The sequence below is a fragment of the Glycine max genome, chromosome 10, assembly GCF_000004515.6.
Source record: "Glycine max cultivar Williams 82 chromosome 10, Glycine_max_v4.0, whole genome shotgun sequence".
NCBI lineage: Eukaryota > Viridiplantae > Streptophyta > Magnoliopsida > Fabales > Fabaceae > Glycine > Glycine max.
The window spans coordinates 17,425,560-17,497,648 of record NC_038246.2 but is presented as its reverse complement, the minus strand read 5'-3'; the positions used below and the strand labels follow the sequence as shown (position 1 = coordinate 17,497,648).

Below are 72,089 nucleotides of genomic sequence, written 5' to 3'. Positions count from 1 at the left end.
GAAATGCATGCGTGTTAACACAAAGCATGATAGAACATTGTAAGACTTGACTACACATTCTGATCTGATGCAAGATAAAGCATGGCACGTCATTGGTGTAGTTGAAAACACAAACAGAAACCATGTGCACGGATATGTATTTATTTTAAAAAATTGAAGCAATGATACTGAACTCATCTATATATATGACATAGTCGAACACTGTAAAAAATCACACGTTCTCTCCTAACCCAATTCTTAGAACAAAGTATGACATTCTTAGGAGAAACAAGTAGTTAGACAATTGTGAACTTGACATTAGGTTTTATTTTTGCAAATGGATCCATTGTTCACAACAAAAGTGGTGTTTATTTTCAAGCTTCCACTCTAGTACCCATTTGAGTACCTAACGCTTGTGATTTTCAAACGTTAAAAACCAGAATACATAGTACCTTCAGCTAATCGACAAACAATATTTGGATGAAATTTACTACCGACATCCATTCACAGATACAGGTAATCATCTTCACTTTCAATGTATGCAATTGAAAAATGATGATGATGTTAACACAATGTTAATGTGTAATCATCAATTTTCATGTGTTGGTCTAATTGAGTTATTATGCACCATTGGTAGAACACCAGATGATATATTAAACTTACTTGAAGCCACTATGACCCCTACTCATGATGCCCTGCTATATTACAATGGGAGGTGGAACATGCCACACCAAAATGAGTTTGTTGGTTACTCGTTCATAGGAAAAAATCCCAAAAAGTTTGACATTCCTTCCAAATGTACCATGGATGAACTGAAGGATTTGATCAAGCAAGTTGTGCTTCATGGGATTCCCCCTTATGGTATTCATGAAACACAAACGGTAAGGCGATTGTTTTTTCGACAACCAAGTCACTATGAGTATTTAGATAAAATTATCAAATTCGAAATTATTGAACTGAAAACCAATGCTGACGTGCTGAAGGTGTTAGTGCAGTCTAACTACTGGAAAAAATTTGGGCCAATAGAAATTTTGGCTGTTTTTAGTAAACATGTAATGGAAATGGAAGACGACGTGTCCTTGTCGCAAAATTAGCATGACTTAGTTGTAGTATTTGATGCAAAATTTATTTCTTTCCACTATGTTGAAGTTAATGTAATGTTTGAATTCATGTCCATTACCGTATGATGATTATTTAGTGTTCATGGTTTACCTAAATCCACAAATTCGTTAAATTAAAATGATACCAATTGGACCAGAAAATAAATTTGTTGGTAAATCAAAAAGTATAGAAACATAAAAAACAAAGACAATAAATATAAAATAAAAAAATAAAGAAACAAAATAATAAATAAAAAAATCTATGATCATACTACTTGTATGAAATTAAAATCTCATGTTGGTTTCAACGTCTATTTTTTTTAAAAAAATCAAACTAATTGTTTTATGTAAACTAATTTATCTTATAACTTTGAAAATGCGTAATAAAAGTTGTCAAATAATGTAAAGCAAATTATTTTTTTATTCATATTTTTAAAAATAAATTAAATTAAAAGTAATTTAAAAATGATGCGATTTATGTTTCAATGTTTTTAGAGTAAAATCAAATGAATTTAAATTAAAAATTATTTTGACATTTCGAATGACATTCATACTATTTCGACAAATTTTGAATGAATTTGGAATTAAGTAATTTAAAAATAACATTTAAATGTTAACACTAATATTATAAACTAATATTATAAACCAAAATAACTTAAAATATACAAAATGCTCAATAAAAAACAAACATGTTTTCAAATACAAGAAAAGTATATTGATCTTCCAAATATGATAATATCAAATGTGTAAATAAACTATGACTTATCCATGCGCCGCCTACGTCGAGACCTCACATACACAATGCGGTCTTCTATGACACCCCTGGCAATCTTGAGACATTGTTCGATGACCTCATGTGTCTCTATGCCTAGCGTGACTATCCTTAGGTTGAGATGACGCTCCAACCTTTCAGCGATCGCTTGGCAAGCCTCCTGTTAAATAGAAAACAAACAAATTACACAAATCAGTATTAAAATATTTGACGTAAATGACATTTGATACATATCCCGCAAATAGTCAAACTTACCACTACATGTCTGGGCTGCTCCACCTCAGACAGGCATGTGTCGATGCAGCTGTTGGCTCCGGGACCTAGGGGCTATGTGGCTCCACAAATGCGGCATGATGCGTCGCAGGTGCATCGTACGGCGGATCTGATGGTAGTGCCGCGGTCATGAATGGATGAGAAATGACGAAGAACCAGTCAATGTAGTCGGGCGCACACTGACCTAGCACAACACACATCTCACCTGCTGGCGCAAGATGGTCTGAGTAGTGCATCCACCTGTCGTCTATTTCATCAAATGACTCCCATGAATTGACAAGTTGTGCAGGAATACTCTGGATGTATCCAAACTGCCGCATGACCCTCTCTAGTCAGTGTCTAACAGCAACGGGCCCTCAGCGGAGCTGACGGAAAAAGCATGAAATCAATTGAAATTCTCGGACTAGTCGATGCTCCCCATAAGGCATCCAGCAGACATCAAGAATCCTAAGTCGATCCAGATGCTGCCTGTAGGTCTTTGTAGATATGGTCTTCACAGTCTTCTTCATAGAAATCCACCGACATGCATGTGGAGACACCTCATCGTAGTCCGGATCAGCGATGCACTCCGCAACTGACGGAAAGTGCTTATATATCCAACACTACAAAGGTTACATGCAAATCATACAAATTTGAAATGAACGTCTAAAATACCCTAATTAAAACATTGTTGTAATTAACTTATGAAAAACATATTAATTACCTGTAACAAGGTGGCGTAACCAGCAAGTTGTCGGCTGCTGTTGATACAAGCATCATTCAAGTGATCATACATATGCACCAGGGCAGCAGCTCCCCATGCATACCTCCCAGTCTGACTGAGGTCTTGCAAAGTGTCTAAGAAGACAACATGAACATGGGTTGCACTCTTGTTAGCAACAAGAGTGCAACTTAGAAGATGAAGAAGATAGGCATGAGCTGCAGCTGTCTAATGTACGACCTAACATCTGCACTGACATATATCTCGTAGCCAAGATAGGCATACGTATGGTCCATGGCAATGTCCTGTCTCAGCCCTGGCTGCCTCTCCTGAGACCAGTAGCAAGTCAACCAACATCAACACCGCCTTGTCGACATGCAGAGGCTAGAAGCTATGGAAGGCACCAACAACGGGAAGATGAAGAAGAGACACCACATCATCAAGGGTGATGGTAACCTCCCCCATGGGAAGATGAAAACTACTAGTCTCCCTGTGCCACCTCTCCATAAACGAGAATATAAGTTCCTGATCACCAGTGTCTACTGAACACGTGATCAGATGACTTAGTCTTGTGCTAGCAACTAACCCCTTAATTGCATGAATAGGCCTACCTACTTTCTGCACCTTCCTCCCATGGGAGGATAACTTCAATTCAGGTCGTTCCTGAATTGAAGTATAAAGGAACAAACAATTTATTAACATAATATGTTAAAGGAACAAAAATTTTGATAATAACACTTACTTAACAAATAACTTAATTTGAAAATTATAAATACCTCTCCGCTCCATACGCTAGCTGCAACATGGTCAGCATACTCGGTAAGCACCGATGCGTCACGCAGTCCACCTAGAAAGCCCTCAGGCTCATCTGCAGCAGCCTCTACACCAGTGTTTGCACCAGTGTCCTGTACGTCTGCATCTACCATAGGCTCATTGGCAGCTACCACAGGGTCAGTCACAGGTACCACAGGCTCGTCCGCAGGTAGCACAGGCTCATCCTCGGCAACAAGGACAACTCCCCGTTGCCTACGTGCCGATGCGGTAGGCCTTCGCTGTTGGGGAGCATCACTAGAATCATGACAATCCTCTCTCCCTAAAGCTCTGCCAATAATCCTACCTAAGGCAAGACCTAAGCCTCTAGTCCTAACCATGATCTGCAAATATCTACCACAAATTCCATCACTAAACCACACAAATTCATCACAATATTAACTAGTTCAACTTACTAAATCTAGGATCAATGTTTGACTACTTAATGGTTGGGTTCAGTACTTTAAATGGGATAAAAAAAAATTGAAGTGTCCCATGAATCATTAGTTTTTCCCAATGATACAACTCCACTTGAACTCATTGCACTTTTTTTGTCCATATTTTTTAGCTATGTCATGGATGAGCTAGGTTTAGCTTTGTGGCATCCGAGTGGCACCATTTATTTCTCTTATTGCTAAGATAGTTTATGATTCTGTTTTGTGGTTAATGATCTATTATACAACAATTTCAGGAAGTTTTGGACCTAATTAGTTTACTGCTATCAGGCATATGAGAAGCACCATCAGAAATTCTTGTCTAAATTTTGTGAATGTATGTATACATGATTTTGATGATGTCAAAAGAAGAATTAAACAAGGCTCATTTTGCTTCAAGATTAATACAAGATTGTTTCAACAAACAAAGCCTTGATTCAAGATTTCTTCAAGATCAAGCCTTGCCTCACAATGAAAGGTTTCAAGTCATTCAAGCCACATGTAATCGATTACCAATGGTTTGAAAGTGTGTAATCGATTACACATCATATGTAATCGATTACCAGAGACTCTGAACGTTGGGAATTCAAATTTTAAATGAAGGGTCACAACTGTTCAAGAAAAACAACTGTGTAATCGATTACACTAATTCTGTAATCGATTACCAGAGAGGATTTTCAAGGAATATCGCCAACAGTCACATCTTTTCATTAGATTTGTGAATGGCCATCAAAGGCCTATAAATAGGTGACTTGGGCACGAATTTTATGCAGAGAGTTTTGCTTGGAAAAAATGTCTTATCCTCTCAAAAGACAATGAGAGAGATTCCAAAAGAACTTCATTGTCAAATGCTGTCTCAAGAAATCCTTGATCAAACACTTGCAAAATCTATAAGGATTCTTACATGATCTTCATTGTAATATTCTTCTCTTGAAGAGAGAATTCTTCTTCCATTCTTCTTATTCAATGAGATTGGTTAAGAGACTGTGAGTCTCTTGTTGTAAAGGATTCCTGAACACAAGGGATGGGTTGTCCCTGTGTGGTTCAGACTTTGTAATGGATTTTACAAAGATAGTGGAAATCTCAAGTGGGTTGCTTGAGTACTGGATGTAGGCATGAGTTGTGGCCGAACCAGTATAAAACTGTGTTTGCATTCTCTCTTCCCTTATCTCATTTATGTTATTGCAATCAATTTTTCCTTGCATGTTTATAGAACATTATTAAATTGATTGTTGTTGCTTCTTTTGCATTCTAAGCCTATCCCTCTTAAGATTATTGAGGCCACAAGGTCCAACAAATTTAAGGGTTCTAATCTTTTTTAGGCACATGAGAAGCACCATATGAGTAGCCTTTAAAAAAGATTACAGGGTTCTAATCTTTTTTAGCATGCTTTTTGGATTCTAATGAGTGACTAAATTTAAGGGTTTCAAACACAGAACTAGGAGAAACTTTCAGCAAAACTTAATAGTTTGTGTTCAAAGTAGTGCTACAACTTAATAGTTTGTGTTCCTATTTTCAATTTGTTATTCACTAGCATACATGATATAAATAAAGTAATAAACCACTGAAACCTTCAAAATATAAATTCACACCAATCAAAATATCTTAAACAAGCATTATACAATATCAAACATAATACAATACAAACCAAAAAGCCTAAAAACCAAATTTGAAACCAATATCTTAAACAAGCATTATACAATATCATACTTCAGCCTAAAAGCCTCAAACGTAACCCTAAACCCTAATTAAAAAACATTTTTCATAAATTATAACCTAATTTTCACTTTTTAAAATTAAAATAGATTATTGCGGATCAACTTGATCTGTAAGCTTCTTGCGGATCAACTTGATGCGCAACCTTCTTATTGCCCCCTTATCCTTCTTCGCCCCCTTCTCCTCCTCTCCCCCCATTTGCACCCTTCTCCTTATCCCTTTCCCCCTATTTGTGCCCTTCCCTTCTCCCTCCCCCCTCTCCTAGTCCTTCACTTCCCTTCTCCTTCCATTTCGGTTGCCCAAAACCCTTCTCCTTTGCTTGTTCCCTTCTCCTCGCCCAACACTTCTTCTCGGATTTTTTCTATGTATTTTTTTTCAACAAAATCTCGATTCCATTGTGTTGTTTTATGTCTGATGAAGGATACAATGGAATCATGATTCCATTGTTGATTTTGTCAAGGCACACAACATAAGCATAATCGTGATTTTGTTGTTGATTTTTTAAGAAAAATAGTTCAATAGAATCATGATTCCATGGAAAGGAAATTTTTGGATAAAAAAAAGGGTCTGCCCTTTGGTATGGGCCAAAAGCAATTGCAATGTGGTCAATATCAACTCTCTCCTTGCATATATGTGGCATGTCCATCTGGGCCTATGTCATGATCCACTATATGTACGTAGCATGTCCTATTGGGCCTTGTCATGATCTAGCTCATACTAACAAATGATATGAGCTACAACTTTCAGGAAATTGCTTCCACACCTCCCACAGGACAAAAGTACCCTTCTATAACCCTAACTTCCCTCTCTCACTAGCATCCTTCAACATCTTCTAAAATTTGAAAGTGTGAAAGTGGAGACAAGTAAGAGAATCAAGATGAACCAGAGACAAAAAAGAGAAGACTCACCTTAGATGTTGAGGGATGGGCTGGTGTTGTTTTGTGAGTGGTGTGACACCCTTTCCCCCCACATAAATCTATTTGTAGAAATAAAGCAAGCGAATTATAATATTTAAGATTTTAAAAAAATCTTTTAAGATAAAATGTATCACAACTTTAATGTTTTCACAGTCAACGCATAGATAGATAATAATACTAATAAAATAAATTGTATTGGCTCTCTCCAAAGGTCATTTAAAATCCAAACTATTACAATTAAAAACATAAATCCAAAGAGAAAATAAACATAAGTATTCTCTACATCTTCATCATCACTAGAGCTTTCTTTCCAATCTTCCTTTGAGAAACTAACTTTGAGTGCAATCCCTTTTCTTTTCTTTTTTGTATCTTCTACCTGAGATTTTTGAATCAACTCATGTTCATACCCAATCAATTTTCTGAAGAGAGCTTCCATCGACATTGATGCCAAGTCCTTGAATTCCTTGATCACTGTGATTTTGGTTCCCAAGTTCTTGTAAGAAAGTTGAGGATCTTGATGTTTAGCTCATCATCTTCAAACATTTTTCCAAGACCAAAAAAGTGATTCACTATATGGGTGAATCTTGTTTGAAGTTCTGAAATGGTTTCACCATTCTTCATTCGGAAAACTTCATATTCGGATACAAGGGTGTGCTTTCTTGCTCTTCTTACATCCACACTGTCTTCATGACCGACTTCAAGAATTTTCCATATCTCCTTTTCACTTTTACACCTTGCAGTACAGAAAAATTCATCAGAAGATAAACCAAAAGTTAAAATGTTTTTAGCCTTTTGATCATGTTGCACTATTCTTTTCTCATCATCTTTCACCATTGACTTCTTCAATTGGTATAAACGACCCTTTAACAATAGCATTCCATGCGCCGGGAACAATTGACTAAATAAAGATTTCCATTCTGTTTTGCCAAAGCGAAAAATGTTCTCCCTCAAACAATGGTTATTGATTGAGAGAAACACCCTCTTTGAAAGTGATTTGTTTATAGCCCATTTTTGAAAAATTATGATATTGAGCAACTCTCAAGATGTAGCTCTGATACCAATTGAAAAAGATGATGGATCTCATATACCAAGATGAGGGGTGAATTGGTTTTACAAACTAATCAAAATTAAAAACAGTTTTGAAAAACTTTCGCTTCCAAGGATCGTATCACAAAATTTTTTATTTAGACCAATATCTAATCATTTACCTGTACACAATATCCATTTGTTAAATTTCTTTAAAAAGAAATATTTTAAAACTCAACAAATTGATAAAGAATGTGAGAGAGAGATAAGATTCAAGAGAAGATGAACAACAAGATTTATACTGGTTCACTCTCTATTTATAGAGAAGCTACTCCAGTTATCTAATTCAACCTGAATTATATTTCCACTATGTACTTTGAGTTCTTACAAGTAATCACAGTCAATCTCAGTTCCTATCCAGAAAAAAGAGACTAAGGCACCCAACCCTAGGATCCTTTGTGAATGAAAGTATAAGAGACACATGCCCTTAGCTCAAACTAGAAAACCCTATTCTAGCATGCTTTAGGAACTCATGATTATGCTACAAAAATATGTAAAAACATATGAAAACTGAGTCAAGGAGAGACGTAACCTGATCCTTCAAATGAAAGAACCAAACTAGATGGAATGGATCTCTTCTTGATCTCACAAGACGTTAACAACTCACTTTAGCCATGAACGCTTCAGAAATGAAGACTATAGTGTGTGAGGGTTTGGTTCGCAAGAGCTTAAATCCTTGTGCTTTATTGGTGCCTAAAATAGGTATTATTAGGCACCAAATCCCTATGATAGGTGGTATGATGAATGTGTTGAGTGGTGCAACACTCTTTTGTAAAATCACTCATGCACCCAACATCTTCATGATTTGTGTACATAGGGACTCATTAGGTAGGTTTGTTCTTATTTTTTGTTTCAATGCAAACCTAGGTGCTCATGTGGGACACCTTAGGTTTGTTGTAATTTTTTGTAGGAATAATCAACATGAAAATAAAGAAAAAGTTATGTTTTATTCCATTACTTTCCTTAACTTTTTAAATAATGATCAAGGGCTTCCTATGGACCCTAAGAGAATAAAGGTCATTCCTGAGTGGCCTACTCCACCAAGTATAAGGGAAATTTGGGGCTTCAATATCTTAACAAACTTTTACAAAAGGTTTGTCCCATATTTTTCTATATTTGTAGCACCACTCATTGAGTTGGTGAGGAACTATATTCTCTCATGGGAAAATGGCCAGGAAAGGGGTTTTCAGTCCTTACCATACTCTAACAAACCCAACATCACTAATACAAATGTTTTTATTCATTTTACAGGTGTAGAGGAAAGAATCCATGAGTTTCATGAACCTCTGGATTTGAGGTCAAATCCTTTTCAAGTGAGAGGGGATGATGCAATCCTACCCCCCAAGGGCATTGGATAGAAGACTCCAAGAAGATTGGGCCAAAGATGCAAGAGAAGACCCTAGGGTTCTCATGAGCCTTAGGGTAGATTTCGGGCCCATGGGCTAAGTATGAGCCCACTTATCTTTGTACATATTAGATTAAGGTTTCATTAATTTTGGACCTTGTATTTAGGGCTCCATATTATAGGTAGGGTACCCTAGAAATGTAGGATTTTCTAGCCCTTTTTATTTTAGGGCACCTAGACTAGTTTTTGTATTAGGGTTAGTTTTGTAATTTCACATGCATTAAGTGAATATTTGATGTGTGTGTTGAGAAATAAATTTAATTTAATTGGGAGAAGCCCAATCCAATTAAATTTTAGAGGGGGGGGGGGGGAGCATTTGCTTGCTACACCCCATTCCCACATCATATAGTCACACTTTGTGCATGTCCTTCATGCTTTACATGCCTCATGACACCTAAGCACAATTAGTGGAGAATCTTGGACTTGATCTTGGATTAGTGGGCTGAACCATATCTGAAATTCACTAATCATAATTAGTGAAATTTTGAATCCACAAATTCAATTTCAAATTCAAGTGAAATTTGAATAGAAATTCAATTTCCCTCCAATTTTGTGTGACACTTAGGCTATAAATAGAGGCTTGTTGGATCAAGTGGCCTCAGAATAATTAAGAAGGGGGGGGGGGTTGAATTAATTATTCCTAAAGCTTTACTAATAAAAAATTTACTCTTCAAAGGCTTTTACTATGTTGTTAAGAGAATAAGGAGTAGAAGAGAAACTTAACCAAAAGTAAAAGCGGAAATTAAAATGCACAGCGGAAAGTAAAAGAGTAGGGAAGAAGGAGACAAACACACAAGAGTTTTTATACTGGTTCGGCAACAACCCGTGCCTACATCCAGTCCCCAAGCGACCTGCGGTCCTTGAGATTTCTTTCAACCTTGTAAAAATCCTTTTACAAGCAAAGATCCACAAGGGATGTACCCTCCCTTGTTCTCTTTGAACTTAGTGGATGTACCCTCCACTAGAACTGATGCACAAGAGATGTACCATCTCTTGTTCTCAGTCAAACCCAAGAAGATGTACCCTCTACTTGTACCACAAAGGATGTACCCTCCAATGTGTTAAGACAAAGATCTCAGGCGGTTAAACCTTTGATACTTTGTGAATGGGGATACAAAAGAATTCTCAGGCGGTTAGTCCTTTGAACACTTTTGTATAAGGGAATGGGAAGAATCAAAAGAATTCTCAGACTGTGTCATTTTGAATTCTTTGACAAGGGAGAAGGGAGACACAAAAGAATTCAGGCGGTTAGTCCTTCGTTCTTTTGGAAAAGGGAGAAGAGAGACACAAAAAGAATTCAGGCGGTTAGTCCTTGGCGAATTCTTTTTGGCAAAGGGAGAAGAGAATGAAAAGATGAATAGCACAAGTTTTCAAGGTTTGGAAAACCAGAAAACTTTGGAAAGCTTTTGGCACAAAGAAGATGAAGAAGTTCAAAGAGATTCAAGGCTTCTATAAGATTGATTGGAAAAGTGTATTTAAAAGCAAATCAAAGCCTTGCTTTTATAGACTCTTCATGTCTGGCCAAGAGAACCATTTAGAAGAGTTATGACTTTTAGAAAAAACTTAAAACCAATTTGAAAAAGTCAAAAACCATTTGAAGAGTTACATCTTTTGATTTATTCAGAAACAATCATTGGTAATCGATTACCAAATCAGTGTAATCGATAACACAAAGCTTTTATGTGAAAGGATGTGACTCTTCACATTTGAATTTGAATTTCAACGTTCAAAGGCACTGGTAATCGATTACCAAAACATTATAATCAATTACAACTTTTTGAAATCAATTGGAACGTTGTAAATTCATTTGAATTTTTTTTTCAAATCCATTTTGCTACTGGTAATCGATTACAACAATCTAGTAATCGATTACCAGAGAGTAAAAACTCTTTGGTAAACATGTTTTGAGAAAAATGCATGTGCTACTCAATTTTTGAGAAAAACCTTTTCATACTTATCTTGATTAAGTCTTCTCTTGATTCTTGAATCTTGAGTCTTGAATCTTGATCACTTAAATCTTGATTCTTGAAATCTTGATCTCTTGATTCTTGAAATCAACTTTCCTCTTGAATCTTGAAGTGTTCTTGATTCTATCTTGAATATCTTGAACTCATTCTTTAATTGACCTTTGAGCTTTTTGTCATCACCTTTGTCATCATCTTTTGTTATCATCTTTGTTATCATCAAAACATCTTTGAATCACTCTTGATTCATCATGAAGCTTTGCTTCTACAATCTCCCCCTTTTTGATGATGACAACTTCTGAAATCAAGAAACACACACACTTTTTCCTAGTCGATCACTCATATAAATTTCCATTCTCCCCCTTTGTTTTTGAATTTATGCTTATCTTAAAATTAAGTTGATTACTCATGTGAGTTCTTGATTTAATCCCTATTTCTCTCCCCCTTTGGCATCAACAAAAGCCAAAGTGCATATCAAATTTGAAGTATTCAAATATAACTAAACATCCATACAACATTCATGAAAAAATATCAACCAAATCATGAAGCAAGAACCATGAAGCAACAATCATGAATAGATTAACTATAAAATCCACATAGTCAAACAACATACTTAATATTTGTTCAAACATACCATGCAAATAAGGGAATAGTAAATTGTTCAAATACCATAATAATATAGCCAAAATACAAGGCTGAAAATCAAAGTACTAATAATATTAAAATAGAAATCTAAGATGATGGTGGCGGCGATGGTGGAAGATTGAAGCTTTAACGAATGTAAGACACATCTTCTTCAACCTTTGTGATTCTTGACTCCATTTCATTGAAGCGCATATCCACTTGTAATTCCAAATTGTCAAACCTCTCACCAACAAAGGTTTGAAGACCATCAAACCTGTCTAAAATCTTTGAAAGGAGAGATGAATCCTCTCCATCATGTCCTTCTTCACCAACATGTCGAGTACCTTTCTTCACCCAAGAGCCATCATGCTCCTTTTGATAAGAAAAAGATGCTATGACTGAAGTGCCTATAAGAAAAGATCTCTTGATTGAAACATAAGGTTCAGAATCAAGAGGGATGTTGAAGTGTTGAAGGAAAAGGGTAACAAGATGAGGGTAAGGCAATGGAGCATTCAATCGCAATGCCTTATGCATGCGATATCTAACAAGATGTGCCCAATCAATTTGTAAACCTTTATGAAAGGCCCACATGACAATGAGATTTTCTTCAGAAACCTGAGCAAGGTTTGAAGATCTCAGAAGCAAGATGCGAACAATAAGGTAATGGAGGATGCGGCTTTCAAAACACAAGTATGGTTCAGCCCACTAATTTTAGTTATGCTTCTTCTAGACTCATCTTCTCCTTAAAGTGGCGTCTCCTCTCTCTTTTCCTTCTGCATTCCGCTGCCATTCATCTTCCAAGAAGCAAAGGAATCCATTGATGAAGAAGATCCTAGGCCTACAAGCTCCAATGGAGCTTACATAAGTTCATCTACCCCATCTTTCTCTGTTAATTACAATGACTTATATTTTATTGTCGTTGGAGGTAAAAATGCCAAAGGAAATGTGTACGAGCTAGGTGCATTGAGCAAAATGTGCCTAACCTTCTGCCACTTAGCCTAAGGTGGTAGACCAAATACACGAGAAGTGTGAGACAATTCAAAAGCTAAATGTTGAGCTTACAAAAAAGACAAATAAAGAGAAGACATTGGAGGAACAAATGACAAAAATGATTCAAAATCATGACCAACAAGAAGAGTAGCTTCATCATCAGAATGAACAAATTCGTCAACAAAAGGACCAAATGCACCTTATATTAGAGCACTTCAATATTAAGTCTGTCATGCTAGGTCGTACTACAACTACTACCAGTGAAGATGACATTGAGAATTATGTTGATGATGCTAAAGTTGATTGAGCTAGAGGACCATTCATTGCACTAGATGACAATATTTAACACCATGTTTATTTTGATTTTATCAATTTCAAAACTGAACTAGATGTTTTTTTTTAGTTGGTAATCTAAACATTTGTTGTACATTGTGGTTTTGGGATATATTATATATCATGTTGGTTCTCTTTGAGTTATGAATATGCATTGTTTACAAGTATTGAAGTAGCATTTTATTATACATTATTTATGGATATATTATATATCTTATTGGGTTTGAATGTGATTAATAATTTTTTATTCATAATTATTAAGCGGGTTGAATAATTATTAATTTAGCAACTGAATTTGTGATTATTTTTCTTGCTTCTAGCAACAAAAACAACCACCACTTTTGCTTTTATGGAAAAAATTATTTGTAATCATCTATTTATTTCAATGACGGAAATGGTTTAGTTGCTACACATATTGAAATAGTGACTGGTATTATTATCAAAAGTATCTTTTAAAATATCATAAACAAAATGTAACGACCGAAAATGTAACGAATGATACTACTCGATCGCTACCAAGGTTTTTAAAACTAGACCAGACTGGCTAGTTCAACCAATACAACCAAGAACTGGTTGCCTGTCCAGTCCGAAAGCTACTTAAAACAATTGAGTTATCAAATCAATGAAGAATCGGTGGAATTGGTGAAGAACCGTGAAAACCGATAGTTTGAGCGGGTTGAATGGTTCTTTGAAAAGGTTGTTTTATTCTTTGAAAATGAAGACATCGATGACCACCTCGCCCAGTGAACCGTCACACTCATTGACAGTACCTTTTCAAGCCCAAATCACTGTCGCTACTCTTCATCGGAAGCCATCATACGAAAAATGCAGATCCAAAACATGTGTTCTTGTACCCAATATTTGGTAATTTTTGTTAGAGATAGGGGGAGAAACATGAAGACTAAGTATTGGAGCTTGAAGAAGCTTGAAGAAGTTTTGTCTTTTACATGCCCAACTATCTTGAGTGGCATTTGTATTGATTGTTGCATCATAATCTCTATCTTTTCATATGTACATGATGCATCATCATGTAGGAATAAGAAGATTGTTTCTAAAGTTAGAAACTTACTTTAGTGTATAAAAATCTCTATTTTGATCAATTACAAGGCTAATCATAATCAAATACACAAGTGTTTGTAGCTTGCAGAGAGATTTTCATATCAGTTTAATCGGTTTCCAGTTAACCGTAATCAATTACATAGTTCAATTGAGACAATGATTGGTTTTTCAAGAGTCTTTGCTTTAATCGATTACCAGGTGATCCTAATCGATTACTTTGTTCTTAAAAGTGTTCCCAAAAGTGATCAAGAACACTTTAATCGATTACATCAAGAATCTAATCGATTACTTTGTTCTTGAAAGCTTTCTAGATGTTGGGAATAACACTTTGATAGATTGAAATGATAAAATAATTGATTAATTCTTCGAAACAATCGATTACATTGATTATTTAATCGATCACAGGTGGTGTTAGTCATCTTTTATGACTAATTTTTTGTATAGAAAAGTTTCCAAAATGTAAATAAATCTCCCAATTTATGGTTAATTTTTGGTAGGATTGTAAATATTTCTATTTTAGTTTTCATTTGTGCTTAGTAGAAGCCTTCCTTGTGAATTTAATGTAAATTTCACCTCAATTTCAGGTAAAAGGGAGAAAATTATGAAGGTTCAAAAAGTGTTGTCTCGCTAAGCTTGAACCATGCGCTTAGCGAGACCAAACCGCTAAGCGAGACAGTAGTGGCTTAGCGCATGAGCATAAGCCTGAAGAAAGTTCTTCCACGCCAGCACACACTTAGCGTGTATGTAGCTCGCTAAGCGAGCCGGTTGTCTATTATGCGCTAAGCGCAAGATTGGCACTAAGCCAAATATCACTTACTCACGCTAAGCGTGAGAATGGTGCTAAGCGCGCCTTCGAGGTCAGAAAGTCCTTTTTAAGCCTGATTGGCAAAAAAAAAAGAGAGCATGACGATGTGAAAGAGGTCTGAATTGACTGCGAATTGTGTGTAGAGAATAGAGGAAAAGCTGAGCAAGGAAGCAAAGGTCCTAACTTTTAGGTAGATTCTAGGTTTTAGAGTTATTTTCTAGGTTCTTAGAGGTGGAGGAGACATCCCCAGTGCTTTGTAATCTGGTATTTTCTATGAAACCCTTCTCCTATTTGTGAAAGCTGCTCCCTTGTAATGGAGGGCTAAAATCCTTTGTTGGGAATTTCTACTGAGTACTTGATGTAAATATTTTTATTATCTATTTGAGGTCATTTTCATGTGTTCAATGTTTCTATCTAAGCTTATTGTATGCATGCTTATGGTTTGATCACCCATTGGTGTGTGCTATTAGGAAATTTAGCATTGACAAATGTACTGTTTCCTTGGAACTTGATAGAGTAGGGCTAGATAATTGTAGTGCTAGACAAAGTGTGCAAGGTTCTAGTTTTTATTATGTTGTGCTTATAATGCTGTTTAAATCAAGCTAAGTTCAACAAGATACATCAGCGAATGAAGCTTAGTTTAAATTAGTCCAAACTCACAAGACATTGGTGTTGGTATTTTTGTCTCAGCATAGAACACATGAATAATTTCAAATAGAGAAAATCCCTAATTGCATCAAGTATCCCGGTGGAAGGACCCAATGCTTTTACTTATTTGTTTTCACACTCAATTGTTCACGTTTACTGTTTCTTTGATTACAATAGAATATACCTCTGTTTTCAGTTCATGATACTTAATTCTTTTTACAAACATCTGTATTTTGAATGACGCTTTTCCAAGTAAAACAGGTTCCCTGAGTTCGATACTCGGATCATTCCCTTTTCATTATTTACTTGACGATCCGGTGCACTTGCCGGTAGATTTCGCACCCACACAAACAAGAAGTATTCCTAGGGGTGGAAACAAGTATTTTGGCACTGTTGTCGGGGAATCTTCTTTTTATTTAGAAAAGTTTAGTTCAAATTGCAGGCGTTTATTTTTTTTTATATATTTTTTTATTCATTTTTTATTTTGTGAAGATTTAGTTACTACATAATTCATTGTTCTTTGGAATTGGTTAACTGTTGTTTTGCTTGTTTTGCATGCAAAGAAGGTCTTCTGCAGGTGTTTTGATTCCCATAGACTTGGAAATTAATGCAACTTGCAGGAAAAGGAACGCAGAAAGAAATATAAAGTTTTTGCAGGACATTAAGGCAGCAGCAATTCAGGAAGAACCTCTATCTTCTGAGGCATCTTCTAGTTTTCCAAAACAAAGGGAATCTCACACAGTATTAATTGAAGCCAATATCATGGCTGATGAGCCAAGACGAGTGACCCTGGAAGATTACTCAAGTACTTTTGTGCCGCAATTCTTCACAAGCATTGTGTGGCTAGAGGTACAAGCTCAGAATATAACCTATCCACATTCATTAATTTAGTTAATTCAGAACAATTTGTTTCATGGTCTGCCCAATGAATACCAGTATGCATATCTAGTTACCTATATTGAGATATGCAATACTGTCAGAATAGCTGGTGTGCCTGAGGATGCTGTTAGATTGAGCTTGTTTTCATTTTCTTTGTCTGGAGAGGCAAAAAGATGGCTCCATTCGTTTAAAGGTAATAGTCTTAACACTTAGGATGAAGTGGTTGAAAAATTCTTGAAGAAATACTTCTTAGAGTCCAAGACTGCTGAAGGAAAAGTTGTCATCTCATCCTTTCATCAATTTCCAGGCGAGTCTTTGACTGAGGCTTTGGAAAGATTTTGTGGGTTACTAAGAAAGACGCCTACTCATGGATTTTCAAAACCAATCCAGCTTAATATTTTCAATGACGGGTTGAGACCACAATCCAAGCAGCTTTTGGATGCTTCTGTAGGGCAAAAAATAAAGTTGAAGACCCCTGAAGAAGCCATGGACTTGATTGAGAATATGGCTGTTAGTGACCATGTAATCATGTGTGATAGAGCACACATCCCAACCAAAAGAAGCAACTTGAGGCATTGACATAAACATTGAGTAAGTTGCCCACCCAATTACATTCTGGACAACCTTTACCCTCTTCTGTTTTGCAGGTTGTGCTATATGTGGTGGAGCTCACGAATCTGGCTGCTATATTTCCACTAAAGATACAACAGATGAAGTGAACTATATGGGGAACCAGCCAAGATCAAACTTTAATGCAGGTGGGTATTCTGGATTTTCACATGGACAACACTATAATCAATAACAGGGATAGTGGAGAACTCACCCTGGCAATCAGTTCAATAAAGACCTGGGTAGACCATCTAACAGGCCACAACAACAAGGGCCGAGTCTCTATGACAGAACAACGAAGCTGAAAGAGACTCTTGCTCTGTTCATGCAAGTATCCATGTCCAATCAAAAGAGCACCGAGCCAGCCATCAAGAATCTAGAAGTCCAGGTGGGACAATTGGCAAAACAACTGGCAGACCGACCGTCAAGCAGCTTTGGAGCCAACACAGAGAAGAATCCTAAGGAGGAGTGCAAGGCTGTTATGACTAGAAGCAAAATGGTGAGCATGAATGAAGGAGAGGAGAGGATAGGTGCAGAAAAACAACAGCTGGTGACTGAGCCAACAATTGACCCAGTGGTGGAACCTTTGAGTGAGACTAAGGAATAAGTGAAAGTAGAAGATGATTAGCAGAAGGAGATACCAATAATTGTGAGTGAAAAAGAAATAAGTGAGAAGGAAAAGAAGGAAAAAGAAAATGAAAAAAATGAGAAAAATGAAAAAGAAAAAGAGAGAAAAGAAGAGAAGAGAAAAAACAAGAGTGAGTGTGCTAGAGAGAAAAAGAAAGAAGCATCTTCAGCTGAAGGGAGAGAAGTACCATATCCTTTGGTACCTTTTAGGAAAGACAAAGAAAGACATCTACTTAGATTTCTGGATATTTTCAAGAAGTTAGAAATTACCATGCCCTTTGGAGAAGCTCTACAGCAGATGCCACTCTATGCTAAATTTCTGAAAGATATGCTAACTCGGAAGAACAAGTACATCCATAGTGACACCATAGTCGTGGAAAAGCTGCAATTTCTTCATTCCATCAGTTTCCTGATGAATCTTTGGGTGAGGCATTAGAAAGATTTCGTAGCTTGCTGCAAAAAACTCCCACTCATGATTTTTCAGAGCCTATACTGCTGAACATCTTCATTGATGGGTTACGGCCGCAGTCAAAGCTGTTACTCGACGCTTCTGCAGGGGGAAAAATTAAGTTGAAGACACCTGAAGAAGCCATGGACTTAATTGAAAATATGGCTGCCAGTGACCATGGAATTTTGCATGATAGAGTTTATATTCCTACCAAGAAGAGTTCATTGGAGCTTTCATCACATGATGCCTTGTTGGCCCAAAATAAGTTGTTGTCCAAGCAACTTGAAGCTTTAACTAAAACACTAAGTAAGTTGCCAACTCAATTGCATGTTAGTCAACCTTTACCTTCCTCTGTTTTGTAGGTTAAGGTTGCACACTTTATGGTGGAGCTCATGGGTCAGACTTGTGTATTCCCACTAAAGAAACGTCTCATGAAGTTAATTACATGGGAAACCAGCCTAGACAAAATTTTAATGCAGGTGGATTTTCTGGATTTCAACATGGCCAACCTTACCAACAGCATAATCAATGGAGAACTCACCCCGGTAATCAGTTCAATAAAGACCAGGGTGGGCCACCTAACAGGCCACAACAACAAGGGCCTAGCTTATCTTAGAGAACAACAAAGCTGGAAAAAACTCTTGCTCAGTTTATGCAGGTGTCATTGACTAATCATAAGAGCACAGAGTCAGCCATAAAAAATCTAGAGGTCTAGGTAAGGCAGTTAGCCAAATAGCTTGCAGAAAAATCTTCCAGTACTTTTGGAGCTAACATTGAGCAGAATCCAATAGAAGAATGCAAGGCTGTGATGACCTGAGGAAGGAAGGTAACAATGGAGGAGGAGAAGAAGAAGGAGAAAATGGTGGAGGATGACAAACAACTGGTAATTGAACCAACACCTGAACCAGTGCAACCCTTTTGTGAACTTATAGAGGAAGAAAAAGAAGAGGAGGATGAATAGATGAGAGAGACACCAATAATTTTGAGTGAAAAACAATAAAATGAAAAAATTGAAAAAGAAAAAGAGAAAGAAAAAGTAAATGAAAAAAATGAGAAAAATGAAAAAGAAAAAGAGAGAAAAGAAGAGAAGAGAAAAAGCAAGAGTGAGTGTGCTAGAGAGGAAAAGAAAGAAGCATCTTCAGCTGAAGGGAAGGAAGTACCATATCCTTTGGTACCTTCTAGGAAGGACAAAGAAAGACATCTAGCTAGATTTTTGGATATTTCCAAGAAGCTAGAAATTACCATGCCCTTTGGAGAAGCTCTGCAGCAGATGCCACTCTATGCTAAATTTCTGAAAGATATGCTAACTCGAAAGAACAAGTACATCCATAGTGACACAATAGTCGTGGAGGGAAACTGCACCGCCGTGATTCAACGTATCCTTCCACCAAAACATAAAGATCCAGGCAGCGTCACTATACCTTGTTCTATAGGTGATGTTTCTGTTGGCAAAGCTCTTATTGATTTAGGAGCCAGTATTAATTTGATGTCGTTTTCCATGTGCCAGAGACTTGGAGATAATGCCAACTAGGATGACTTTACAGTTAGCAAATTGTTCCGCCCCACTCACGGTTCACTTCTTCTTCTTTTCTTTTCTTTTTGAAACACAGAAGTGGGGTCGCGTGTGTTACTGGCAAGCGCACCGGATCGTCAAGTATTTTAAATTAAAACAGAGTGATTCGAGTATCGAACATAGGGAACTTGGGGATTAGACAAAGTTTTGTTCAAGACTCAGGCATTGTGTAAACAAACATTGATACTCATAAATAAAAACAGAAATGCAATATATCCTAAGCTAAAAAGCAGTAAATGTAAGCAATTAAAAGTGACAACAGTGGTTTAAAAGCGTTGGGTCTTTCTAATAAATGAGTTGATGCGTATAAAAATATTTCTCTAATTAAGAATGTTCTTGTGATCTATGCTGAAAACTAAAGTACTAAACCTCGATCCCTCGTAAGTTAAGACTAATTTAAATCAAGCTTTGTCCTCAGATCCCTTTTGTTGGACTAGGCTTAATTTAAACAACATTATAATCACAACATAATTAAAAACTAAAAAACCTGAAATCTATCCCTAGCAATGCAGTTATCTAGCCCTGCTCTATCAAGTTCTAAGGAAACAATACACTTCCAGTGCTAAAGTTCCAAACAGTACACACCAATGGGTAATCAGACCAAAAGCATGCAACAATGAAGCATCGATAGAAGCTGTAACGACCCGCCTCGTCGCTACGATATCCACACTCTAATATATGCTAATTTCAATTTTTTATAAAAGAACTCCCTTAATTTTGCTTATGAAAACTGAAGTAATTTTGTCACAACATACATTCATCCAACAACACATCATTACTTAAGTGAATATACATAATTATATAGAAACAGTAACTCGGTACACGTCATACATATAAACGAAAATTAAATCTTTTCATAAGTATAATTAAAATCCAAGTTTTGCATCTTTGATTCAATAAAATAAAACTTAAAAACCAACTACGGAGGAGTTGATTACAAAACACAACTCTCTCCCAAAATAACGCCAACGTAATCACGTCGGCTCGGCGGCTCCTCACCAGAATCTTACTCCTTGCACCCTGCCACTGTCATTCTGCTCCCACGAACAAGGTTCATGATCATTACAGGTATCAACCACACGATACAAAATTGCAAGGGTGAGTTCATTATAAAAAGAACCAATACCAATTCCAAATAACCACAATTAGCAAGGAACATAGGCAAACATGATGAGCATACACAACAATCATTATTCAACACTCATATGCAACAAATATTCATCATCCACATCCAACAATTACTCATCATCCATCCATGGACCCAATCCAGACTGCACAAAATGATGCCTGCACCTGACTCAACACTCAGATGCAATGTGGTACGTACCAACAACAACCAAATCTCAGGAAATAGCCTAAGCATGTCCACACGACACTATTACTTAGGGAACTATGCTGAGTTTGTTGAGACCACCCGGGTGTGGACGTAACAACCCCCCTCCCATAGGTGATCAGCCTGGGAGCCCAAAGGTGTTCTCTACCTAGTGACAACCCCCTAGTACAAAGTACACTTGGCCACAATTACTCTATTTCCTGTGTCATATGAGCTATGATCACGGCCAAAAGTAAGTGCCAAAGACCATGGACCAATTAACGTGCCTAAGCATCCCCTCAGAAATGCTTAGATTCTCTACCCCCCATGACATACACTCCATATGACATATGATTGTGGCCAAAAGCTAGTGCCAAAGACCCTAGAAGGTCAGTGCACAGTGCCCCCCACGGTCATACACAACATCCAACGTATGAACGTGACCAAAAGGTAATATTCTTTGAAGAAAAATCAGCATGCAACAGGGACAGGCAGATATCCTCATAGCTAGGTTCCTTGACCCTAGCTATGGTGTTAAAACGGTAAATTTTATAATAAACTCCCCTCACCTATTGTGAGCTACCCGCAGTTTCCTCGTCATGTCACTTGGAGATGTCTTTTTCTTTTCTGCTCGTCGGTTCCATGCAATCCTCTACCATACCAAAATGAAGGAGACTTAATATGGATTTCAGAAAACAAAGCTAATAACAGTGCTCTGGGTCAAACACCCACATCAGTACATGAAAAAGCTGAGAGCATTTCGGGTTTTACAAAGGAACCTCATTTGGAAATTCCGACCACTCCGATATGACCAGGGTTCAGTGTAGGTTACGAAAATAACATGCATTTCATGAAAGGATAACGTTTACAAAGTCTCTTTCTCTAGGGTTTTTCAAAAGGAAGCATAAGACATGCATTGGCGGTTCCAAAGTCAGAAATGATGCAAAGACAACCTGAAACTAACAAGAAACAAGCGCAGAACCATGGTTACCTCGAAGGATAACGAAAGGTCAAACTAGGGTTTCATTCTCTACCAAAACCGCGAGCCAAGTTGGAAGATTCCGCTTCGGTTGAAGGGTTCCTCTCAGTGTGGGGTTGCAACGGAGAACAACGACGGTTTGTGGTGGCTAATGGTGGCTGTGGGTGTTGGAGAAAGTGCTTGGAATATTAGAAATGGCTTTGGAAGAAAGAAAGAAGAAGAAATGGTGTTTTTCCTAAGCTGCACGAAAGCGAAGGCTGAAATGCTTAAATAAGAAATGCTCTTGGGAATGGAAGCTTTGCGCACACTCCAGACATCTTCTCGAAGATCCCAATGGTCAGATCGTGTACAAGTGTCTTGTGAAGCTGCAGACCAAATTTTGAGAAGATCCAACGTTTAACGAAGGCTGGGAAGTGTTTTTGCCGAGGCAGCTCATGTAGCTTTCTCAAGAAGCTTCCTCGTGGCTTCTTTGAAAAGCTTTCTCAAGAGGCTTCTTTGAGAAACTAGATCCTTATCTACCCACACCCCTCTATTAACTAAATTAACCTCCTTGAAAATAATTACGGATAAAAATAACGCAACAAATAATCAAACATCAAACATAATTACTAATAATATATAGATATATATATATTTCAGGGTGTTATAGTTTCAACGACGTTATCAACAACAACAACAACCTCATTTTATATTCTCATATTCATCAATAATAACAATTCATGTTGACATGGTCTTTATTTACAACGTCATCTCAAATCAATATCATCATAATCATCACATATCAATTAAAATCCTCAATAGCAACATCAACAATAAATCGCATTTCGCACACACACACACACACACACACACACACACACACACACACACACACACATATATATATATATATATATATATATATATATATATATATATATATCTTTCATGTCTGAGATTCACACTCACGGTCTTCAAACAACACAATTCAGACAAACACAACAATATCATTCATTACAATACATATATATATATATCGCATCCCATTTGTCAAAACATAATTTCTCCTGAAAAAACAGCATCCATATCAATAACAATTTTATTGCATCCCATTAGTTAAAAACATAATATTCTTGAAAGAAAAATCAGCATGCAATAAGGACAAGCAGATATCCTCATAGATAGGTTCTCTGACCCTAACTATGGTGTTAAAACGGTAAATTTTATAATAAACTCCCCTCACCTATTGTGAGCTACCCGCAGTTTCCTTGTCACGTCACTTGGAGATGTCTTTTTCTTTTCCGCTCATTGGTTCCATGCAATCCTCTACCATACCAAAACGAAGGAGACTTAATATGGATTTCAGAAAACAAAGCTAATAACAGTGCTCTGGGTCAAACACCCACATCAATACATGAAAGAGCTGAGAGCATTTTGGGTTTTACAAAGGAACATCATTTGGAAATTCCGACCATGCCAATGTGACTGGGGTTCAGTGTAGGTTACAAAAATAACATTCATTTCATGAAGGGATAACGTTTACAAAGTCTCTTTCTCAAGGGTTTTTCAAAGGAAGCATAAGACATGCAATGGCGGTTCCAAAGTCAGAAAAGATGCAAAGACAAGCTGAAACTAACAAGAAACAAGCATAGAACCATGGTTACCTCGAAGGAAAACAAAAGGTCAGACTAGGGTTTCGTTCTCTACCGAAACCGCAAGCCAAGTTGGAAGATTTTGCTTCGGTCGAAGGGCTCCTCTCAGTGTGGGGTTGCAACGGAGAACAACGGCGGTTTGTGGTGGCTAATAGTGGCTGTGGGTGATGGAGAAAGTGCTTGGGACGTTAGAAATGGTTTTGGAAGAAAGAAAGGAGAAGAAATGGTGTTTTTCCTAAGCTACACGAAAGCAAAAGCTGAAAACGCTCAAGTGAGAAATGCTCTCGGGAATAGAAGCTTCGCGCACACTCCAGACATCTTCTCAAAGATCCCAATGGTCATATCGTGGACAAGTGTCTTGTGAAGCTGCAGAGCAAATTTTGAGAAGATTCAACGGTTAACCAAGGCTGGACAGCATTTTTACCGAGGCAGCTCATGTAGCTTTCTCAAGAAGTTTCATTAAGAGGATTCCTCAAGAAGCTTCCTTGTGGCTTCTTTGAAAAGCTTTCTCAAGAGGCTTCTTTGAGAAGCTAGATCCTTATCTACCCACACCCCTCTATTAACTAAATTAACCTCCTTGAAAATAATTATGGATAAAAATAACGCAACAAATAATCAAACATCAAGTATAATTACTAATAATATATATATATATATATATATATATATATATATATATATATATATATATATATATATATATATCAGGGTGTTACAAAAGCAATGAACACATAAAACACACTTAATTAGATATGCAAAGTGTTTACATCAATTGTTCATTAGAAATCCCCAACTAGGGTTTTAGCAAGCCATAACATGGAGGCCTTTTCTACAATTAGACTGAGAATACAGAGAAATTGTTGCTTACACAGGAAAGGGGATCCCTCCTCCTCTTCTTGGCACCTCACAATCACTCAAACACTCTCTAATCTTACTTAAAGATGAACCCTAGGCTCCTTGTTGTGTTGCCTCTCCTCTGCTATCTTCAGAGCTCACTCTCTAAGGTCTATGTGTAAAATTTTGTCCAAGAGCATAATAATTTCGTTTCGCTAATTCTGACAATTCAGGCTTTAAATGGGCTCTAAAATCGCGTCGTCGCGCTTAGCGCCACTGTCGCGCTTAGCGCAAGTAAGTGGATTTGGGCTTGGCGCCAATCTACACTAAGCTTGGCAAGAGACAGACGACTCATTTAGCGAGCTGATCTCGCGCTTAGCACGCTGCTTCAATTTAGGTGCTCTTCTGGATTCCTTCTTCACGCTAAGCGTGTTGAAGCCGCGCTTAGCGATGGATACGAGCTAAGCCCACTGAGTTCGCTTAGCGCGACAGCCACTTTGGCATTTCAAGAAATTAGCTCCTTTTTACCTGAAATTGTACAGATTTTAACATTAATTCCAATAAAAGAGATCCTAATGACAAAGATCTAAACACAACAAAGTTTATTTACAATTCCTACAAATGAACTATAAATTGGGGAAAACTATACATATTTTGCAATGGTTCGGGTTCGGGTGAAGCATCTTATCTTTCCCGTTGACTTCGTTGTAATGGACATTGAGGAAGATGCAGATATTCCCTTAATTTTGGGACGTCCATTTATGTCTATTGCAAGCTGTGTAGTGGACATGGGGAAGAAAAAGTTAGAAATAGGTATTGAAGACCAGCAGATCAACTTTGATCTATTTAATGAAGAAAGAAAATTGATGGACCAAAATGTTTGTTTACAGATGAAGGAGTTTGATGAGAAGGTTCTGAAGGAGAGAACCAAGATTGATCTAGGATAACACAAAACTATGCGTCAAGCTAATGACATTAAAATAGCACTTACTAGGAGGCAACCCAACCCTTTTTAATTTTGTTTTTCTTGCATTCTAGTTCAGTTAGATTGCTTGTGATTGTGTGTTTTCAACATGTTTAGTATTGAAAAAGGGGTTTATAAGTTTTGTGAAGAGATGGACAGAAAAATAACTTAGAAAATTGTCTGTGGTCCATGCGCTAAGTGCATCCCTCGCACTAAGCGCCATTTCCTTCACGCGTTAAGCGAGCTGTTGTTCATGCTAAGTGCCTTGACCCCTGATCAATGGCTGGATGGTCCCGCTAAGCAAGTGCTTAGCGCTATGCCCAAAAACCTCTCTAGATTTTAATTCTTTCAAATTGAGCTTAGCGCGAACGCTCACTAAGCGTAATTCCTTCTCTGGAATTGTAATTATTAGAATTGCGCTAAGCGCGGGCCACTACTGCTTTTTAATGAGCATTAATTCGCTAAGCGCAGCCTTTGGCGGCTAAGTGCAAGTTGTAGGACCAATCAAAGCTGTAGTACCCGCTAAGCGAGTCCTTGCGCGCTAAGCCCAAAAGCTTCTCTAGAATTTTAACATTTTGAATTGGGCTTAGCGAGTAGATGCGCTAAGCACAGGGGCTTTTAAAACTCAAACGTCATATGGACACGCTAAGCACAACTGTGCGCTAAGCGCACCATACGAAACTGCCAAAAGTTATAAGGTACTTGCCTTAGGCAGTTTCCATTTCGCTCTTGTTGTGCATTAAGGCCATTCACTGCATTTTCCCTCACCTTGCTTCATCTCCCTGCATTCCTGCACCTTTGCTATTCTTTGCATTCATCTACACAATCCAAGTAAGTTTCTTTACTTTACTTCATTTTCGTTCTATGTTTTCAACCTTAGATTAGATAACTTAGTGATTGTTAGGTAGAATTTCTGTTTATGCTTAGTGTTAGGTTAGTTGTTAGTTAGAATAGCTTTAGGGTTGTACTATAGTCACAATGTGCTTGTTTTGATTAGGGTTTGATGGCCCAATAGGGGCCTATGAGAAGGGGTGAGAAGCCCCTAGTTTTCTGGAAATCACGATGAATGCGCTAAGCGCCTTGCTGTCGCGCTAAGTTCATGCAAGTATCCATGTCCAATCAAAAGAGCACTGAGTCATGCATCAAGAATCTAGAAGTCCAGGTGGGACAATTAGCAAAACAACTGGAAGACCGACCGTCAAGCAGCTTTGGAGCCAACATAGAGAAGAATCCTAAGGAGGAGTCCAAGGCTATTATGACTAGAAGCAAAATGGTGAGCATGAATGAAGGAGAGAAGAGGATAGGTGCAGAAAAACAACAAATTTAATCGTTTTTAAAGATCTCATGGTGAAAAATAAGTTGTGAATTTCTCTTAAGTTCAAGAAGACACTCATTCACTCGAGAAAGGTTCTTGCATATGATTGATTAGTGCTTTAATCGATTACCAGGTGATAGTAATCGATTACTTTGTTCTTAAAAGTGTTCCCAAAAGTGATCAAGAACACTTTAATCGATTACATCAAGAATCTAATTGATTACTTTGTTCTTGAAAGTTTTCTAGATGTTGGGAAGAACACTTTAATCAATTGAAATGATAAAATAATTCATTACTTCTTTGAAACAATCGATTACATTGACTATTTAGTCGATTACAGGAGGTTATAACTATTTTCTCTATAAATAACAAGCTTGTGTTCTCAGTTCTGTGTGTGAATGAAGTGCGAGCTAAAATAAGTGAAATAAAGAGGGAAGATTAAGTGCTTAGAAAAAATGCGACTCACAAATTCTAAACTTCGTTTTTGAAGATCTCATGGTGAAAAGTGAGTTGTGAATTTCTCTTAAGTTCAAGAAGACACTCATTCACTCAAGAAAGGTTCTTGCACATGATTGATTAGGTTATGTCTTTCCTTGACTATGTTTTTCATGTGTTTCTACACATTGCTAGCATATGCAGGAATTTCAAAAGGCATACTAGAATAGGTTTTTCTAGTTCAGGCTAAGGGTAGGTTTCTCTTAGGCTCTTATTCACAGAGGACCCTAGGGTTGGGTGCCTTAGTCTCTTTTTTTGGGGTGGGAACTAAGATTGATTGTGATTTATTGTAAGAATTCTATACTGGATTAGCTTCAATTTACTGAAGATTAAAGAAAATATCTTTTTAAGAAATAACTTTAACAAAAAATTATGTGTTAAGGGTGATTGATTAAATATTGGTTTATCAAAAGTTTGCAATATGATCCTTGGAAAAGAAGTTTTTTTTTAACTCTGATTTTTAAAGTCTAAATTGATATAGAAACCAATTCACCCCCCCCCCCCCTTGGGTTTGTGAGTTCCATCATCTTTTTCATTTTTATGGTGAGAGAGAAAGTGGATAGAGACTAGGAATATTCACGACAACAACAAACCTAGCAACATCCCCAAACCAACTTAAGCACAACAAAATCTACATAAAAACAACAACCAAAACACAAGCAACACAATTGAGATTTCAAGTCGTAGCCTAATAAAATTCATTTTGTGAGAAGAGGCACTAGTTGAAATTGATGGTGGAGTTAGTAACATTGAAGGAGAGAGGGTGGGGATGTTCCATTATTGTCAAAGGTGATGCAGATTTGGTGAAGGTAGAAGGATAAATTGGAAAAAAAATTCAAAAGACAAAATTAAAAAATTCCAACCATTCATTATTTTAATGAGAAATCTAATGGTTCATAGTTCTTTTCCATGGTGGGGAGACCTATATTGCTCTCCCACCTGAGGCATCTTGCTATAAGTAATGATACTTTTAAAAAAGTTTAATTTTTAAGGTTATAAAATTATGAATATTATATTGTATTTACTTAAAACTATAAAATACATTATAATAAAAAATTAAAAATATTATTTTATTACTAGTTCAATCACGGTTGAACCATTAAACCTTATATTAGTACTTTCACCGGTTCAGTGGTTGGTCCAATTTTAAAAATATTTGTCACTACACAACCATCGAAACAATCACCCACAATTTTTTATTTAAAAATCCATTTAAAATAAACTTTAGCAACCGAAGTAGAGACAAAAGGTTTCAGTGGCTGAATTGGTTCCCTAGCAATAAAAACGACCAAATCACCAACAACTGAGCATTTTTATTAGCAACCGAATCATCAGTCGCAAGGCAGTGACCAACACATATTTTGGTCGCTGAAGGTTTAGAGACTTGGGTTGTAAAGACCGAATAAAACAACTAATATTTCCAATATATCGATTAATTTCGTCAGTCACTAAAATGCATTTTTCAAGTAGTGGTATTTGGGAGGGAACTATTTAATATTAACCATAAAATTACTAAGTTCAACCATAGACAAAGAAGGTATTTGGGATAAAACAGTTTAATCGAGTATGATAACTTACTAATTTCAACCTTATCCGAAGAGAGTATTTAGGAGGGAACTATTTAATAATAATGATAAAATTACTAAGTTCAAACTTAGCTGAAGAAGGTATTCAAGAGGGAACTGTTTGAGTGATCATAATGAAACTTGAGAACTTGAAAACATAAGCATATGTGGATGGAAAAAAACTTCATTTATGATATTTTGCTTGAGTGTGCCTCCTTAAAACCTTCTCGGCAAAAAGCCCTTTCATATTTTTATAGGGATAAACAGTTGAGATAGGAAAAAGAGTACACCATTCATTGCAAAGTTTTACAGAAATAGATCTTTAAGTGAGTAGAATTCCAAGTCCTCAGAATGGTCTTTCTAGACAATTCTTCAAGTTTGTAGGCCCCATTTTGTAAGTTGTGTCAAACCCTGAATGGTCCTTCCCATTTGCCAGTTAACTTGCTTTTTAATGAATCCTTTCAGGCTTCTCCTCAAACTCTCTAGATGAAGTCTCCCTTTCTAAACTGCCTAGGCACTAACTTAGAGTTAAAGCATCGAGCCATACATTGTTTGCAGGCTTCGGTCATGATGACAATATTTTAATAGTTGGGGGTCTCTTATCTAGAAAACTTTGTTAATTTGCTCATAAGCAATTTTGGAATCACTTCGGCATTTGACCCTTCGGGCTTCGAATTCTTTGGTCAATCTCAAGCCTACCAGAAATGTTTTATATTCATCCTGCTTTCTAGTATCCTTAAACTCGAAACACAATAATTGTGATAAGGCCATGTTGTTTGGACCTTCTAAAATGACTTCGGCTCCACTACCATGTTGATTGCCGTTTACATGTAGAGTCCACCACTCGTGCTAGAATTGTGTTTATGGCGGATGAAACTCATGTTAGAGATAGAGGGAACAACATAAGGATCAAGACTAAGAAGCATTTTGACTTTTCCATGCCCAACTCCTCATTGAGTAACATTTGTATTGCTTGGTTTTTATTATCCTTAGTCAATCTGTGTGTACATCATGCATCATCATATAGAAGTAGGAACATAGTTTCTAATATTAGGAACATCTTTTGTGCTATATAAATCACTGGTTTAATCGATTACCACATGTGTGTAACCGATTACATAAGTCTATGAGAACTTGCAGAGAAATCATGGCTCTGGTTTAATCGATTACCATATATTCATAATCGATTACACAATTCAAATTAAAACCATGACTATTTTTTTGGGTCTCTGGTTTAATCTACTACGAGCATATAGTAATCGATTACATTGTTCTTGAATGTTTTCTAGAATTGGGGAAGAACACTTTAATTGATTACAGGAAGTTATAATTATTTTTTATATATATCCACCTTGTGTTCTTACTTTCAACGAACTTTTACAACTCACAAACTTCAATTTTCATTTCTTGGAGCTTTCTAAACTAAAGTTTCTCTGAGGGTTATGTGATTAGTGAGTTGTAAACACACTTAAGATAAAGAGAGGTCCATTCAATCAAGTCTTTTGTTCTTGCATTTGAATGTAAAGGTTGTATCTCTCCTTGATTCTATTTCATATTCTTTTTACACATTGTTACTGCATCAACAAAAGTTTTACTGCATGCTAGAATAGGTGTTTCTAGTTTGAAGCTAAGAGTAGGTTTCTCTTAGGCTTAGATTCACTAAGGACCCTAGGGTTGGGTGCCTAAGTTTCATTTTCTAGGAAGAATTTGAAATTTCTTGTGATTGCTTGTAAAACTCACATTGCATAGTGAAAATCTAATTCGGGTTGAATTAGATAGCTGGATTAGCTTCTCTAGAAATAGTGAACCATTATCAATATTGTTCTCTATCTTCTCCTTAACTCTCTTCTCTCTCTATTGCATTCTTTATAAACTAGCTAAGTTTCAAAGAAAATTTAAATTGGTGCACTTTAACAAAAAGAGTACTATGTTCGGGTGATTGATTCAATATCGATTTAAAAGAAAGTTGTGATACGATCCTTTAGGGAACAAAAATTTTAAAACTTTTTTTTGACGATTTGTTTTTACACCAATTCACCCCCACCCCCCCCCCCCCACCCCCCACTCTTGGTTTGGTTAGTCCCATTGTCTTTTTCAACTCATTTACAAAATTAGCTAAGCTTTGTGCTCGGATGGTACCCCTCAACTCATAGTGGATGTCATACTTCGATAACTCAACGGACCATGATATCATTCAATCACCCAATTGGGGTTTGTGCAATACCTTAGCTATAAGGCAATCATTTTGAACAGTAATCCTATGGCTTTGGAAATATTGCCGAAGATGTCGAGCAACATTGACTAGCACTAGGGCTACTTTCTCCATTACCCAATATCGAGTTTCTAGGTTCTGCAATACTCGACTAACGAAATAGATCGGCCTTAACTCACCATTTCCCTCTTGGACAAGGACTGCGCTTATGGCTTTGGCAAATACCGAGGGGTAAGCTATGAGTCTCTTGCTAGTACTTGGTTTGAAAGTACTAGGGGGTTGCAAGTGTCTTTTTTAAATATCGAAAGGTTATTTCGCATTCTTCCTTCCATACAAATTTTTTTGTCTTAAAGAGATTCATAATCGATTTACTTTTTCTGGCGATCCTCGGCAAAAATCTGGACAGGGAAGCTATTCTGCCAACTAGTCTTTAGGCTTCTTTCATGTTTTTAAGGCTTCTTATCTCTAGGATGATCTGACACTTGTCAGGGTTAGCATGTATCCCCTTATGTTTTAACATGAATCCTAGTAACTTTCCCCCTTTCTCTTTGAAGGTACACTTCTCAAGGTTCAATCTCATGTTGTGTTTTTGGAGTTAACCAAATACTTCCTCCAGGTCTTTGATGTGTGTTGGCAGGTCATCGGGCTTGACTACCATATTGTCAACATATACTTCCTAGTTTCTCCCCAATTGTGCACTGAACACTTTATCCATCAATTGTTGATATGTGGCCCCAACATTCTTCAATCCAAAAGGCATAACTTTGTAGCTATATCAGTGATGAACATCATTTTGTCGTCATCTGCCAGGTCCATTCTTATCATTTTTTCAAATCTAAATCTAAGTTGGTATTTTTTTTATTGGCAAATATTAGTTGTTAACTATTAGTAGGCGGAATCGAATCCACAACCTTTCTCTCCCTCCCTTTTCTTTTTACTACCAAGTCAACCTTCTAATTCTAGGTATTTTTTAAAATCATATTACATCATAAAGATTACTTCAAAATTTATTAATTTTATAGGCATTAAAGTGAAATATAAGTTGTTAATTCTAACACTCCATTTTTCTTGATATTGTCATTCATTTTTTTTTCGATTATTTATTTTTTGTGCATCTTAAATTTTTATCCCTTTCATCACTTAGGCCATTTCAAACGGGAAGCCAATAAGACAATGAAAGCATATTGTTTTCTTTTAGCATTCCTAATTAAGGCCAATTAAAGCCTTTTTTTTCATTTACTCACCAAAAATATATTTTCAAAACTTCTTAACCCGTCCCCTTTTATATATATAAAGATACAACAAAAATTTAGTTATTTTTTATTTGGTTTATTATTTTTTTGTTATTTCTTTTTTTAATTTTACTAATATATATATATATATATATATATATATATATATATATATATATATATATATATATATACACACACACAACACTATTCTATGAATAAAATACATCAGACTTATTCTTTAAACCTTTCTATGCTAGCATGCTCTTACTAATCTTACAAAAACTAACAAACTAACGTGCATTAATATGATTGTGAAAAAAAATAACTGAAACATTCTCAGGTATTGTTAAAGTTATGTTACTTTGATAGGAAATTGATCAATTCTTCTGCTGTTACTTTTCCATTCCTCTCTTCATCTTTGCTACAAAACATGCAAATATACTAGGTTTTCGGACACATTGGGTAAAATGTGTTTGTGGCCATCTGAAAAGGGTGCTTACTTTATCCTTGAAAATGTTGATCAGTGATATAGCGTTACTCAATTATTTGGTGATAGCTTTCAAAATTAAAGGTTTTCCCATGAAGCATCAAATCTTCATTTGAGGGTGTGTTGCAAATAGTAGCTCTCTTGGTTTCATAAACCTTCACACTTCCAGGGAGAGATTTTTGGAGGATGTTGTATTCAGTGATGAGAATTCTGTGCTAATTGCATTTTCCATCAACTTGGCATCTATCAAAATCTCTGCTTGTGGGTGCTGAGTTTCAGGAACAAACTATACTACTTGCCATTGACCTATATGGAATGCCAACAACTCAGATTACTGCTCTTGGGAAGATAACTCATTTGTGGAGAAACTCATCTCTCTCATCAGAATCTTAGAGGTAATGTAAGTACAATTTCCCAACTCAAAGCTTTAATGTGGCTTGACCTTTCAGATAATGCTTTGGAGGTGATTTCTTCTACTTTTGGAAATTTATCTCTTGAATATCTAGACTTGTCTTTAATCAAGTTTGAAGGTTCAACTTTTCGAGAATTTGGTGCTTTCAAGAGCCTCAAAACATTGAACCTTTCCAATAACATGCTGGTGGGAGAGGTACCAAAGGAACTTCAAGGCCTTGAGAATTTACAGGATTTTCAAATTTTCAACAATCACTTGAGTTGTTTGATACCATCTTGTTGTTGAAACTGAAAATTTAAAATAGATGAGCTACTTCTAATGTTTATTTAGAGAGCACGAATCATTTATAATAGAATAGTTTACTTTAGCTTATGCTAAAGAATAGTATACTAAGGTATTGTAAGTTGTGTTACTTCGATAAGAAATATATCAATTCTTATAGTTGTTTAGTACGATCAAAAACTGAGATTTTAATTAAATGCAGACTAGCAGCAGCTATGTTTCTTTTTGTAGATGCTTCTACGAGTGGAAGTAGACATTGTGGTGAGTCTGATTTTCCATTGACACCGTGGTCTCAAACGGGAGTTCATGACAAAAATTCAAATTCTTCAATGGAAGATAGTGATGCACACAAATGCATGCTCAGATCACATCATGCTAGTGATGAAGAAAATGCTAAAATAATGTCATAGTTGGTATCATTTTTACTTATTTACTTCATTAAAAGAGGTGAATTCACACATTTTATCCTTATTATTTCTTAGCAGTATGTTAGAGTAAACATTTTATGACTTCCTCTAATTTTAAATAAGTTGCTAATTTCAGACTGAGCATCTTACATTCTACTGCTTGCTCCTTAAGATTCCATGATTAAATTTGTTCAGATATTTATTATTTTTAGTTTTGATTTTGAACACTACATTATCGTAACATTTGTTTTTGGAATTTTGAAACGAGGTTAGAGTATGATGCACTTAGCATTACTAACTAGTTAGTAGTTATTGAAAATTGGTCATTACTATTAATAACCTACTTGATGACTTTTTATAAATAGCTTTCAAGCCCTCTGGGATAGTCATTACTTGAAATAGGTATAATTTTTATTTCTAATAAAATACTCATACAATGTTAAATTATTTTTTAGAATAGTTTTTAATGTCATTAATATAATATTTATAAACAGGTACATTTTTCTTGTTTGTTATTTTATTAAAATAAAAAATAGTAAATAAGCTATTTAGAAAAGGCAAAAGTCAAATTTAAGAAAGTTAGATTTAAAGAAATGTATTGGTATAATAAAATCTATTGTGTGAGCTAATTTTGTTATTTAATTAAAAATGTAAATAAGTATTTTTTTAAAACATTTTTAAAAACAAAAGTCAAATGTATAAATAAGAATGTTAGATTTGAAAAAAATTATTATTATTATAGCAAAATGTATGGTATGACAATTTTGTAATTTACTTAAAATTTAGTTTTAAATCATTTTGAAAAAGAAAAATTCAAACATATATATAAAAAATTACATTTAAAAAATTATGATTATAACATTTAATATTGTTAATATAATATATTTAATAACATCGGAGCTAATTTAATCCATCTTTTTCCTCTTTTCTACGTCATACTTGATAATTTCTTTTAATGCTTATCTGTATGTAGGGAATTTATTGTGATAGATTTTAAAAATTAATCAAATGTTATGGTGGCAACACTACAAGAAAAGGGTGTAGAAGCAAGCTTCATGATGATGAATCAAGTAGTTTTGATAATGACAAAGATGATGACAAAAAGCCCAAAGAATGATTTCAAGATTAAGTCAACAAGAAGAAATCAAGAAGATTCAAGAATCAAGAGAAGTTTGATTTCAAGATTCAAGAAAAGATGAATTCAAGATTCAAGAGAAGAAATCAAGAAGACTTCACAAGGGAAGTATAAAAAAGTTTTTTTTTCAAAAAACAAAAAAGAGTTTTTCTCAAAATTTTATAAGTTACCAGAGTTTTTACTCTCTGGTAATCGATTACCAGTTTCTTGTAATCGATTACCAGTGGCGAAGTTTGATTTCAAAAGCTTTTAACAGAATTTGCAACGTCCCAATTGATTTCAAAATGGTGTAATCGATTACAAGATATTGGTAATCGATTACCAGTGTATCTGAACGTCGAAATTCAAACTCAATTGTGAAGAGTCATATCCTTTCATAAAAAGCTTTGTGTAATCGATTATATGGTTTTGGTAATCGATTACCAGTGACAAGTTTTGAATAAAAATCAAGAGATATAACTCTTCCAACGGTTTTCAGGTTGTTCTAAAAGTTATAACTCTTCTAACGGTTTTCTTGACTAGACATGAAGAGTATATAAAAGCAAGACCTTGACTTGCATTTGAAAAATAATTATTACAACTTTTTCATATATTCTTTTACAACCTTTGAATTTCTTTGAACATCTTCTTCTTCTTCCTTTGCCAAAAGCTTTCTAAGTTTTCTGGTTTTCGAAACCTTGCTCTTTCACAGAAAACAAAAGTGTGCTATTCATCTTTTCATTCTCTTCTCCCTTTGCCAAAAAGAATTCGCCAAGGACTAACCGCCTGAATTCTTTTTGTGTCTCTCTTCTCCCTTTTCCAAAAGAACAAAGGACTAACCACCTGAATTCTTTTGTGTCTCCCTTCTCCCTTTCCAAAGAATTCAAAACGACACAGTCTGAGAATTCTTTTGATTCTTCCCTTTCCCTTAAACAAAAGATTTCAAAGGACTAACTGCCTGAGATATATTTTGTTTCCCCTTTCACAAAGTTTCAAAGGACTAACCACCTGAGAACTATGTCTTAACACATTAGAGGGTACATCCTTTGTGGTACAAGTAGAGGGTACATCTACTTGGGTTGTTGTGACTGAGAACAAGAGAGGGTACATCTCTTGTGGATCAGTTCAAGTGGAGGGTACATCCACTTGGTTGTTCAAAGAGAACAAGGGAGGGTACATCCCTTGTGGATCTTTGCTTGTAAAGGATTTTACAAGGTTGAAAAGAAATCTCAAGGACCGCAGGTCGCTTGGGGACTGGATGTAGGCACGGGTTGTTGCCGAACCAGTATAAAACTCTTGTGTTTGTCTTCTTCTTCCCTACACTTTTAATTTCCGCTGTGCACTTTAATTATCATTTTTACTTTTGGTTAAGTTTCTATTTTTGTTTTTTACTTTCTTAACATTATTGTATAAGCCTAATTGAATCTAGTAACATTAAGAAGGATAGATATTTAATTAGTAAAGGTTCATTAATAATTAATTCAACCCCCCCTTCTTAATTATTCCGAGGCCACTTGATCCAACAAAGGGGCTTATACTAAAAATCATAACAAATTGGCTTAAAAATCTTAATTAGACATATATATATTTTAGAAGTTTTAAGTTGTTTGAACCTTTTAAATGTTTTCTTTTTCTTTTTTGACACATGTCACATCATGTCAATAACTTATGATTCTTATAGATGTGGCATGTTCTTTGTTTATCGTGTAACATAACAAATATTAAATATAAAGTATTCAAAACTATAAACAAAAATAAAAAACCTTACAAATGGTTGATGTTTTTCTCTCAATATCCATCTTCATCTCCCAAAGCCACCTTTTCTTTCAATCCTTTTTCATCACTCATCACTTCCTTCTGCTTCTTCCTTCCGAAGACCATTAAAATACAATTTGGACATTGTTCTATTAAATCCCTCTTTTAATATATTTTATTGTTTGATCCAAAAGCAAAACCTTATCTTCTCCTGCTCGTGACCATTGGCCATCGCAAGTAGAAAACATAAATTGGGACCCATGATAATGCCACTATGAGCATCGCCATGGACAAGGAATGAAATAGGTTGACATCCTCTACGTAAATTGGTGCACTACTAGAAATATGAGTTTTTACGACAGCCATTCTATGAAAGTTCTTTTGGAACCGCCTTAGAAAACGAACCGATGGCATTTTTGCAATTATCTTACTGAAAAAGCTTGTACGACACACATTCTAAGATGATTATTGAAAACCGCCTTAGAATGTGTGTTGCTCATAAAAATTACGATGGGTTTTTATTAAAACACCTTCGTTATCTCAATTGATATCCAGAATCTTGGTCTTCAACCTTGTTTTAAACCCTTCACTCACTCACTCACTCATGTCTATCACTTCCCTCACCATGGCTGAGTCCTACCTCCTCTCTTTTCCCTCCTCACATTCCATAGCGACTCCCTCATCCAGTCCAACGCTGACTCTGACCTCCTCGTCGCCTTCAAGACTGGCGCCGAGCTCCTCTACGAGATCCGCCTCCTTAGTGCCTTCCAGTGCATCACCGTCGCACGCTTTCTTGTCGAGAATCGGTGTGACGGGAAGGCTACGCAGGAGCTCGCACGTGCAATGAAGGATTTCCCTAGCAGGCACGGGGATAAGGGGTGGGAGAGCTTCGACTACACTCTCCTCGAAGATTGTCTTTCTTTTATGTATTACCGACAGAGTAGGGAGCACAGGAACCCATCGAAGCAGAGGACGTCAGTGCTAGAGTAGGTGTTAGGCATGGTGGAGACAGAGGCAACGAGGAATGTGATTTTGGAGGAGTTGGAGGGGAAGGGTGAGGAGGGGGATACGGTGGGTGAAAGGGAGGTTGCGGCGAGTGTTCCGATGGTGATGCTGAGGATTGGGGAGGTGGCGGAGGCGAGTTTGGTGGTGTTGTTGCCGGTCTTCGCGGTGGAGGAAAGGGAGATTTTGGAGGCATGCAAAATATGGTTCTATTAATTTGGGATTACATGCAATTTTCTCTTGTTTTCCATACTTAATAGAAAAGGATTTAATTGTTTTTGTAATGCTTATATTTGCTAATTTGATAAATTATGCTTAGTCTCTTACCTCCTTTAGGTTTGATGAAACTCCTAGGCTCCCTAGTCATTCTGGAAATTACCGTTAATGCCCCTAATTTTAATTTTCAGCAGACAAATATCCCTTTGGAATAGACCCCCTCCATACAGCCTTTTGTACGGCTCCATGTCACAACCTACCCTTCGGCGGGAGGGCGACGCGGGGCTCGTGGGTGCATCTTCCATGGGAGGAAAATGTGCGGAATCACCACCAACATTTATTTGAGGAAAACGTCGGAAAAACTGGAAAGGTGTAGTCTACGAAATTTAAGTGTGAAAGGTTCGGGAGTTGTTTTTACGCACGGGAAAGGTATTAGCACCCCACGCGTCCGTCACAAGGGACAACAACCTTTAATCAAGTGTGCAAATATGACTTCAAAATGTTTTATTTCCCCTTTTTTTTATGTCTTTTTGTGTTTTTATGCTTTTTATGTTTTTTGTATTTTTTATCTTTTTGTGGTTGACAAGGGTGTTTCCCTCGCTCCTACATATCCTCAATTGCGATGAGGAAATTAGACCTACGTAGTTCTTTGAGAACTAAACGTTGGTTAAGTTGTTTTGATCTTTTTCCGCAAGATCAATTTTAACCGCACAAAAGTCATTTAAGGTGTTAAACCATTTAAATGATCTTTTGATTCTTTTGAAAGGAGAGAAACTGATGTGCCATCGTTTTCTTTTATTTCTTAAACCCTTTTTGCACCATTTTAATTACTGATTAATCTTAATTGTCAAATTAATTAGGCAGTTTTATTATTTTGGGCTCATTTAGCTAATATAATGTTTTTAATCTAATGTCAGGAATTAATGAAACATTGGGCTTAATCTAGATTTTGGTTGTGGACTTGAAGAGGGCAAATAAAGCAGCGCTTACCTTAGTTAATTTCTACTTAGGAGATTGCAATTTTATTTTATGTGGTTCAGTGTTTATTTCATTTTGGGCCAGAATATTGTAATAGGGCCCAGTGACTTTGAGTGACTCTTTTTACATAGCAGCCTTGGGATTTGTGCAAGGCTATTCTGTTAGACTATTATTCAGAGCATAGGGTTTATGGTTTTTACGTTTTTCCGTTCTAATGCTACTGTTCACGTAATGCAATTTTCCATTTTCTGCTTCTAATTACAATTTCTTTCTTGTTCTGCCTTCATTTACGTTTATGCTTCGTTTACGTTTCTGCTTCATTTACGTTTCTGCTTTTAAGTTCATTTACGTTTTCTGCTTGAATCTATGGAAGGCTAAATATTCAGGTGTTGTTTCCTTTTGAGGACGAAGCTCAACTCTCTTTGAGGTTTCGTTTGTAATGTGGCTTCCTGGCAGTTTTCAATTCACCAGTTAACCCAAATTCGTGAACATTAATCTGTGCACGCTTCGTGTTTGATTAATTGCCTCTGAGCCTAACTTGCGTTCATGCTTAATGGACGAAGGGCTAACTGGTGTATGTGTTGCCTAATCACGTATTGACAACCCTAAGTTGATTTTCGCTTAGTAAATTGAAATAGGGTTGGATTAAGTGGTTAACTGTTAGGGACGAATTCTCCATAACCCAGGACAAGAGAATGGCTTCTGAATTAGAGAAAACAGCCCGTTTTTAATATTATTAGTTTCGTATTCCAGTTTACTTGTTCTGTTCTTTAAATCAAAAAACAAACAACCCCCCTACCCCATCATTACTATTACTGCAATATATCATGAACATTTGGTTTATCATTGCTCGTTGGGAAACGACCTAGGATCACTTCCTAGTTACTGCATTTTCATGTTTATTAGATTTGGTACGGCCTCGATCAAATTTGGCGCTGTTGTCGGGGAGCAGTGTCCAAAGGTTCATAATAGCAAGTGTTGTGTGTATAATTCTTTCGTGTTTTATGTTTAATTGTTAGTATTGTGTTAGTATGTGTGTTAGTGTTGTTTAATGTCCTGGTATTTTGTTTAGTATGTGTTCTGTTTCAGTTTTCCTATTAAGCGCTTCCCCTGTTTCAATTTTGGGTGTTTTGCTGTGAATAGTGTTTTGCGACAGACTTAGCGACCACTTTTGCTTGCGGCAAAACAGAGTAGTAGTAGAAATCATGTAGCGACGGATTTTAGCGACCACCCATGCTGAATTATTTTGGATTTTTTCTTTTAGTAGCTAGGGTTGTTATTTTTGGCTGAATTTTTTTGTGGTAACTTCTTTTAATCTATATTTTGTGGGAAAAATAACTAGAGCCTTTAGTTTGGTCAGATTTGAAAGTTCCAAAAAAGTATCAAATTTTGTGTTTGTCAAAACTTCAAACGGCCATAACTTTTGCTCCATTTATCAGAATCACAATTATTGTATATGTATTTGGGGTAGAAAAAAATTTCCTACACCGTGAAAGCCTGCCATAGGTGGGCTGAGGTCTCCATCATCCATAAAAAGGGATTCTGTCAAAAGGTTTTTATTTTTCAAGTTTTATTCACTTATTTTTCTCAACCTACCATTTTTAGCTTCCATAGTTAGACTTTGAATTTTTGTCTGAAAATTTTTTGTGCTATCTTCTCATCATTTTATAAGGTCGCTCACAAAATTTCAAGTCATTTGGATATCATTTGAGGGTAGCTGTAGTTCAAACCTACACACCTTTATTTACATGACAAGGCAACTAGTTGTGCATGCTGAATGTAGTGTATGACTAGAGGCAATCCATCTGACTTACAACCCTTTGATCCTAAGATAGATAGGACATTTCATAGATTAGTTAGGCATCATTTTATACCTTTTGATAATCCTGAGCATTCCATTACTGGTGAATCTGTGCATTCTGTTATTGGTGATTTTGAACATCCTGATTTTGAGCATTCTGATTTTGAGCATTCTGAGAACATGGCACAACCTCCACCACGTGAGAGGACTCTAAGGGAAATGGCTGCACCTGATTTCACCTACGAAAGCTTGTGCATCCAATACCCTGATGAGGATGTCCCATATGTTCTTAAAACTGGACTGATTCATTTGCTTCCAAAGTTTCATCGCCTTGCAGGTGAAGACCTGCACAAACATTTGAAGGAATTTCATATTGTCTGCTCCACCATGAAACCCCCAGATGTCCAAGAGGATCACATATTTCTGAAGGCTTTTTCTCATTCTTTAGAGGGAGTGGCAAAGGACTGGCTGTATTACCTTGCTCCAAGGTCCATCACGAGCTGGGATGACCTTAAGAGAGTATTCTTAGAAAACAAATTCCCTGCTTCCAGGACCACAACCATCAGGAAGGATATCTCAGGTATTAGACAACTCAGTGGAGAGAGCCTGTATGAATACTGGGAGAGATTTAAAAAACTATGTGCCAGTTGCCCTCACCATCAGATTTCGGAGCAGCTTCTTCTCCAATATTTTTATGAAGGACTCAGTAATATGGAGAGAAGTATGATAGATGCTGCCAGTGGTGGAGCCCTTGGAGACATGACTCCTGCTGAAGCCAAAAATTTAATTGAGAAGATGGCTTCCAACTCCCAGTAGTTTAGCGTAAGAAATGATGCTATAGTCATTAGAGGAGTGCATGAGGTAGCTACAAACTCAGTTGCATCATCCGAAACTAAGAAGCTAGAAGGCAAACTAGATGCATTGGTTAACTTGGTAACCCAGCTGGCCTTGAATCATAAATCTGTACCTGTCGCAAGAGTCTATGGTCTGTGCTCCTCTGCTGACCACCATACAGACCTTTGCCCTTCCATGCGGCAACCTGGAGCAATTGAGCAGCCCGAAGCTTATGCTGCAAACATCTACAATAGACCTCCTCAACCTCAGCAGCAAAATCAACCACAGCAAAACAATTACGACCTCTCCAGCAACAGATACAACCCTGGATGGAGGAATCACCCTAATCTTAGATGGTCTAGCCCTCAACAGCGACAACAGCAGCCTGCTCCTTCCTTCCAAAATGCTGCTGGCCCAAGCAGACCATACATTCCTCCACCAATCCAACAACAGCAACAGCCCCAGAAACAGCCAACAGTTGAGGCCCCTCCCCAACCTTCCCTCGAAGAACTTGTGAGGCAAATGACTATGCAAAACATGCAGTTTCAACAAGAGACCAGAGCCTCCATTCAGAGCTTAACTAATCAGATGGGACAATTGGCTACACAATTAAATCAACAACAGTCCCAGAATTCTGACAAGCTGCCTTCTCAATCTGTCCAAAATCCCAAAAATGGCAGTGCCATTTCATTGAGGTCGGGAAAGCAGTGTCAAGGACCTCAACCCATAGCACCTTTCTCATCTGCAAATGAACCTGCCCAACTTCACTCTACTCCTGAAAAAGGTGATGACAAAAATTTACCTAACAATTTATGTGCAGGTGAATCTTCTTCCACTGGTAATTCTGATTTGCAGAAGCAGCACATCCCTTTTCCATTCCCTCCTAGAGCAGTTCCCAACAAAAAATTGGAAGAGGCAGAGAAAGAGATCTTGGAAACATTTAGAAAAGTAGAGGTAAACATACCTCTGCTGAATGCAATAAAGCAAATTCCAAGATATGCTAAATTCTTGAAGGAGCTGTGCACTAATAAGCGGAAGCTTAAAGGAAGTGAACGAATTAGCATGGACATAAATGTCTCCGCATTGATTGGTAAATTTGTTCCCCAAAGTCCTGAAAAATGTAAAGATCCAGGTACATTCAGGATACATTGTATTATAGGGAATAGTAAGTTTGACAATGCCATGCTAGATTTAGGAGCTTCTATTAGTGTTATGCCTCTGTCTATTTTTAATTCTCTGTCTTTAGGTCCCTTGCAGTCAACTGATGTGGTAATTCATTTAGCTAATAGAAGTGTTGCCTATCCTGTTGGTTTCATAGAAGATATCTTAGTTAGAGTTGGTGAACTGATTTTCCCTGTTGATTTTTATATTTTGAATATGGAAGACAAATTTTCTCAAGGATCAGTTCCCATCATTCTAGGCAGACCCTTTATGAAAACTGCTAGAACTAAGATAGATGTATATGCAGGCACACTATCCATGGAGTTTGGTGATATAACTGTTCATTTTAATATTCTGGATGCTATGAAATACCCATCTGAAGATCTTTTTGTATTTTGTGCTGAAATAATTGACCATGTTGTTGATGAATACATGACTGATCTTTATTCTAATCTGCATGCCTCTCACTCTTCATGCATTGAGTCTGACACTGTACTTGATCATATGTCTTAATTTGATGCTGAGAGTGAATCTAAAATTGATATGGAATGCATGTTTGGTGGTGGTGTTTTACCTCTCGAGATTGATTTTATAGAGTCAGATAGGACTAACCATGTTTCAGGAAGTACACATACCTCTGACTTTCTTTATGAGGTACAGGCTGAGAAACCATCTTCTTCTACCACTATCCAGTCGGCCACACCAGAATTGAAGCCTCTTCCATCAAATTTAAAATACGCTTACTTGGATGATAGCAAAAGTTTTCCAGTGATTATATGTGCCTCCCTTGCTGATGAGAAAGAGGAGAAGTTGTTGTCTGTTCTCAAGAAGCATAAGAAGGCTATAGGCTGGACCCTGGCGGACATTCCTAGTATTAGCCCATCCACATGTATGCATCGAATAAATTTAGAGGATGGAGCTAAACCAGTAAGACAGCCACAGAGAAGACTCAACCCGGTGATTCTTGGTGTAGTGAAGAAGGAGATAACCAAGCTTTTGCAAGCTGGAATCATTTATCCTATCTCCGACAGCCAATGGGTGAGTCCCGTCCAGGTAGTCCCGAAGAAGACCGGCCTCACAGTGATAAAAAATGAAAAGGAGGAGCTGATTCCTACTTGGGTGCAGAACAGTTGGAGAGTCTACATTGACTATAGGAGGCTGAACCAGGTTACCAAAAAGGACCATTTTCCCCTGCCATTCATTGACCAAATGCTTGATTGCCTGGCAGGCAAATCTCACTACTGTTTCCTTGATGGTTTTTCTGGTTATATGCAAATTACTATTACTCCTGAGGATCAGGAAAAAACCATATTCACCTACCCCTTCGGCACTTTTGCCTATAGGAGGATGCCTTTCGGCCTGTGCAATGCCCGTGGTACCTTCCAGCGGTGCATGATTAGTATTTTCAATGATTTCTTAGAAATTTGCATAGAGGTGTTTATGGATGATTTCACTGTATATGGATCCTCTTTTGATGGTTGATTGGATAGTTTGGAAAAAGTTTTGAATAGATGCATTTAAACTAACCTTGTTCTAAATTTTGAAAAATGTCATTTTATGGTTGAGCAAGGTATAATTTTAGGCCACATTATTTCAAAAAAACGGCATTGAAGTAGATCCTGCAAAAATTTCTGTTATATCACAATTGCCTTACCCCTCTTGTGTGCGAGAGGTGCGATCTTTTCTTGGTCATGCAGGATTCTACAGGCGCTTTATAAGAGATTTTAGCAAAGTAGCCCTTCCACTGTCAAACTTGTTGCAAAAGGAGGTGGAGTTTGACTTTAATGATAAATGCAGAGAGGCTTTTGACTGCCTCAAAAGAGCACTGACTACCACCCCCATCATCCAGGCACCCGACTGGACAACCCCTTTTGAGCTTATGTGTGATGCATCAAATTATGCATTGGGGGCTGTCCTTGCTCAGAAAATTGATAAATTGCCCAGGGTGATATACTATGCTTCTAGGACTTTAGATGCTGCCCAAGCGAATTATACTACTACTGAGAAAGAGCTTCTAGCCATAGTTTTTGCTCTAGAAAAATTTCGATCTTATTTGCTTGGTACCTGCATTATTGTTTATACTGACTATGCAGCTCTAAAGTACTTGTTGAAGAAGGCTGATTCTAAGCCTAGGTTGATCCGATGGATGCTCTGGCTCTAAGAGTTTGACTTGGAGATCCGCGATAGAAACGGAGCACAAAATCTAGTTGCCGATCATTTGAGTCGGATCGAACGTGTATCAGATGCGGATTCACCCATTCGGGATGATTTCCCGGATGATCATTTGTATATATTGTATAGTATTTCTGACTCTCTTTCTACTCCCTGGTTTGCTAACATTGTCAATTATTTAGTTGCCTCTGTTTTTCCTCCCTTAGCATCTAAGGCCCAAAAAGATAAAATTAAAAGTGATGCTAAGCATTTTATTTGGGATGACCCCTACTTGTGGAAATTGTGCAGTGATCAGGTCATTAGACGGTGCATTCCAGATCATGAGACTGACTCAGTCCTGCAGTTCTGTCATTCTTCCGCACCGGGAGGTCATCTGGGTGTTCAAAGGACAGCTCGCAAAGTGCTTGATTGTGGTTTTTATTGGCCCACCATCTTTAAAGATGCGTGGAAGATCTGCAGCACTTGTGAGCAGTGTCAGAGAGCAGGAAATACACTTACATGGCGACAACAAATGCCTCAGCAACCTATGCTATTCTGTGAGGTGTTTGATGTCTGGGGTATAGATTTCATGGGCCCTTTTCCTGTCTCTTTTGGTTATGTTTACATTCTCCTTGCAGTTGACAGTGTTTCAAAATGGGTCGAAGCCAAGCCCACTAGAACTAATGATGCTAAAGTTGTTGCAGATTTTGTCAGGTCTAATCTATTTTGCAGGTTTGGAGTACCTAAAGCAATTGTTAGTGATCAAGGAACCCATTTTTGCAACAGAACAATGCATGCCTTGCTTAAAAAGTACGGGGTTGTACACAGGGTATCCACACCATTCCACACCCAGACCAATGGACAGGCAGAAATTTCTAACAGGGAGAACAATAGAATTTTAGAGAAGATTGTGCAGCCAAGCAGGAAAGATTGGAGTACCAGGCTTGATGATGCTCTTTGGGCACATCGGACTGCCTACAAAGCACCCATAGGAATGTCTCCTTATCGGGTTGTCTTTGGAAAGGCATGTCATCTTCCAGTGGAAATTGAGCACAAAGCATACTGGGCAGTGAAGACTTGCAACTTCTCTATGGATCAAGCTGGTGAGGAAAAAAAGTTGCAACTGAGTGAGTTAGATGAAATCCGCCTAGAAGCCTACGAGAATGCCAAGTTCTACAAAGAAAAGACCAAGAAGTTTCATGATAGCATGATAATTAAGAAGGACTTCATGGTTGGGCAAAAAGTGTTATTGTATAATTCTAGGCTTGGACTCATGAGTGGTAAGTTGAGGTCTAAATGGATTGGTCATTTTGTTGTTACTAATGTTTTTCCTTATGGTACATTTGAGATCAAAAGTGACTCCACAAACAAGAGCTTCAAGGTCAACGGACATCGACTTAACCATTCCTCACAAACCCTTCTTTAGTGGACGTAGTGGTGGAAGAGACTTCCTTACTCCACCCTACTCTTCCTCCACCATGACTTAGGGAGTTCTTCTTTTCCTATCTCCTTCTTTGCTTTTATTATAATTGTCTGATTCTATTTGATGGTTTAATTGTTTTAATCTTTTAATTGTGCTACATTGAGGACAATGTGTTGTTTAAGTATGGGGGGGAGTGTTCTTTGGTTTTGCTTGTTTTGTCGGTTTTGTTAATTTGTTAGTTGTGTTAATTTGTTAATGTTGTTAGTTTCGTCGGATTTCTAGTTTAATATTTTGGGTAAATTTTGTGTGCATGTACGACTTTTCATGTTTTTCTTTGAATTATAGGATATGTTCAAGAAATGGGTAATTGTTTTGAAAATAAAAGTTCTTGACATTTTGTGACTTGAAATCCTTGATTCTCCTCTACATGTCATGATAGTTTTGAAAGCTCAATTTGAAAGTGATGAGTATACCTTTGTGAGAATTTGAGCCATCCATCATCATAATCATTTGGTGTGTTTTGCCCCATTGATTGCTTGCGCAATAGCCTTGACTTGATTCTTGTTGATGCTTCCTAATTCACATGCATATTTGGAAATGATTGAGGCAATTTTGTTCTTATAAGCTTCTAGCCAAATGGACTTACCTTGAATTAATTCCTTTGATAGCCCTTTCGAGCCTTGTTTCCCTTTCCTTGTTTTGAAGCTCACTACAAGCCTTAAATGAAAAACCATGATATCACCATATCATTAAGGAATTTTGGAACTTTGGAATTGTTTTGGGAATAAGTGTGGGGTTTTTTGTTTCATTGGATAATATGTTTGTTGGCTATGCTTCATGATGTATTTTTGGGCCATACTTGATGTACATTGTATATTGGTTAAATGTTGGACATGTTGAATGAAATGCTGTTTCTCAAATGTTTCTTGTTTCTAAAAAAAAAATCGAAAAAGAAAAAGAAAAGCACTAAAGTTGAGTGAATAAGAACTTAAATGGAAAAAGAATGATGAGACTCTTGGCTCTACTCTTTGCGTTTAAATTTTATCTTTGGGTCTTCTTATTTTTTTCTTAATATGCACTTATTCCCCATTGCTCCTCTATTCCTTTGGGATTTAGCCACTTATTCCATATTTTTCCTACCTTGTCCTTGGCCCCATTACAACCTTAAAAAGACCTTTTGATCCTCATGTGCTTGTGTTTATGGGTTGATTGTCAATTTTAGAATCTTGCCAAGTTTATGTGGTGTTTGTTTTCATGGGTGCTTTGAGGGTAAATAGTAGCCTAGACACATGAGAGATAGGGAGTATATCTTGTGAGGCTTCATCACTTTTCATTCTTGAGCTGATTAACTATTTTGCCATGATTGGGTTGCTTGGATGATTTTCATGAATGTCTTAACTTTTCGGATCTCCTTATGTTAGATGTTACCCATTACTTTCATTCCTTGATGTTCATTTAGAAATATGTGAATGTTTTTGTTTGTCTCTCTTTGATATCCTTGGATTTTGTTCTTTGTTTTATTTTGCCCAGGAGTGCAAAAGGCTAAGTATGGGGGGTTTTGATGTGCCATCATTTTCTTCTATTTCTTAAACCCTTTTTGCACCATTTTAATTACTGATTAATCTTAATTGTCAAATTAATTAGGCAGTTTTATTATTTGGGCTCATTTAGCTAATTTGATGTTTTTAATCTAATTTCAGGAATTAATGAAACATTGGGCTTAATCCGGATTTTGGTTGTGGACTTGAAGAGGGCAAATAAAGCAGCACTTACCTTAGTTAATTTCTAATTAGGAGATTGCAATTTTATTTTATGTGGTTCAGTGTTTATTTCGTTTTGGGCCAGAATATTGTAATAGGGCCCAGTGACTTTGAGTGACTCTTTTTAAATAGCAGCCATGGGATTCGTGCAAGGCTATTCTGTTAGACTATTATTCAGAGCATAGGGTTTATGGTTTTTACGTTTTTCCGTTCTAATGCTACTGTTCACGTAATGCAATTTTCCATTTTCTTCTTCTAATTACAATTTCGTTCTTGTTCTGCCTTCATTTACGTTTCTGCTTCGTTTACGTTTCTGCTTCATTTACGTTTCTGCTTTTAGTCCATTTACGTTTTCTGTTTGAATCTATGGAAGGCTAAATATTCAGGTGTTGTTTCCTTTTGAGGACGAAGCTCAACTCTCTTTGAGGTTTCGTTTGTAATGTGGCTTCCTGGCAGTTTTCCATTCACCAGTTAACCCAAATTCGTGAACATTAATCTGTGCACGCTTCGTGTTTGATTAATTGCCTCTGAGCCTAACTTGCGTTCATGCTTAATGGACAAAGGACTAACTGGTGTATGTGTTGCCTAATCACGTATTGACAACCCTAAGTTGATTTTCGCTTAGTAAATTGAAATAGGGTTGGATTAAGTGGTTAACTGTTAGGGATGAATTCTCCATAACCTAGGACAAGAGAATGGCTTCTGAATCAGAGGAAACAACCCATTTTTAATATTATTAGTTTCGTATTACAGTTTACTTGTTCTGTTCTTTAAATCACAAAACAAACAACCCCCCCCCATCGTCACTGTTACTACAAGTATATCATGAACATTTGGTTTATCATTGCTCATTGGAAAACGACCTAGGATCACTTCCTAGTTACTGCATTTTCATGTTTATTTGATTCGGGTACGACCTCGATCATAAACGTTAAGGTGTTGGACCATTAATGATCTCTTTGTTTTTTGAAAGGAGAGAAACGTTAAGGTGTTGGACCATTAACGATCTCTTGGTTTTTGAAAGGAGAGAAACGTTAAGGCATTGGACCATTAACGATCTCTTGGGGTGGTCGACACAAGCGGGGCTTTTGCCCCTACATATCCTCAATTGCGATGAGGAAATCAGACCTGCGTAGTTCTTGCAAAAGTGGTAAAGTTACATGTTGATTTCATGCTTTTGAACGGTCCATGTTAACCGATAAAAGCAAAGAGAACCGTTTAAGGCGTTGGACCTTAAAACGGTTTTTAGTGATATTTGCGGACAAAGCTTGATTTGTGAGTTGATTTTAGCCTTAGTTTCACTTTGGTTATTAGTCAATTGATCCAAGGAAACTTCCAAAGAAAAACGTCCGATTGATTTTTTTGATTATTTTATTCAAAGATATTTTGATTATTTTATTATTATTTTTTCAAGATATTTTTATTATTTTATTATTATTTTGCCCTTTTTTTGTTTAACCGTGGTTACAGTGTGAACGATCGGTTAGATTTTGTTTTAACAGTGATTAAACGAGATTACAACGCAAATGATCAGTTGAAATTCATTTTATCATTTATTAGGCGAGATAACGACCTAAACGATCGGTTAAAGCTCGTTAAAAACGGAAGAAAAGAAAATCGAAAATGAACAAAATGAAGATGAAAGTTAAAAAAAAAGAAATGAATTGAAAGTCTCGGATTCAAAAACTTACTCGTTGAAGAACGAAGAACGGATGAAGAAAGGTGAAGAACAGCGAAAAACCTTCACAGATTTGCTCATGGAAACGTCTCGGAAGCGTTACGGAAGCACCTCAGCTTGGATTTTCTCCACGGAGACAATTTTTTTCATCCAAAACAGCTGAAATGCATAGCCAAGGGGGTTAGGGATATTTGGAACAGCCTCCCTTCGCCTATTTATAGGAAAAGGGGGGAGGAGGTTGCCGCCCAGCTCGCCCATGCGAATTGGGTTGCTTCCTCCATAAGCAACCCCGCTTCCAAAATGTTTTGGAAGGCCCAAATTTGAAATTTTGAAAATAGTTATTTGCACCCGCATCTTGATAAGTTCACCCCTTTCTTTCGTAATTTACGGAAAAGTTACGGAAGCCTTATGGAAGCATATAGGACTTGACTTTCTTCTTTTTTTTTCTCTTCCTTCTCACCCATATTAGGTGAAATATGCTTATTTAGGGTTATAGGAATTTTACGGAAGCATTACGGAAGCCCCAGAAGCATATAGGACTTGATTTTCTTCTTTTTCCTCTTCCATTTCACCAATATTAAGTGAAATATGCTTACCCAAGGTTTTCAGAAATTTTATGAAAGCATTACGGAAGCCCCAGAAACCATTTTTCAAAAAAACATGGAGGATCTAGATAAGTTCACCCCTCCTTTTGCTAAATACACTCCCATTTATTTACACACACCCCAATTTGCTAAATACACTCCCGTTTTCGTGTTTTTGACCGGTTTCCTCCCAAAACATCTCAAAACTTCAATGATTATGTAATCATACTCTTTTTGCCCTCCGGAATGTTGTGGGACTTTGCAGATTATGCAACAATGCTCTTTTTGACTTTTCAGAATGTTGCGAGACTTTACGGATTCCACAACGATGGGTGTTAAACATTTTGAGGTGGTCAAGCGAAGGTCGCATGCCAACAAATAATGGTCCCCGGATGAAATTAGGGTATGATAGTTGCCCCTCTTTACTTATCTTTTATTAGAGATAAAAGGGAAGTAAAGATAAGACACTAATTTCGTTCGAGCGGAACATCATTCAGCCGATCAATATCCCAACTAGTGGAACCTGTCATTCAGGAAAAAAAAAAAGAAAAGGTATGTGGAGCGTTAACAAAACTTCAGTGCCTCGAAAGCGATAAAACAGGATAACCATGACGTTTCCACATGCTATCGAACTCGATTGTCCCTGCCTAGCAGAGAAGAATCTTGCGCGTCGTCGGACTTGAATGTCTCTGGACGACGAAAGGAACACCTGCAAAAATTTTCAAAAAATAATCAGAATCGGATGACCAACATCATCACGATACCATCGACTCATTCGTCTTGGTTGAAGAAAGATGCGGATAACCATAAGGTATTCCCCGCATGTCACCTGACTTCACGGGTCAGGATCACAGAAGGTGCAGAAGACAACGTTAGTCTCTGCGCGTCAATGGGCTCGTTTGCCCCTGGTTGGCGAAAGGTGCAGATAACCATACGGTACCCCCGCATGTCACTTGACTTCATGGGTCAGGATGACAAAAGGTGCAGAAGACGATGTTAGTCTCTGCTCGTCAACGGGCTCGTTTGCCCCTGGTTGATGAAAGGTGCGGATAACCATACGGTACCCTCGCATGTCACCTAGCTTCAAGGGTCAGGATGACAACAGGTGCAGAAGACGACGTTAGTCTCTGCGCGTCAACGGGCTCGTTTCCCCTGGTTGACGAAAGGTGTGGATAACCATACGGTACCCTCGCATGTCACCTAGATTCAAGGGTCAGGATGACAAAAGGTGCAACAGACGACGTTAGTCTCTACGCGTCAATGGGCTAGTTTGCCCCTGGTTGACGAAAGGTGCAGATAACCATACGGTACGCCCGCATGTCACCTGACTTCATGGGTCAGGATGACAAAAGGTGCAGAAGACAACGTTAGTCTTTGCGCGTCAATGGGCTCGTTTGCCCCTGGTTGACGAAAGGTGCGGATAACCATATGGTACCCCTGCATGTCACCTGACTTCACGGGTCAGGATGACAGAAACTGTTTGTATCGATAACCGCTTGGGTATCTCCGCATGTCACCTGACTTCACGGGTCATGATGATAGAAACCGTTTGTACGGATAACCGCTTGGGTATCTCCATACGTCACCTAAATTCACAGGCCAGGATGACAGAAACCGTTTGTACAGTTAACCGCTTGGGTATCTCCATACGTCACCTGACTTCACGGGTCAGGATGGCAGAAAGCGCGGAAGACGACGTAAGTCTCCACGTGTCAACGGGTTTGTTGGCTCCTGATTGACAAAGGGTGCAGAAGACGACATTAGTCTCTGCATGCTACCGGACTCTGAGTCTGACGGATAGCGAAAGAGTGTTTATACGGATAACCACTTGGGTATCTTCGCCTGCCACCTAACATCACGGGTTAGGATCAACAAAAATCGTTTGTACGGATAATCACTTGGGTATCTCCGCATGTTACCTGACTTCACGGGTCAGGATGATAGAAATCGTTTGTACGGATAACCGCTTGGGTATCTCCATACGTCACCTGACTTCACGGGTCAGGATGACAGAAGGCGCGGAAGACGATGTAAGTCTCCGCGTGTCAACAAGTTCGTTTGCCCCTGATTGACAAAGGGTGCAGAAGATGACGTTAGTCTCTGCATGCTACCGGACTCTGAGTTTGACGGATAGTGAAAAAGTATTTATATGGATAACCACTTGGGTATCTCCGCCTGCCACCTAACTTCATGGGTTAGGATCAACAAAAATCAATTTTGCGAATAATCAGTTGGGTATCTCCACATGTCACCTGACTTCACGGGTCTGGATGACAGAAACCGTTTGTACGGATAACTGCTTGGGTATCTCCGTACGTTACCTGACTTCATGGGTCAGGATGACTGAAGGCGCGGAAGACGATGTAAGTCTCCGCGTGTCAACGGTTTCGTTTGCCCCTGATTAACAAAGGGTGCAGAAGACAACGTTAGTCTCTGCATGCTACCGGACTCTGAGTCTGACGGATAGCGAAAGAGTGTTTATACGAATAACCCCTTGGGTATCTCCGCCTGCCACCTAACTTCACGGGTTAGGATCAACAGAAATCGTTTGTGCGGATAATCACTTGTGTATCTCCGCATGTCATCGGACTCACATGTCACGATAGCAGAAGGTAGGGTGGTCGACAAAAGCGAGGCTTTTGCTCCTACGTATCCTCCATTTGTGATGAGGAACTCAGACCTACGTAGTTCTTTCTTTTGTGATGTGCGAGACTAAAATAGTCTTTACCGGGAGATGCTGACATCTCCGGAAAAGGTGTAGATGACCACATTGGCCTCTGCTTGTCAATCGAACTTGGGGTCTCCGAATGACGCGGTGTGGATAACCGGAAGGTGTTTCCGCATGCTACCAGACTCTTGGGTCATGATAGAAAAAGGTGGGGTGGTCGACAAAAGCGAGGTTTTTGCTCCTATGTATCCTCCATTTGTGATGAGGAACTCAGGCCTACGTAGTTCTTTCAAAAGTGAGACTAAAATAGTCTCGGTGTTCTCTCACTAAAATGCGAACATGCTTTAGTAAAGAAACAAAACCTCCAACTGATCAGAGAAACATATAATTTCTGGTGAAAAACAATGTGTCTATTGGGGAAGGAGAGCATGCTGATAAATTTTTTTCATAACCACAAATGAGATTTTGGATGTTAGCGTTTCGTTTCTAAACGACCATTTAAAGGAAACACTAGGTCCAACAAAATAGAAGAAAATCACTCGAAGTGTATCAATCTCACACAGGTAAGTGTTTTATCCTAATTGCGAACCATAGATATGTCATGACTTGCTTTTACAAATCATTTCTTATCAAATCAAAGATTACATGCGTGATCAAGGATCAATAGGACTTTTTCGGGAATAGTGGTTTTTCGTGGGAAATTTGGATCCGAGCGTTTTGGCTTTTCCCTCCTCTATTTTTGTTTAGTGCGGGGCGAGAAAGTTGCTAGTGCACAGGATTTTGGTTGGCGATCAAAGGGAGAGGACCACTTCAGGTTGTGGTTTCCTTTCTTTTCTTGTTTACTTGTGACAATTCCGTATTGTTCAGATATTGTCTGGTCCAAAGACCTTTCTGTATATTTCTTTTGTTTTCTTTCGATCTTTGACCGGGAATTTTCTTTTCTTCTACTTTTTTTTGTTTTCTCCCAATCTTGATTGGGAATTTTATTCTTTTGCTTTCTTCCAATCTTTGATCGAGAACATTCTTTTCTTTTTTTTTCTTTCGAGGGCAAGGATGGACATTCTCACCCTAGGTCAAGGTTTATGGTAAGTTGGGATTTTTGCTCAAGGCTTGTAGAACGGGTGGGCATGATATATGTCAGGGTGTGGGTTTGGCTAGTGGTTAAGGGATAAAGGGGATGTCCCACATTATTTCCATGACACACATGCTACAATGATGATTTTGAAATTTTATGTAAAACTAGTCATGCATGCACCCATGTGGACACTTAAGCATCAAGTTTTTTGGTCATGTGACACTAGGGCTCCGGATTCATTTTCTCTATTTAAGTCAACCCAGTGTTTCCAAAACATGTTCTTTTATCAATTCATGCATTCATCCGAGTCCATTTTGGGCATTCGGGAAAATTTTCACAGCATTCACCCTTCAGGTGTATACACAATTTTTCAACAAAACCCTTTGTTTTGATCGGTGACTCTTTTTCAAAGAAAAGCTAGAAGTTAATTCTTTTCAATAGTCGTTTGTTTCCCTCGTCGAAAGACTCAACATTTGTCGATCAAGGCTACCAAAGTTTCCCCTGCTATCCCGAGACAAGTGAATTCAATAGCATGCGGAGACCATGACAACGATCTATTTTGTCACTTTCAAGGCACCAAGGCTTTTGCTGATGCACCTGATGTCTTTTATGCTCCTTCTTTTGACAGGTTTCGCTGATTGAGCTATTGGTTGGTCGGGTGGAGTTTCAGCTCGAACGAAATTAGTGTCTTATCTTTACTTCCCTTTTATCTCCAATAAAAGATAAGTAAAGAAGGTCAACTGTCATACCCTAATTTCGTCCAGGGACAATTGTTTGTCAACATGCATACCTTTGCTGACCAAATTGAGATGCTTAACAATCATTGTTGGGTAATCCGTAAAGTTTCGCGATGTTTTAAAAGGAAATCAGCCAAAAACACAAAATGGGGAGTGAATTGATCAATTTAGGGGGGTGTATGTTTGCACTCTGGGATACTACTTGTTTGTGTGGATGTGAAATCTACCGGCAAATGCACCGGGTCGTCAAGTAAATAATTAAAACGGTGTGAACCGAGTATCAAACTCAGGGAACTTGTTCATTTGGTAAAGGTTTGTTCAATAAGCAGGCATTTGCAAACAGAAATCATGATTCTGAATGAAAGTAAAAGTATGTTCTTTTCTAATTACAAAGCAATAAACATGAGCAAGTATGAAAACAGATATCTAAAGGCATTGGGTCCTCTTATTGAGCAAATTGATGCAATTAAGGATGTTTCTCTAATTAAAGATGTTACTGTGTTCTATGCAAAAGGCTCAAGTACTAAACACCGATGTCTCATGAGTTTAGCCTAATTCTAATTAAACTTCGTTCGCAGATGCCTCTTGTTGAACTTAGCTTAATTGAACAACTTTATGATCATAGCATAATAAATACTAAATTACTGCACTTCGTGTCCAGACATACGGTGACCTAATCCTACTCTATCAAGTTCTAAGGAGACAATACATCTTTCAATGATAAAGCCCCTAACAGTACACACATATGGGTGATCAAGCCACAAGCATGCAATAATAAAGTCTTGATAGAAACAATGAACACATAAAACAACCTTAATTAGATAGGGAAAGATTTTACATTAATTACTGAGCCAGAATCCCTAACTGAGGATTTAGCCTTCCATAGCAAGGAAAAAGGAGAAGGTAGGGATGAAGTAGGGTTGAAAAACAAGGTGGCATTTGGAGATGAAGAAGGGTAGAGAGAAAAACATCAATGATTTGTTTGGGGTTTTATTTTTATTTGTAGTTTCGAATACTTTATATTTAATATTTATGAAGGTGACGCAGTAAACAAAAAACATGCCACCTTAATAAGAATCATAAGTGACATGCTAGGACAGGTGTCAAAAAAGAAAAAGAAAAACTTTTAAAATGTTCAAACAATATAGATTTTCTAAAGTATATATTTCCTATTAAGATTTTTTAGGCAAATCTTTGTGACTGCCAGTAAAAGACACATTTTTTGTAGTAAATTTGATTAATTTTGAAAATCTCTCGCAATAGATTCACTATGAAAATAGTACCATGAATAGCTCTATAAAATACATGAGAATGTTTGGATTAAGATTTGGATAACATGTAGGGATTCCTTAGTTTTATTATAGTGAATTCAGCTGGATTTCTATTGAACCCACAATACCTTTTAGAGGTATCATTAGGGGGCATTGTTTGTCCATCAGAATCAATTAATTACCTCCCAAAGATTGTAGGACCATGTGATTTGTCAAACAAATGGTCTTCTGGAAACTCGATACTGCGTTCAATAAGATAATTGTTTTCTCTATACGATACAATATCCATGTTAGTGTTTGAGCATTCACCTAGATTAAGGATTCTCTTGTGAATTGGATCACTTCCTTCTATTATAGTAGAATTCAAATCAAAAAATAGTTTTTTATTTGAACTCTACTGTCAAAACATTTTTACATGAACTTTTCATGCTACCATGTTTCATATTTTCACAGAAATGAGTAAGCAAAACATTTGCTGCTTTCATTTTGCCCTTTACCTTAACTAGTATCCCATTGTGCATAGCATTGTTGTAACAGGTATATTTACACATTTTAAAATGAATGGATGAATTTTTTTCACTTTATTGAGTGCTCCCTAGACATTCCAACATCTTTAATCATTTAATTTCAAAAAGTATGTTATTCTTTGTATCATAAATTTAATTTTTCTACTCTTCCTTCTCATCCTCTTGCCAAAAAATATATGGAACACTTTTTCTTGAACATATACATATTCATGATTTCCAGTATGCATAAGAATCATATCAAGAGAGGAAAAATGGCATAAAATAATTATGTAAATCAACATATTATATCCAAGCAACATATTTAAAATATGCTAGTTAAACATCATAATTATATATTAGAGGCTAAGGACTAACTCACCTACAATGTCCAAGTTTTGGGTATTCTCATTCTCACTCATTTTCAGATTGATGCTCTTGAAAACCCTGTATCAAATCCAACCAAGAATTACAAAATCAAAAATAGATTACTTTGGCAGATAGATTTATGGTCAACAAGCAAAAAAGAAAATCTGAGAATTTAATCTAGAAAAACATAATTTCAAAATTCTATCTAGATTCACCTCTTGACACAGTTCTACCTTGCTTAAGTGTTGAGATAGAACTTTTAGCAAAAAGTTAGAAAAGGTGATTCTCTACAGATAAACACTTGTAACCTTTAGCAGAAATATATATGACTGCAATGGTTGATTTCAATCAGATACATTTTGTTGTAAGGACTTTTCCACCATGTATTATTTAATTTAATACCAAACACAATTAATGTGTAAAATTTAATGATATATTTTAATTAATAAATTCATATAATTAATTTCACGTTAATGTGGGGACATGTGTCAAAAAGGAAAAAGAAAATCATTTAAAAGGTTCAAACCCCCTTTTGTTGTATTACCACCAAAATAGTTCATTTTATATATGTTGGGACATGTTTCTTTTATATATGGTTGATATTTTATTTTCAAAATATTTTAAAACTATTTTTCTTAAAAATTTAATTATATAACAAAATTGTGTCATACCATAGATTTTATCATACTAATACTTTTTTCAAATATATATATGTATATTTGAAATTTATTCTTTATAATATTTTATAAAATAATTTATTTAAAATTTCAATCAAACAACAAATTGGCTTTATACAATAGATTTTATTATAATGATACCTTTCTTCAAATCTAATTTCTTAAATATTTGTTTGACTTTTACTTTTTCAGAATAACATATTTACTAATTTTTCTAAAATTTAGATAAAATAAAAAACAAGACAAATATTATTCAATGAAATTATAAACTACTTAAAAAAATATTTAACACTATATGAGTATTTTATTGCAAATCTAAATTATGCTTATTACTAGTATAAAGAAATCATCTTCATGAGGAACTCTAACACATAAATGGATCATCAATAAGGATGACAATAGTTAGGATCTAGGAAGAGCACAATAGTAAACATCCTCATACTCGTGTTATAAGCAATACACGTAACCGCCCTCATACACACATTTGTAATACGAGAGGAGTGGTTGATTTAAAAAAGATACGCTTTGCTCTAGGGACTTTTCCTTCATAATGTATTATTTAATTTAATACAATTAATATATACAATTTAAAGATTTAGTCAATGATATATTTTATATTATTCAATTCATATAATTAAATTCTAAAAAATTTCACATTAATAAGTAAATAAAAAAGTATATAAAATAATTATAGTTATAAATTGAATATAATCTGAATGGATCTCATTCATAAGCTTCAATTGTGATAGGGTGTGATGTAAGCTCCATTGGAGCTTGTAGGCCTAGGATCTTCTTCATCAATGGATCCCTTTGCTTCTTGGAAGATAAATGGCAGCGGAATGGAGAAGGAAGAGAGAGAGGAGACGCCACTTCAAGGAGAAGATGAGTCTAGAAGAAGCTCACCACCATAGGAGGCCATAGATAAGAGTTTGGAGGAAGAAGGAGATGAATGAAGGGAGAGGGAGAGAAGAGCACGAAATTTTGTACTCCAAAAGAGATCTGAAATCTGAAGTCAATATTCAAATGATCAAAGTTGAAAAAATGCACACACATGACCTCTATTTATAGCCCTTACACAAAATTGGAGGGAAATTTGAATTTCAATTCTAATTTCACTTGAATTGAAATTGAATTTGTGGAGCCAAACTTTGTAGCCAAAATTTCACTAATTATGATTAGTGAATTTTAGTTATGGTTCAGCCCACTAATCCAAGATCAATTCCAAGATTCTCCACTAAGTGTGCTTAGGTATCATGAGGCATGTAAAGCATGAAAGACATGCACAAAGTGTGACTATATGATGTGGCAATGGGGTGTAGTAAGCAAATTCTCACCTCCCCCTCTAAAATTTAATTGGATTGGGCTTCTACCAATTCAATTAAATTTTATTTCCCAACACACACATCAAATATTCACTTAGTGCATGTGAAATTACAAAACTACCCCTAATACAAAAACTAGTCTAGGTGCCCTAAAATACAAGGGCTGAAAAATCCTATATTTATAGGGTACCCTACCTACATTATGAAGCCCTAAATACAAGGCCCAAAATTAATGAAACCTTAATCTAATATGTACAAAGATAAGTGGGCTCATACTTAGCCCATGGGCCTGAAATCTACCCTAAGGCTCATGAGAACCCTAGGGCCTTCTCTTGCATCTTTGGCCCAATCTTCTTGGAGTCTTCTATCCAATGCCCTTGGGTGGTAGGATTGCATCAGGGTGTACATCCAACACTAAAGTATTTCATGAAGACAAATAGTGTCTAATACAAACAATCTTATACAAAATATATATAGAATATATATTGAATTTGACTATATCAATCATAGGTTCTCTTAACTATCCTTTCACAATGTCAGAACAAAAATCACATAGTTAAATTAGCATCAATACCAATGTGATTAGAATGATAAAAAAAATCTAAAAAATGAAATCAAAGATATCACATTATAATTAGTAAAATACAATAACAATAAAGAATAGAAATATTAAAAATTAAATATACATAAATTAATATCATATACAAAAAAAATGTACAAACAACAACCTTTTAGTTGATCAAGCAAATATCATAATTTGTGTCTAAATCGGAACCTATCTAAAATCCAAATGTGATTGAAAAATCACAATGCTGTAAAAGAATAAATTATTCTGCATGGTGAAACATTGTCAATGATCTAGCCAAAAAATTACAATGGTATCATCAATAAAAAAATATTAGCTATCACTAGTAAAAGCTAAAAAAAATAATATGTTAACTTTCTCTTAATTTAGGCAATTTCAATGATTATGGTGAGTTGATAGCAGAAGATTAACTCCCAATTCAGTATTTTTTGTATCAAATCAACACAGTAACTCGTGTTTGTGTTCCTTTGCAAAAAAAAGAGAAATAAAAAAAATCAAGTTAGGATTCAAAGGAGAAAGATGATGAAATAACAAACAAGAAATTTTTATCTTGACAGTATTTTTTTGACTTTTACTTTTTCTAAATAGCTTATTTACTCATTTTCAAAAATTTTAATAATATAACAAACAAGAAAATTTTATCTATTTATAAATATTATATTAATGACATTAAAACTATTCTAAAAAACTATTTAACACTATAAGAGTATTTTATTACAAATCTAAATTATGGGGAAAAAAATAACCATCGAGATAAACAGCTCTTGAACTCAAAATTGGGTCATCACTAGGGATGACAATGGGCATGTGTAGGATGGGTATAATAGTATCCATTCCCATTCATGCAATAAAAACAATACATATACCTGTCCCAAACCTACACGAGTTGAAACTTTAATATGAAAGGAGTGATTGATTTAAAACTTTTGCTCGAACAACTTTTCTTCCATTAATGTATTATTTAATTTATTACAAAAATGCAATTAATGTATAAGATTTAATGATGTATTTTATGTTATTAAATTCATATAATTAAGTTCTTATTAGTTTCACATCAGTTGCTTTTTGTATAAAATAAGTAAATAAAAAATATGTAAAATAATAATAGTTATAAATTGAATATAGTTATCGATCTTAACAGATCTAGTTCATAAGCTTCAATTGTGACGGGTGTATATCCACCACTCAATTATTTCATGAAGGTTAGAAAAAAATTACATAGTTGAATCAACATCATTACCAATGTGATTAGAATGATAAAAAAACCTAACAAATGAAATCCAACACATCACATGATAATTAGAAAAATGCAATAACAATAAAGAATAGGAATATTATAAATTAGATATACATAAATTAATATTATGTACAGAGCAAAAATGTCCAAACAATTTAACAACATTTTTGTTGATCCATAAAATATCATAATTTGTGCCTAAATCGGAACCAATCTAGATCCAAGTGTGATTTAAAAACCATAATTCTTAAAAAGAATAAATTATTCTACATTGTGAAACATATTCAATGATCTAGCACACAAATACATTGCAACCATAATAAAATAATGTTAGCTATCAACAATAAAAACTCAAAACAAAAAAATATGTCAAATTGCTCTTAATTTAAGCAATTTAAGTGTTTCATGTAATTAAGTTGATAGCCAAAGATTAGTTCCCAATCCAGTATTTTCTTTTATCAAATCAACATAGTAACTTGTGTTTGCATTCTTTTGCAAGTGAAGAGAAATAAAAAAAACCAGGTTAGGGTTTAGAGAAGAAAGTTGACGGATTTTTTTTTGTACCTTGCTAATGCTTTTGTCGCCACTACTACAATAAAAGCCTAGTACATCGGTTATTTGTAGCTTACTACATCGGTTGTCGACCGTTGTTGAATCAGGTGTCGTAGAAAGTGTGGATGTTTACAACAACGGTTGTATTGAACCTGTTGGACAAGTGGCCTCAAATATCTTAAGAAGGGGGGGGGGAGGTTGAATTAAAATATTACAAACTATTTCCCCAATTAAAAATTCTACTTTGATTTCAATACAAGTTCCAAGTTCCCTTAAAGATGGATTTCTAAACAATGATTCAAATTAAACAATCTGAATATAAATGTAAAGCAATAATAAATAAAATAGTTTAAGGGAAAAGAAAGTGCAAACTCAGATTTATACTGGTTCGGCCACACCCTAGTGCCTACGTCCAGTCCCCAAGCAACCCGCTTGAGAGTTCCACTATCTTGTAAAATCCCTTTACAAGTTCTGAACCACACAAGGACAATTATTCCTTTGTGTTTAGATTTCTTTACAACAAGAGACCCTCGGTCTCTTAATCCCTTTTTCAAAATTAGAGTGAAGAGAAGAAGAAATCTCTCTTAAAAGAGATAGATTGAACAATTTGAACACTCAAATAATTCCTTATTGAATTGCAAGTGTATTGGCCAAGGAATCTTAACAGGATAAGAAGATTTTGCTTTTTGAGAGGATAAGACCTTTTTGTTCTGAAAAACTCTAAGCAAATTCCTATTCCAAGTCACATATAAATAGACCTTTGATGGCCATGTAAAAACCATTTGAAAAGTTGTGACCCTTGGAAATAATTTTATGAAAATCTCCTCTGGTAATCGATTACAAGACTTGTGTAATCGATTACATGCTTTAAAATTTGAATCATAACATTCAGTAACTACTGGTAATCGATTACCATTATGTGTAATCGATTACATAGTGTAAAGTTTAAATTCAAATTTGTAATGGCTGTTGTAAATCATTTTTGGCCACTGGTAATCAATTACATCCTCTGGTAATCGATTACCAGAGAGTAAATCTCTTGAAAAAGACTTTTTAACTTAAATTTATTGGCCAAACATTTAGCTATTTCAATTTGGAATTCCCTTCCTAAAATACTAGAGATCTTCTTGATGTTGTATCTTGTATTCTTGGATTGTTGTCTTGAATTAAACTTGAGAAGTGCATTTTCATAAGACATCAAATCATCACGATCATATGGCATCATCAAAATATCAAATGCAAAGTCTTTGCTTCTACAATCTCAAAGTCTTTGCTTCTACAATCTCCGCCTTTTTGATGATGACAATTTAATTCCTAAAATCAAGATACAAGCAATGTATATGCATGATATATTGTGTTCACTCATTTCATACTCCCCCTATGTTTTGGAATTGATGATTACTTGATTTCTATGCTTCTATACCACCCTATTTCTCTCCCCCTTTGGCAACATCAAAAAGCCAAAGTGCATGGCAATCAACACAAGATAATATAATAAAGTGGACATAATCAATTATAAGTCACAACCAAACATAAGCCAAGCATAAATAAGTCATAACCAAACATAATCCAAGCATTCAGAAGTGAAATATAATCCAAACAGTCATAATCCAAAACCACATAGAATCCAAGCATAAAAGACTAAAGTCTAAATATCGAAGAATAATTAAAGTTTAGAAAATGATAAAGTAAAGAGCATAGCCAAATACACGGCTTATAAGATAAGATAATAATAATCTAAACACTAAGAGGGTGGTGGTGGTGGTGGAAGATCGAGCTCTGACGAATATAAACCACATCCTCTTCAAGCTGCGTGAGATAGATATCCATTCCTGCAAAGCAACCATCCAAAGAATCAAATCGTTCAACTACATAAGTGCGAAGACCCCGTAATTCTGAAAGAACTTCAGTCATAAGGGCTGAATCATCTCGCTGAGGAGGAGGAGAAGGAGTATGTTTGTCTTGTGGAGGGAGTGCATCTTTCTTCGTCCATTGACCATTGCGATCCTTATGGTAACCAAATGAAGTGACAGCACCAGCACCTATAGCAAAGGAACGCTTGACTTGAACAAAAGGTTCATCATCAAGAGGAATTTGAAAATGACAGAGAAAGAGGGTGACCAATTGAGGATATGGAAGAGGTGCATTAGCCTGTAATGCCTTATGCATTAGGTACCGAACCAAGTGAGCCCAGTCGATCTGACGATCGGTAAGGAAAGCCCACATCAAAATCAAGTCCTCCTCAGAGGCTTGAGCCAAATTTGAAGACCGGGGAAGCAAATTCTAACAATAATGTAGTGCATGATGCGATTATCAAAGGTCAATGATCCGGCTAGCAATCTACCGGTCATTTCAGCCTGATCATTACAAACCATATGGCGAGCATTATGACTAGAATAATCGAACTTCCAGTCATCAACAATGGTGCCCTCAAAAGGTGCACATTGACTGGGTAATTTTGTCAATGAAAAGAACAAAGATTAATCAATGATCATAGAAATACCATGCATCTTAGAAGAAATAATACCATCCTGAATTTTTAAATTGCTGTAAAATACTTTAACAAGTTCAGGATAGTAAGGCTATTTTAAAGACATGAAATCAATCAATCCAGAGTTTTGAAACACTTGATAACAGTCAAATGTATCATCATTAAAGAAATCTATGTCTAGGTACTTAGGGTCTAGAATGATCCTAGAAGAAAATTGAAAAAGGTACCGTAGACGTTGATCATCTGAAGAAAATAGAGTAGATGATCTTGGAGATGATAAGGAAGGATGGATTGGTGTTGTAGGTGCTTCAGATGGTCCATGGCGGCGATGGGCAGTAACAACGGTGGTGGAGGATGATCCTTTTCGCTTCTTTGACAATTCTGCCATTTGATGAAGTTTTAGTGAATTTCAATCAGTGGAATCAAAAAAGGAGTGAAAATGATGAAGATTAGGCTTTGCGGGACGTGTTTTGGTTAAGAATTGAGAGAGATATGAAGGTTTGAAGATTAGGCATGAAGGAGGCATGAAGAAGAGATGGTGGTTGCGCAACGTGACTAGTTTTCTTAAGTATTCAAGCAAAGTAGCATACTTAACACAAACAATCAATCATTAAGAATAGATGATTCAATCAATCAATCCTTATTTATCCAAATCACTAATATCTAAGAGGCCTAATTCCCTTCTAATAGAGAAGAATGTTTCTTTGGGGAGAGGTTTTGTGAAGATATCAACAAGTTGTTTCTTTGTATCAACAAACTCTAGCACACAATCTCCCTTTAGGACATGATCTCTTAGAAAATGGTGCCTAATTTCTATATGTTTGGTTCTAGAATGTTGAATTGGATTTTTGGATAAATTTATTGCACTGGTATTATCACACCTAATAGGTATATGATCAAGAAGGATTCCATAGTCAGATAGTTGTTGCTTCATCCATTAAATTTGGGCACAACAACTACCAGCAGAAATATATTCCGCTTCAGCAGTAGATAAAGCAACACTATTTTGTTTCTTACTATGCCATGATACAAGAGCAGATCCAATAAATTGACATGTCCCACTAGTGCTCTTTCTATCAGTTTTGGATCCGACAAAGTCAGAATCAGAGTATCCTATTATGTTACAAGTTGAGTTCTTAGGATACCATAATCCTAAATTGATTGTTCCTACTAAGTATCTTATGATCCTTTTTACTGCACTCAAATGTGATTGTTTGGGATTAGATTGGAACCTAGCACACATGCATACACTAAACATGATATCAGGTCTACTGGAAGATAAATAGAGAAGAGATCCAATCATACCTCGATATTGTTTCATGTCTATAGACTGACCGGATTCATTTTTATCTAAATAACAACCAGTACTCATAGGTGTAGCCATGTGCCTTGCACTTTCCATATCAAATCTTTTGATCAATTCTTTGCAGTATTTTGCTTGGTTGAAAAATATACCTTCTTTAGTTTGCTTGATTTGTAACCCCAAGAAGTAATTTAGTTCTCCCATCATTGACATCTCAAATTCGCTTTGCATATCAAGAGGTAACTCCTTGCACAATGAATCGTTAGTGGATCCAAATATTATATCATCAACATATATTTGAACTAACAAAATATCATCATACTTTCTCATTATGAATAGTGTGGTATCCACTTTTCCTCTAGAAAAATCTTTTTCTAAAAGAAATTTACTTAGACGTTCATACCATGCCCTTGGGGCTTGTATCAAACCATATAAAGCCTTTTTCAATCTATAAACATGATTTGGCTTATCTGATATTTCAAATCCTGGAGGTTGTTCAACATATACTTCTTCTTGAATTAATCCATTTAGAAAATCACTTTTAACATCCATTTGATAGAGCTTAAAATTCATTATGGATGCATAGGCTAAAAGCATTCTAATGGCTTCTAATCTTGCAATTGGAGCATATGTTTCTTCATAATCTATACCTTCTTCTTGATTGTATCCTTTTGCAACTAATCTAGCCTTATTCCTAATGATTATGCCATGTTCATCTAACTTATTCCTAAATACCCATTTTGTTCCTATGATAGGATAGTTTTCAGGTTTCTTTACCAATTCCCATACATTGTTTCTTTCAAACTGATTTAGTTCTTCTTGCATAGCAACTATCCTATGATCATCTAGTATGGCTTCATTTATATTTTTAGGTTCAACTATAGACACAAAAGCCATATTATTGCATAAATCTTTAAGAGAATGTCTAGTTGTTACCCCTTTTGAGATATCACCGATAATGTTGTCAAGGGGATGATCTTTTGAAGCTTTCCATTCTTTTGGAAGTTCATCATTGGATTTGACTTCTTCTGGAGGATCTTCATTGCTTCCTTTACCTTTTCCTTTAGAATCTTGTCCATGAATATGCATTTGTTCTAAAGATTCTGCAACATCATCTAAAATATCCTTTCTTGAAGAAATAGCATTAGACTCATCAAAGGAAACATGAATAGATTCTTCAATAGTCATAGTTCTTTTATTATATATTCTATAGGATTTACTATGCAATGAATATCCAAGAAAGATGCCTTCATCAGACTTAGCATCAAATTTTCCTAGATTATCTTTGCCAATATTAAGCACAAAACATTTGCATCCAAAAACATGAAGATGTGAAATGTTGGGTTTTCTATCATTAAACAATTCATATGGAGTTTTCTTTAAAATGGGTCTTACTAAAGCCTTGTTCAAGATATAACATGCAGTATTAATGGCTTCAGCCCAAAAGTATTTTGGAAGAGGAGTATCATTCAATAAGGTTCTAGCAATTTCTTCCAAAGACCTATTTTTCCTTTCAACAACTCCATTTTGTTGAGGGGTTCTAGGTGCAGAAAAATTATGTTCAATGCCATGCTTTTCACAAAATAAATCAAATTCTTTATTTTCAAACTCACCCCCATGATCACTTCTAATAGATATAATTTTGAGATTTTTCTTATTTTGAATAGTATTTTCAAGTTTTCTAAATGCTTGAAATGCATCATTCTTATGAGTGATAAATAATGTCCAAGTGTATCTAGAATAGTCATCAACTATAACAAGGGCATAGTAACTTCCTCCAAGACTTATGAATCTAGAAGGTCCAAACAAATCCATGTGTAATAATTGTAAGGGTTGAGTAGTTGAAACAATGTTTTTGGATTTGAATGAAACTCTAGTTTGTTTTCCTTTTTGACATGCATCACATAGTCTATCTTTTTCAAATTTTAGTTTTGGCAAACCAACAACTAAATCTTTTGAAATCAATTTATTTAAGTGTTCCATGTTTATGTGAGCAATGCGTTTATGCCATAACCATGGATCATCATCTTTGCTAAGAAAACATTTATTATTGTTTAATTTTTGGCTTAAGTCTATCATATAAACAATGTTAACTCTATACCCTATATGCTTTATATTAGTATCATGTTTATGTTCAATAAGACATTTTTGAGAATCAAATGATACTAGATAGCCCTTATCACATAATTGACTAACACTAAGCAAGTTGTGCTTAAGGCCTTCAACAAGTAGAACATTTTCAATGGAGTTTGAAGAATTCGTACCTATTTTTCTAACTCCAAGAATTCTACCTTTGTTGTTATCACCATAAGTAACATGCCCACTTTTCTTGGGAGAAATATGTGTGAATTTTGATGAATCTCCCGTCATATGCTTTGAACATCTGCTATTTATGTAACATTTCTTCTTCAAAGATACCTCTTCGTCACTTTCATAATCTTTGCCCATTAGACATAGATTAACCATTTCTTTTTCAGAATCATCAGACGATTCTAAGTCATTGTCATCCCATGTGACATAGGCCTTCTTTCACTTCTTATCTCCAATAGTCTTCTTTTCATACTTCTTTATTTTCTTCTTAAAGATTGGACAATCAGCCCTCAGATGTCCGGGTTGATTGCACTCAAAGCATTTTGGGATTTGAGATGACTCTTCAGTTCTTCTTTTAGATTTGAAGTTTTGTCTTCTTTGATTTCCTCTCATTCTAATAAATTTGTTGAATCTTTTGACAAAGAGGCTAAGATCTTCATCTTCATCTAAATCAGTTGAATCTTCTAACTCACTTTCCTCTTGGATTGAAGATGAAGCTTTAAGAGCAATTCCCTTCTTCTTCTTATCAGTTTCTTCATGTTGATTTAGTCTTTGCAACTCCATCTCATGTTCCTGTAATTTTCAAAATAAAGTAGCAAGAGACATAATAGACAAATCTCTAGATTCTATAATGGTTGTTACTTTTGGTTGCCTCATTTTGAAAAGTTCTTCCTAATGAAGCAAGATGGTTAACTATATGTGTGAATCTTTTCTGCATATCTTGTATACTTTCATTTGTCTTCATCCTAAATAATTCATACTCATGAGTTAGAGTATTTATCCTAGATCTTTTGACATCAGTTGTTCCCTCATGTGTAACTTGTAGAGTGTCCCACATATCCTTAGCACTCTTACAATTTGACACCCTAAAATATTCATCCATTCCTAGGGCAGAAGTAATGATATTTTTAGCCTTTAAATTGTACTGCACTAATCTTCTTTCTTCTTCAGACCACTCTTCTCTAGGTTTCTCTATTGTTGTATTACCAGCCACCATGGTGGGTACATAAGGTCCAACTTCTATGGCTTCCCAAATGTTTAAGTCTATTGCCTCAATGAAAATTTGCATTCGGGTTTTCCAGTAGTTGTAACCCTCTCCATTAAAATAGGAGGCCTATTTATAGAGTTTCCTTCTAGGAATAAGAAGTTTATTGAGGCCATTATTCTTGAAGCTTCTAAACTTTGTACAAGAATGAAGATCTGATACCACTTGTTGGACAAGTGGCCTCAAATATCTTAAGAAGGGGGGGGGGGTTGAATTAAGATATTACAAACTATTTGCCCAATTAAAAATTCTACTTTGATTTCAATACAAGTTCCAAGTTCCCTTGAAGATGGATTTCTATACAATGATTCAAATTAAACAATCTGAATATAAATGTAAAGCAATAATAAATAAAAGAGTTTAAGGGAAGAGAAAGTGCAAACTCAGATTTATACTGGTTCGGCCACACCCTTGTGCCTACGTCTAGTCCCCAAGCAACCCGCTTGAGAGTTCCACTATCTTGTAAAATCCCTTTACAAGTTCTGAACCACACAAGGACAACTCTTCCTTTGTGTTTAGATTTCTTTACAACAAGAGACCCTCGGTCTCTTAATCCCTTTTTCAGAATTAGAGTGAAGAGAAGAAGAAATCTCTCTTAAAAGAGATAGATTGAACAATTTGAGCACTTAAATAATTCCTTATTAAATTGCAAGTGTATTGGCCAAGGAATCTTAACAGGATAAGAAGATTTTGCTTTTTGAGAGGATAAGACCTTTTTGTTCTGAAAAACTCTGAGCAAATTCCTGTTCCAAGTCACATATAAATAGACCTTTGATGGCCATGTAAAAACCATTTGAAAAGTTGTGACCCTGGGAAATAATATTTTGAAAATCTCCTCTGGTAATCGATTACAAGACTTGTGTAATCGATTATAGGCTTTAAAATTTGAATCATAACATTTAGTAACTGCTGGTAATCGATTACCATTATGTGTAATAAATTACACAGTGTAAAGTTTAAATTCAAGTTCATAATAGTTGCTGTAAATCATTTTTGGCCACTGGTAATCGATTACATCCTCTGGTAATCGATTACAAGACTTTTTAACTTAGATTTCTTGGCCAAACCTTTTGTTATTTAAATTTGGAATTCCCTTCCTAAAATACTAGAGATCTTCTTGATGTTGTATCTTGTATTCTTGGATTGTTGTCTTGAATTAAACTTGAGAAGCGCATTTTCATAAGACATCAAATCATCACGATCATATGGCATCATCAAAATATCAAATGCAAAGTCTTTGCTTCTACAATCTCAAAGTCTTTGCTTCTACAGAACCGTCATAGAATGTATAACATTCTAAGACAGGTTCCTATCCAGGACCATCTTAGAATGTGGCTAAGATGGTCTTAAAGACACTGTCTTAGAATGTATTATTTTTTAAAAAAATTAATTTCATTTTTTGTAGTATCTCCATCTGTTCTTTGGGACTAAAGCCCTTATTTTGTAGTAATTTCTGATAAAATAATGCAGATCAATCAGCAAGTTGAAATGGATTAGGCCTTAGAAAAGATAAACCATAGGCAGATATTAGCATAGCTTAATCATTGTGCAACTACTTTAAATTTTACACATATGATAACATAAAAAGGAGTAGTTTGTTGCAGCTTGTCACCTAATTTTTCTCATATATGAAACTCCTCAACAAAAAACAAAAGAGTAACTAATGTGAAAAATGATAGAAACTAACCATAAGTTCCTTGGACTTTTTCTTGTATTTGCTAGCAACCTCTTCTTGATACTTCTGCACCAATGTTTTTGACCATTTTGCTTTATTGTATTTGTCCACTAACTTTGCATCCAATAGAAGAAGCAACACACCACCATGTATTTGTTCACTAACTCTGCTATAAAATTTATAAGAAAAATTAAATTCAAAATTGTGTGCATATCGTATCGTGTATATCTGCTAATTAACCAAATTTCCAAGAATCTTATTGCTACTAACGAAAGATTAAAAACAAGGAAATTAGTAAAAAGTTGTCCAACTTAACCTTCTTAAGAAACTTGTTTTATATGTTAGTGCTAACTTGAAAATGAATTATTGGCCCTATCTTTTCATCTTGACCCATTAGTTCAATAATTACCTCCATTTAATATTAACTAAGATTTACTGTAAACTACTTAGTCATGATCACTAATAAAAGTTTATAACAACAACTCCTAGAGTGTGATTAGTTTATTTTAGAAACAATTACGTTGGCGGGCATTATATTTTATTTTCCACCCCAGTAGATGTAGAAGTTGTTTCATACATATTTAGGTATTAAGAAAAAGACATGGGCAGAAAATTCTATCACTTCATAACATGTTTATTAAGTATCATGTAAAGTAATAAGTTTCTGGGATATTAAAGAGGTTGTTGATTTACATTCACTTTAACTTATCAAGATTTTTATCTGTAAAATTTACTTAATGTTAAATCTCGTTTATAAATACTAAATTTCTCCAATAATTATAATAATAAAATATTTGTTAAATAAATTATATTAGTTATTATCAATTTAAATAATTAGAATGGACTATAATTAAGAATGTGATTAGTGTTTTAATTATTATTATGTTGAAAATCAAAAGCAATTATAATATATTTAGTTTAGATATGATTTGAATTTATATACAATTTTGTATGAACAATTCCTTTTTTAGTAAGGGGATAGAAGAGTAGGAACTTTATTGCTTTTGCATACAACAACCATTGAAGTATGTAAATTTCTCTTTCTTTATCTCTCTAGGTGTGTAATAACATTTGATGTATTACAGTGTGTTTGATTTAAAAGAAAAAATAGAATAGATAAAAATACAAGAGAGATAAAATAAAAATGAAGTTATATGTTTTGCTGTTTGGTTTTTTTTTAAAATAAAATAGAAATAATATTTTTTGTGCCCAAGAAAATGGTTTCTTTTTTTTTTTTTTCTAAAAACTCGATTTCTTTTACCTAAATAATTGATTTTTTTCACCTAAACTTATTGTGCCCATGTGTGTGACCACTAAACTTATTGACCTGTGGATCAGTGGGTTTGTTATCTTCCTATTCCTTCTAGAATTCAGTTTAGTACTAGGCCCCTTATTCCTAGCAAAAGCATTGCAAGAAATAAATCATTACCATCTATCTGCAAAAACCAAGTGTCATATTATAAAAGTAGATATTACACACTAAAATTTCTATTTTCTAATACTTACATGCTCTGCTGTAATGCCATTTTCAAAAGCACTATATAAGCTTTCTTTTGTAATAGCCCCAACAATAAGATTTGGAAATTGATACTCTACCCTGTGTACACCACAATGAGAAAGGAAATAGAAAAAACAAAGAGGAGAATGAAAATGATGGTGGCTGATTTTTTGGTTCAGTCACAATTAAAACGAGTAGTAGAAGAAGAAAGAATAGCACAGGTCCCGGTGGCACTGTGTGTCTTAATTTGGGAATTAAAACGAAGGTGGTTTTCTCTTAAAACCGTCGTTGTTGTTTTGTTTATAATTACAAAAATGTCCCCCAAGTACATTCTAAGACGGTCATTAACAATCGTCTTAGAATGTACGTTGTAAAAAATAATTTTCAGGTATTATAATTACAAGTTTGCCACCGCATCACATTCTAAGACGG

General features: G+C 36.0%; 2 protein-coding genes and 1 non-coding gene across 3 annotated transcripts; 1 reads left to right on the top strand and 2 right to left on the bottom strand.

The window, feature by feature from the left end:
• Nucleotides 1-2,480: 2,480 nt before the first annotated feature.
• LOC102669993 (protein MAIN-LIKE 1-like) lies at nt 2,481-3,975 on the bottom strand. Its single transcript, XM_006606908.1, has 5 exons — nt 3,601-3,975; nt 3,233-3,487; nt 3,082-3,153; nt 2,828-2,992; nt 2,481-2,726 (listed from the first exon to the last, which is right to left on the bottom strand). Exons 1-5 carry the CDS (start codon nt 3,973-3,975, stop codon nt 2,481-2,483), a joined length of 1,113 nt encoding a protein of 370 aa, XP_006606971.1.
• Nucleotides 3,976-26,582: 22,607 nt separating this feature from the next.
• Nucleotides 26,583-37,740, top strand: LOC112998173 (rubisco accumulation factor 1.2, chloroplastic-like). The gene is made up of 2 exons (XM_026124225.1): nt 26,583-26,744; nt 37,438-37,740. The coding sequence occupies exons 1-2, from the start codon at nt 26,583-26,585 to the stop codon at nt 37,738-37,740; spliced, it is 465 nt and encodes a 154-aa protein (XP_025980010.1).
• A 3,565-nt stretch (nt 37,741-41,305) lies between these two features.
• On the bottom strand, nt 41,306-41,412 carry LOC112998264 (small nucleolar RNA R71). The gene has a single exon (XR_003263300.1). It is a non-coding gene; the product is annotated as a small nucleolar RNA R71 (small nucleolar RNA).
• Between the last annotated feature and the right edge of the window lie 30,677 nt (nt 41,413-72,089).

Coding starts and splice junctions, on each gene's coding strand:
- LOC102669993 (XM_006606908.1), bottom strand. CDS start 3,975: ATGGTTAGGACTAGAGGCTTAGGTCTTGCCTTAGGTAGGATTATTGGC. Junction 3,488..3,600: donor CTAGCGTATGGAGCGGAGAG/GTATTTATAATT, acceptor ACTTCAATTCAG/GAACGACCTGAATTGAAGTT. Junction 3,154..3,232: donor CTCTTCTTCATCTTCCCGTT/GTTGGTGCCTTC, acceptor TACTGGTCTCAG/GAGAGGCAGCCAGGGCTGAG.
- LOC112998173 (XM_026124225.1), top strand. CDS start 26,583: ATGTCCAATCAAAAGAGCACTGAGTCATGCATCAAGAATCTAGAAGTC. Junction 26,745..37,437: donor TTATGACTAGAAGCAAAATG/GTGAGCATGAAT, acceptor TCCCTCATCCAG/TCCAACGCTGACTCTGACCT.